At 36.8% G+C, this 56,523-nt stretch overlaps 1 protein-coding gene across 2 annotated transcripts; it reads left to right on the forward strand.

Annotated features, from left to right (window-relative positions):
- The first annotated feature begins 15,100 nt into the window (after window positions 1–15,100).
- LOC126811153 (uncharacterized) lies at window positions 15,101–55,960 on the forward strand. Of its 2 annotated transcripts, XM_050536655.2 has the most exons (7): window positions 15,101–16,102; window positions 17,182–18,181; window positions 18,350–18,575; window positions 41,498–43,345; window positions 51,471–51,660; window positions 51,983–52,322; window positions 52,881–55,960. In XM_050536655.2, exons 2-7 carry the CDS (start codon window positions 17,219–17,221, stop codon window positions 53,103–53,105), a joined length of 3,792 nt encoding a protein of 1,263 aa, XP_050392612.1. In that variant the 5' UTR covers window positions 15,101–16,102; window positions 17,182–17,218; the 3' UTR covers window positions 53,106–55,960. The 2 variants fall into 2 exon arrangements, with proteins under 2 accessions (XP_050392612.1, XP_050392613.1); XM_050536656.2 differs by lacking the exons at window positions 15,101–16,102; window positions 17,182–18,181; window positions 18,350–18,575 and adding an exon at window positions 22,988–23,006.
- Window positions 55,961–56,523: the final 563 nt, after the last annotated feature.

The following is a 56,523-nucleotide window of genomic DNA, read 5'->3' on the forward strand; positions in this document are numbered from 1 at the left end:
AGGAAGAGGAACCGAAAATGAATGTTCACGAATCACACTTCATCCCTAAATTTAAAACGGAAAGTGGCTTCATGAACTTCATGATCGAGTTCCTCAGGGTGGCCGTGTCCAATGAGGACCAAACTACCAAGATGGTAAACCTACTCGGAAAAATAAGGACACACATGGTCAACCCCGATGTCCTGTGTGTCATGAGTCATTCAATCAACACGGTAAAAAAAAAGATCAAGAGAAGATGACGACGACGAAGAAACCACAAAAGGCGATCAAACGGCAAACCTCGCACTCCGTAGAAGGATATCTCATGTTCGTCACTACAGCACTGGCGATATGCCCAGTTGCTTGCCGGTTTTAACACCAAAGACGAACACTAATGAGGTACCTCCTATGGAATGTGAAACGCCAATTGACCAATAAATAGACAAGACAGAAAGGCATCCATCCGGGCAGTGATCATGGCGGGCCAGGTAAAAGTTCTACAACTAAACGTTAATGGACTGGCCCCCAGATGTGCTACAAAATCAACTGCAGTTGCCAGCAAAGTTACATTGGAGAATCTAAAAGACCATTAGATATCCGACTGAAAGAACACATGTCAAAAGCCCCCACCAACCAATCTGCAGTTGCTGAACATCTGAATGACAACCCACGACACCATGTCGATTGGACCAAAGTTAAAACGTTGACTGTGAACCACCACAGCAAAAGAATCAGAAGAATACATGAGGCGATCAATATCAGAAGACATGAACCGAAACTGAATCGAGACCCAGGCGTCTATATCCCCAGAGCATATGACCGCATTATCAAATTGTAACACAGTCCCCCTAAGTAATTCCCCATGCAAAACCATATTTAACTACTGGCATTTTCCAATACCGAATTCATTGTATATTCCATACCCACAACCCTCACATTTTATAATCCTCTGTTATCAATATGTAAAATTTGTATGTTTCAATTATTTTCTATAATTTATTTAGCTATTCACAGTATTTTATGTCATGCAACTCAATTACAATATATCATACCTCTCATATTTATAATTATAAAAAGGTTTCATCATAGGGCATTCTGCTTAATTTATCATTATTTATTTATATTTTATTCAACCCTTTGATATATATTCACCTTGTAAATACATATATGCAACTTATTACTTAACTTTAAAACATAACCGTAAAATTCTATATTTCTTAACTGTTATAATCAATGTAAACATTATGGTTTCGATATAATTCTATAAACCCCCAGTTTGATCTTCTTGTATGTTTATTTAGTAATCTTAGTATATACTGGTTTCAGTTATGATACACTGTGTATGGTTTCAATATTTGTTAATCTTGGTTAATCCCCTGTTTCATCTTTTAATTGTACAATAAGCCAATTCTATACTATTCAAAAAAAGTAGGGGATATTTGATTTTGGGGGCATAATACTAAAATATGCAAATGACTACGAAAAAAGTCACTATAGAACCTAACAGAAGAAACATTTCCAGTTACATGTGACGCCCAAACGCACCAATAGCTACCGCATGGAATGCAGGTGATGCTTGGGATCATCATGGGGGTCCAACCCAAGATTTGCACGACTCTGACTTTGAATGTTACAGTCATTGTATTCCAGGGTGGAAACATCAGTTTAATTGTTTTAGTGACCAGAAAACAAATTTTGATATGCGTCGGCTTACCCAAAATGAAAGGTTACGTGCCCTTGGCATGCTACAGATCGGCACAACACAGGCGGTTGTGGCGCGGACGATGAATGTTTCTCAGTCTGTCATAAGCAGGCTATGGTCCAGATACCGTGATACACAATCTGTACAGGACAGACCACGCTCAGGTCGACCAAGGGCGACAACTCAAGCCCAGGATCGATTTATCCGTACCTTGGCCTTGAGAAATCGTGTCATCACAGCAAATCAGATCAGCGCTCGTCTTCAAACAGACACTGGTGTGAGAGTGAGTGGCCAGACGATTCGGAATCGACTGCATAGGGGTCACCTTCGCGCCCGACGTCCTCGCGTGATCCCTTGTTTGAGAGATCATCACATTCAGGCAAGACGTCGTTGGTGTAGGGATCGTCAACACTGGGATAATCGACGCTGGAGCAATGTGATGTTTTCAGATGAGTCAAGGTTCACTGTTGATTTTTTGGACAGACGTAGGAGGGTGTGGCGTCGTCGAAACGAGCGCTTCCAAGACGTTAACGTCATCAGACATGATCGATTTGGGGGTGGTTCTGTTATGGTGTGGGGAGGCATCACTGTTGCTGGAAGAACGGCTTTACATGTTGTTGCAGGGCGTGTTACAGGCCAGTACTACCGGGACAACATCTTGGCAGTCCATGTTGTGCCGTTCGCACGACGTCATGGCCGCCGTTTCATCTTCCAGGATGACAACGCAAGATGTCACAGGGCCAGGATCGTTACAGGTTACCTCCAACAACAGAACATCACCACATTACCTTGGCCAGCACTGAGTCCCGACCTCTCCCCCATCGAGCATGTCTGGGACATGCTTGGACAGAGGTTACGTCAACGTCAACAAAGTCCTGCCAATGTCCAAGAACTTGCTGCTGCGTTGCAACAGGAATGGGACAATCTGGACCAAAATGACCTTAGACGTCTCATTAGGAGTATGCCACGTCGGATCAATGCTTGTTTGGCAAACAGAGGAGGATTTACCCGTTACTGACTTGGTTGTGATGCTGTGGTAACTTTGCTGTTTGACCCCGGCTATCATTTTACCCTTATAATGGTCAGTCTGTGCCTTACTTAGTCTAACGATCATTTGGAATAAATCGATGAATGTGAACTTCATTTCATTTTGTCATTTGTTTCTTCGTCAGTTTCATTAGGTGACTTTAATAACACTTAAAAATCAAATATCCCCTACTTTTTTTGAATAGTATATATACGATTATGCACCTTTGTTACATCAATAGCTTGTTATAGCTAATCATGCTCACTCACCTTGCATTCCATTGGATAGTTCGCACTGATGTTTGTATATTTATATTCATATCTTTCTCATTTTTTTATCTATTTGTGTATATGCTTGATAACGACTTGTGAAACCTTGTTGAAACGTCGCAGTGAAATAAACCATAGTAATTGTTATCCATAAAAGTGTGTTTTTGATTGTATTAATTATATAGGCTGCAGCTCGGTGGAACTACATTCTTACAAGTACATCATTAACTGACAAAATTAATTGTTTTAAAGTTTCGGCCTTGACCTATTTGTCGGATCATTGTCTTATATCTTGCAAGATTTCGGCTAAACCTAATCAGGACATATTATCCCCTACAGTAGGTAACCCTTCTTGCAATACCCCCTCTAATCCTATACAGAAACCTTATAAATTCATATGGAAAGCTGATTCGAACCAATCCTTTGTCAAAGAACTAAATAAACCTTTTTTCCGGACTCAAGCTAACAAATTTTTGTCAAAGTCTTTCGATGCTAATGACACAGACAAGGCTAACTTATATCTGACTAACATTTTACTTGACGCGTCAAGGGCATGTGTCAGGTTTGTCGGGATAAAAAAAAACAACTAAAAAACACAAATGGTTTGACAAAGACTGTAACAGACTAGGTAGGGACATGTTAGAGGCCCAACATAATTTCAACAATAGCCCACAGAATAATTACTTAAGTGAAATCTATTATAGTAGAAAGAAAATTTATAAAAAGGTAACAAAATATAAAAGCCGTGAAGCTAAAAATTCAATTATTAAGAAGCTTAATGAGTTAGAGACAAATGATCCCAAAATTTATTGGAACCTGGTAAATTCTTTGTTAGATGATAAATATGATAACCCTAAAACTGACAGTGACATTCCTATTGATAACTGGCATCAGCATTTTTATAAATTATTCCAAAATAATAATATGAACGATTCTGACTCTCAGGAAATAGAAAAATTAACCCACAATCTCCAAATACCAAATAATGTAAACCTTGAATTAAACCAAGAAATTTCAGCCATAGAAGTGAGAAATGCATTTAAAAAGTTAAAACCTGGAAAATCAAATGGCCCAGACCTAATTCTAAACGAAATGCTAAAGGCTTCTTCAGAAATCCTAATAGATCAGTACATGAAATTTTTTAATTTAATCCTCACTTCCGGAGTAATACCTTCAAGCTGGAATCAATCCTACATAGTACTAATACACAAAAAAGGTCCAAAGACCCTGGGAATAATCGAGGAATTGCCCTGGCTAGTTGTCTTTCTAAATGCTTCCTGTCAATTATAAATAATAGAATTACAGATTATCTCGAGTCAAACAATATGTTAGATCACGCGCAAGGTGGCTTTCGTAGAGGTCATCGTACTACGGACAATATACACATTCTCAAAACGATCCTAAATAAATATAAAAGTAGGAATCAAAATGTTTTTATCAGTTTCATAGATTTTACTAAAGCATTCGATACCATTTGGAGAAAGGGGCTTTTACGTAAACATGACATAAATGGAAACATCTTTAACATAATAAATTCAATGTATAGCGGTACTTCATATCGTCGTCATTCTGGCGAACTGGCGAATCTGGGGTCACACTAGTTTTGAGAAAATTAAGCTTGAAATGTTACATAAGTTTGAAAGACTTAATTGAAAAATTAATTATAAGGACTAATATAATGCAATGATTTATGAAACCATCACTATGTCTACGTAAGATATTCGAGGTACTTTAATGTTCTGTGGTACTTGGTTACCAAGGCAACGACATAGTATGATGGCGGTACTTATTCGCCAGTTTGAGAGAATTTTTTAAAATGATGAAAATCATAATCCATATTCGTCACACATTCGTCTGTTCGAGAGTAAAATATTTCCCTCTTTGTCTATATTCGTCTATAAAACCTTTGATAAAAATTTGAACTTTACGCTTTATTTAAGTAAGGCATTATCCAAAATAATAACTATATCGGTGTTGTCACATACTTTTTTGATTGTCATCAAATTTAAGGAGTTTTGGTTTCATTACATCAGCAACTTAACCAGGTTCGATGATCAGAAATTTCTGCTCGGGTTAAGCATATTGTTAAGCAATTCATGGGCGGATCATGGATTTTAAGCAGTGGGGGTGGGGCGACTGGATGACTTGCTCCAGCAAATGTGAAAAATGGAAGACTCTATAGATGCCAATTCCGACCATTTCATGTCTCGTATCCCGCAAATTGAGCTCGAGAAGCCCCCCCCCCCCACACACTCCCGAATCCGTGCCTGCAATTTGATTGTCAGAGACTTGGGAGCACGATAACCTTCTATTATGGACATTCCTGCTTTGGCTGGGTTTGATTATTTCATGCTTTACAAAATATGCAATTAATTAATGTGTCATCTATTTAATTTCGGATTGAGGCTGGTGACGCCTGTCTCACTGTAGACTTGTTGAGTAAGCTCCGATATGGTGTACATTCACGAGAAGACAATAAACAATTTCCCATTTAATGAAAAGTACATTTTCAACTTTTGGAAAAACATTTGGTAAGAGGAGTAGACATGCAGTGTGTTCAATTAAATAAAAAGTTACAAAACAATTTCGGTAATTAATAAACAAAATTATATGTTTACTATATAATAAATCTTATTGTCTATAAATGAATTTAAACAATCGTCAAGTAAGATCGAGTATGATGAAACACATGTATTAATAATTTAAGTAATTAATGGGGTAAATTTTCGTAAAATAGTCTAGCTTCTAGAGATCTAATCACTGGGTTATCACAAGTGCAGAGAGACTTCAGATCAGTGTATTTTTCATTCGATATCTTTGGGGGATTACTGTAGGCCTTTTGATTGAGTGCATCTAAATCTGTATTTGATAATCTTCTACCATTCAGGTTAAGAGTAGAAAACGTATTTTGAAGGTGAGACATTTTGAAAAAAATCTTCAGGCAGTCATGTTTTTTAACTTTTAATTGCATTATTCCTGTCCAACTGATCATATCCCCTTCCTCGGATTCTCGAACTCTTAAAATACCCATCTGCTGAGAGTATAGCTTCGAGTCAACAATATCGGTGGTGTTAATACAGATGACTGTGTAGGGATCTTTCCTCGGCATATGTATTAGTGTACAAAACTGTGATGGAACAGTTATTTCAGATACTTTATTAAAGATACATTATGGGAGATTTTTTACAGAGAATTGGCCATTCTTGCTATAACAGTTCAAAAGTAGATGATGAAAGAAGAATATTTTGAAAATTTCAGTCAAATTACTTTATTCTGAACATAGTTATCATCGTTGTAATATTTGACTAGAAGTGGTAGTGAAATGTGCCTTCACCTTGGCTGATCGTTTGATTGACAGGCGTTAACTCCACCTACATATCTCGATTATCAAGTAAAGTTTTCAATGGCATGCGGAAACGCTCTACAGCGGCCTCGCTAAGTACACTCTATCATTTAGCCTCGATCTAACTGACGTATTCTCATCAGGATGCGCCATATTTGAATTAATTGATAAGTGAAATCCTATTTAAATCCGAGCTGTAGCCGAGCCATCCGTGGGTCTACAGAGTTGATTTTGGGCTTGTTGTTTAAATAAAGATCTAATTGATAATTTCTATAACATCTGAAGCCTAAATTAAGACTTGCAATAATCAGATTTTGCTCTTGCATAATGTATGTTTAAGACTTCTTTCTATGGTGCTGTGGACTGCATCCCCCTCATTCTGACCATGGTTGGTTTCAAAGAAATGTAATGATATTTCCTCAATATACTTTGATGTTTGAACAAAATTATGAAGCATGGCGGGCATTACAGAATTTTTATTTTGCCCGAAACATGCATCGGCAAACAAAGATACTTTCCGAGTGCTAATTTTGTCAATACTCAGAATCAAAAACATTAGATGCAATTTCATTGGCTCCACGGGCAGCTATTCCTTCATGCCACAGATAACAGCTAACTTGCTTTGATTTAATATCATAGACTGTAAAATTGTAGTTTGACAATCTCCGCTTGTAGAATATTTCACATCTGTTGGACTTGGGCAGGTATATAACTTGTTGTAAATCAAAAGATGCCAAAACATGACTCGGGTCATCAGCAGACTTAATGGCTTCTTTTAACTCTCTAACGGCAATTTTCTCTCGGATGTGCTGCACATATCTATGTCTCATGGTGGATTTCATTTCAGCAGTAGCAGTGCGATATCCTTCACAGATTCCACACAGATCCTTTTTAGGTTTTGTAAACTTAACGGAGATTTTTTTAAACACTCTGTATGTGGATAACGAGATATCTGATCTACCAGTTTCTTCCTTAAACATCTCCCACATCTTCCCTATTGTCAGCTCAGATGATAGATATTCAAACTGGGTTGATGATCTACAATAATGGGATTCTGTACGCGGAAATCTATTAATGTGGGATCTACATTCTTCTCTTATAATAATACCGTCCCTTTCTTTAACGTTAATATGTCGGCCACCTCTATTTTCATCTTGGAGAATACCTTCTCTAGATGTTTTCTCTAACTCTGTGCGTATTTGCCGTTCAGCAACACCAACAGTAGCCAGAAACAATACGCGACAAACTTGTAATAACTCGCCTTTGTCATCAGGTAAATAATAATGCAAAGTTCTACCTTTTCTGCTCATGTTACCCTCCTTGACTGTAGTACGGAAGGGTGCAGTTGACACCACATGTGTTGTTTGCCATTTTCTTTTATCGTGGAGTGTAGGAAGAGCAAAATAGGCAGTGAGAATAACTTGACGTCTGGCTTCTGACAAAGAATCGCACGATAAACCCCGTTTACTGCAAAAGTTTGAGTCACATCGGCTTTTTAATATATTTCGTTGTGGAACAGATCTACCATTTTCATTAATGTACGAAATACCTGCGTTGCGACTTTCTTTTATTATAGCTTTTCTTGATTTTTTAGGCTCAGTTGGCTCCGTATCATCCCTAGATATACCTTCTACTGTGAAATTCTCAGGATGTTTTCTGCTCTTTTGACAGTGACATTCTAGAATGAAGTGCGAGTGACACATCATTGTAAGGCAGAAAGGGCAGGCAGCAAATATTTTTTCTTTACAGATACCTAATTCGCATAGGCCTGCACTATCTTCTGAATCTAAAGATGATGGTTCATAATCCTGATCGATACTGCAGTTATCACTATCATCACTAGTTTGATTCTTACTACCATTTCTTAGCAAATGTGACAATGGCATATCGTCCTCATCGCTGTCTTCTTCGCTGTCGCCTTCAAATGTTAAAACCGTACCTTTCCACCATGTTCTGTCTTTACTCTACCACATTTTCACTCGAGATCCTTTCTTCAAACCATTTCCATCTTCTATTGATAAATCTTTCAAACTCACAACGTTGACCGTTGAGTCACTGTCCCATTTTACTAAGACATCCAAATTCCCTTCCATATTGTCGAAACAAACTCTAAGAATGACCAAATTAGTAAAGTCTTTGTTACAAACAATGTTCCATAGTTTCACCAGACGTCTTAAGTTCGGATGACGTCATATTCGCTATTACGTAATGCTGTATTTCTTCATATTCTTACGAAGTGGCGAATTTATCTATTCGCCACTTCGCTAGATATGAATTTCTCATTGGATTTGGCATTCGTTGCATAGGGTAAGTCATAGTTTTAAATCTAAAAGGAAGACTAACACAATACTTTGTTAGTGTGAAATTTAAGGTATAACGTATTGAATTTATACAAAAAACGTCAAAACGAAAATTTTGCATATTCGGTAGGCCTACTTCATGTTAAAACCAACAATGGACTTTCCAAACAAATAAGTTCTGATATCGGTGTCAAACAAGGCTGTGTGTTAAGCCCCACGCTGTTTAATATTTATGTTAATGATTTGCAAACTTATATTGGTAACACATCAGCTCCTTGTCTCGGTGATCTCAAAATATCTCACCTCCTATTTGCAGATGATCTTGTATTATTCTCAACTTCTTCGCTAGGTCTCCAAAAATCTCTTAAACATCTGCACGAATATTGTACTAAGTGGAAATTGGAAGTAAGCCCAATAAAATCTAAAATAATGTGTTTCATAAATACACCCAAAGATAATAAAATTTTCAAGCGTAAAAATGTAAATTTTACTTTTGATAATACTTCTCTGGATATCGTTAATTCATATATGTATTTAGGCGTAAATATAAAAACAAATGACAATTCTTTTAAAGGAGCTATGTCTGACCTTTGCAAAAAGGCAAGGCGAGCTTGGTATAGTATTAAAAGTAAAGTATGCGTCCCTAATCAATTACCTACAGAAGTTCTAATTAAACTGTACGACTCTGTTGTAAAGCAAATTGGATTGTATGCCTCTGATGTTTGGGGTTCTCATTTAGTGCACAATAACCATAAAAACCTGTAAGTCAATATTGTGCCAACCCCCTAAAACTACCAATATGGGTTGTCTTGCTGAGCTAGGAATTTTCCCACTGCAACTAGATATATATCATAGAATGCTACTCTATTATAAAAGATTAAACCATCCTGACATGAAATATTCAAACCCGTTACTGGCTGAAGCCTATAATGATGATATTAAAATAGCTAACTCTAACATTAAACTTCCATGAACTGCCTCTATAACACACTTAATAAATTATTTCAATATAAATCCGTCAAACCTCACTAAATGAATATCAAATCATCACTTCAATCCAAATTCAACTCCCTTTTCACCGAATCATGCCACTCCAGTCCATTTAAAGCTACAAAGCTTAGGACTTACGGTTTATTTAAAACGGAAATCTATAAACCTGCGGAATATCTCTGTTATGTACATAATAAGAACTTTTAAACAGCCATGACCGCAATCCGACTTAGTTCACACTCACTTCAAATTGAAATGGGCAGATACAAAAATGTCCCCCCAGATCTAAGATTATGCCAACAATGCTCTATGCACAAAACTGAAGATGAAGCACATTTTGTACTAGAATGTCCATTGTATGAAAATTTACGTACCGTTCACATATACCCAACATTTAAAGATAATTATCTACCCTGTTCTCTAGAAAATCTATTTAACCCACCCAAAACAGTTGCAAAATTAGTTAGTGCGTTTGTATTTCATGCAATGAACCTAAGAACATAATTTGTGTTGAGCAACATGTATCACTACCTTTTTGTATCAAAATCATTATCTAGACTTCCATTTAATATATTTCATTCCATGTTTTATTACTCATTCATGTAATGCTTCTAGCATTTCTAGATCATATTCCCATGTCAACACCAATACTAAGTCTTTCTGTTATTTAGGTATTTAAAATATTTATATATACCCATTCATCATACTTGTGTTGAATGTTGTGTCATTATCAGACCAGTGTGAGGTAAATGTGTATTCTAAGACTATTATAATACTGTTTGTCCGGTTAGTAAATGTGTAACCTAGATTAAATTAAATTATCATTTGTCTTGTTTGTAAATATATATATTATTTGTCATATTGCAATATGTTTATGTACATGTTCATTTTGTATGCTGTCCTCAATGGATGTTTTGATACACTGTTAGAATTTTTGGGTCGGACCGACCAAATAATATTGGGTCAAAGGCATCCGACCCAAAATATACTAGTCAGAAATTTTAGGTCAACCATTTTGACCCGCTAACATTGGGTCAAATGGCATCCGACCCAAAATTATCATGTCGCCACATCTTTTGGTGGCTACCCTACCAAATCTCTTTGGGTTAAAATCTAGGTGATTAGAATTTTTGGACATCCGACCCAAAAATTACTGGTCAGAAATCTTGGGTCAGCCATTTTGACCCAAAAATATCATGTCCCCACTCTTTTGGGTCGCTGGCCGACCCAATCGCCTTGGGTTAAAGACTAGTTAGCACCAGAGTTAGAATCTTTGACGTCACCAAATTACTGGTCAGAAATTTTGGGTCAGCCATTTTGACCCAAAAATATCATGTCCCCACTCTTTTGGGTCGCTGGCCGACCCAATCGCCTTGGGTTAAAGACTAGTTAGCACCAGAGTTAGAATCTTTGACGTCACCTGTAGGCCTAATGACGTCATCTATAGATGACGTCAGTGGTTAAAATCGACGCCATGTTTAAAATGTTTTGAATACGCCGTTATGTTATCATCATAATCATAGTTTTTCTTGCAATTCTCAAATAGTTTTATATCATTTCGGATTTTGATAAATGGATTTTGTGGCCGACAAACTGAAACTTACAGATATGGTTTTTCTATGTAATATTTGTAGGTGAGTATTTTGTCATTATCTGTCAAAGTTTCATTCAATTTAAAATCATTGTTTCAAACTTGATCCAGCCAGCATATGGCCATATGGCGTACGTAACTAACGTACGAAAATTAATTGGTGGCTAGCTTTTTTTTCGCACGCATACAGTGAATGGCCATTTTGCTCAGTAATCCCAGCCAGAATTTGGCTATTTTCTAAATTTGCGTTAATTAAAGTTTAAAATATTTGTTTTAGAACTGAAACACGTTAACTATTAGTCAATTCCAACGCTAAAAACATCAACAGAATTGATTGTGTATATCTGAAATAACCCCGACCGACGCACAAAATAGTGCAATATGGCGGCCTCTATGAACAACCCTCGCAGACGCTGTCATTGAAGACAACGTCAATTCTATGAGTTGTAGATCTAGATGTTATTTTTGTGAAAAAATCATTGGAAGAAGAGAGAACATGTTGGGACTGTACGAATTATATAGTCTTTATGGGTGCAACGGACACAATGCTGAAGATAAAGCTATTGTTTACAATGTTGACCTCATGACCCATTGACGCCAATGTCATGACCTGTGATGTGTCGATCACGTGATATGGATATCATGGCTACTGACTGTGTCTGAGATACTTCTCCGCAGGTAGCGTGTCTCAGATGTTCAGAATGGGCCATATGGCTAACCTCACCTGTACGCTTTCACAATTAATTGTTGGGTCTGTTAAGATTTATTTAATGAAAGCCGTGAAAGACCTAACAGAATATAGAAGACCCCTTTTTTTACGCCATTACGGTTATTGAATTACTGAATTAGTTAACGTCATCTTCAAGTTCAACACGGTTGCGGTAGGCTATCTGAAATGAATAGCCTACTCAGAATAGCCTCACTTGCACTGGGCCTAGCAAATAAATAGAAATAATTATCTTCTTTATCTTTTGTATCATCCATTGAGCTGTTTTCAAAAAAGAAAAATAGAAGAAGATTTTCGGTAATTTAACGATTTTTCAACTTTTTTCAAAGATTGAGTCCTTTTTGGGCCCCTTATTTTATATTTATTTCAATGCTTTTATTTTTGAATTCACACATTAGACCACCGATAGGACTAGTATGAATGAGTAAGAAAAGTTATATTACTTCTTTTATCCATTTTCAGACCAAGACTCCCAGTCCAAGAGCCTGAAGAGGTGGATGGTGAAGTAGCCTGCTCCTTAACGCGAGGATGACCCGGGTCGCCATCATCATCGCCACCACGGCCTTACTTGCATTGCATCTGACGGTGACTACCAATACCAGTGTTCCAGCATTCCAAGTGATTATTACCGAGCCTACTGCAGTTAGACCACCTAAAGCACATTATTAAGAGGAAGCTACCGTGCCCTATATAATATTTTTACATATTGAAATTAAAAATCTTTCTGTCCTTTTTCTGTTTCAGTCTTGTGATTTAACTTCAACCCAAGGCCGCTCATCACATTTTGCATTTCTGGAAACGCAAATGTCACCTACGAAGAGCGAGCAATCTCAATTTCGACCCAACAAATATGGGTCAAATCCAACCCAAGAGTAAAGGGTACAGACATGACCGACCCAAGAAATTTGGGTCCCTTTAACCCAATAATTTTAAGTCATTCCGACCCAAATGTATTGGGTCAATGCGACCTAAATTTATTGGGTCAAATTGACCCAAAAATATTTTTTGGGTCGACCTAAGCTGTACCCTATACACTTGGGTCGGATTTGACCCATATTTTTTGGGTCGATTTGACCCATATTTTTTGGGTCGATTCGACCCAATCCTTCAAACAGTGTACAATAAAATCTATCTATCTATCTATTACCCAATAGGCCGAACTCCAAAATAACACATAATAACAATTTGAGTCGAATTACCCAATAACGCCAAAATAACAGTCAATAACCCCAAAAATGTTGACTGTGGAAACACAATATAACAATTTAGTTGGTATAACGTGCGGATTTCAGTTTTAAAATTGCCCAAATCGGAGGTTCACGGGAGATAACTCGTGTATGTGATTTTTGTTGACAAGAAACTAATGTATACTAAGAGACTTTCGTTGCAATTCGTTGTAATGTATTGTAATAAAAGATTGATTAATAGTTTATTAAAACAGTAATTATATGCATGAAATATATTATGGTATATATAGTGCAATAAACAATTTAATATTATAGCTATATGTATTTTTTTCATTGCACGCTACCCCGGCCGGGCGTACTCGATTAAAAGTTCCGGAATTGAATTCTCTCAATCCCAAAAATAGTGACAATCGAGTGAAAATGGGTACTTCGGTCTACAACGCATGCGTCGACTGGATATATAAATATCTCATCCAACCATGCAGCCGAAACCCGTTCGTCGTGTTTAATTACGTCACGATTCTACTCACACCACCCCCGTCGTCGGGACTAACAGAACTGTGACAGGAATGAATTCCGCGTCACTCGATTGCAAATTCTGTCAATTCGGGACGTTCCGGACTGTGAATCGAGCATCCCCAATGTTTTGAATTCTCTCAATCCCAAAAATAGTGACAATCGAGTGAAAATGGGTACTTCGGTCTACAACGCATGCGTCGACTGGATATATAAATATCTCATCCAACCATGCAGCCGAAACCCGTTCGTCGTGTTTAATTACGTCACGATTCTACTCACACCACCCCCGTCGTCGGGACTGACAGAACTGTGACAGGAATGAATTCCGCGTCACTCGATTGGAAATTCTGTCAATTCGGGACGTTCCGGACTGTGAATCGAGCATCCCCAATGTTTTGTAAGTCTAGTAGCACTTGAGAGATTTATTTTATTAACAATAAATAGTCCTTTCTAAACTCGACCTTCAAATAAAATGGGAGGCACTTAAACAAGAAAGAGGCGGGGCTTACATCTGCCTCGCTCAGCATAATCGTAAAAATCGGTCTCGCTTTAATAGTACGGTCACAGCTGTGGTGCGGTCTCACGCTTACCGACGTCTATACTAGTAGCAGTCGGCAGATTCCGGTGTGACCCGGTGTGGCAGTTTCAGATGGTCCCTGGTGTGTGATTACCGTTTGGCGCATGCGCAGTTGTATGAGTCACCTCACACCGTTACAGACGCGGTGTGCATTGACTCCTCGTGATAGGATTTCCCCTAAAATGTTCTTACGGTCAAATCAATATATTATAGACTATTATATATTTACAATATTACCACTAAGAGAGGATGCAAATTGACGATCTTTATTATTATTATATATACCCGTCCACAATGCGAACATTCTCTCTTGTATTTGGGCTGTCTACATGCATGTTTGAATGTACGTATGGGATGGTGTAATAAATCTATATTTATATTAAAGAAATCGGAATAAGAAATTCCATACTTTTATATTTGTGTTAAATGAAGCCACGAAATATCAAAGGCCTAGTTAATCTTCCTTTGGAGGTGAATTAATTGATAATTTCAAGCCAATCATCAATTTGTATGGTTTCCACTGATCGTACGTGTGTACAGTGTAGAACGACTAATCACTAAAAAAAAAACAACGGCAACAAATCACGAACGAAGTATCAATTTCAAGCCAATCAACTTAGATCCGTTGATCGTGTAACTACTGATCACTAAAACAACAGCTAATCACGTCAACAAGTATTTTATTAATGACAAAACTCTAATCAAGTACATGATATATTTTTTCCTGTACTGACCAGTGGTCAGAAACCAACACACACTGCAGGAAGTAGATATAGTTTCGTTGTTAAGGCAAACATCAGTTTCGGACATGCGCAAGTGCCCAGGAGAAAACACACCCCAAGAGTCAACTCAAACTATCACACCGGTACCCTACAATCGGCAAACCTCAGCAGATTCCAGTACCCTACCTACATCTGGGTAAGGTTTTCGTCGTTTACTCGCGTCACTCGAGTCGACTCCATTGCCGAGTTTACCCGGGTGAAACATCCCGAACGGTCCGAGTAGTCACATGACATCAAAACAGTTACGACGTCAGTATGTGATCGAGAGACAGGCTTTTTTGCGTATAGGACGCCATTTTGTCACGTGACAAACCCTTTTACTCTCCACTCAACGGGGAGTAAACCGGTTAGTCACCTGATGCGACTCCGAGTCAGTCATGTGACCAACTCGATTCAAAACGCGAACGGTCTGGTGTCGACTCGAGTGACTCGGGTGAACAACGAAAACCTTACCTAGCTAGATGTAGAGTTACGGAACCTGCCGAGGTTTGCCGACTGCGGTACCCTACAGTTAGATTCGTAGAATCTGCCGAGGTTTGCCGAATGTACGTTAGAATAGTAGACGTCATTGGTTGTCACTCTCACAGAAATATATAAATTTATAATATATTTCTATGGCCACTCTGGTTATTTTTACTCCGTGCCGCGCATCAACCCCTGCTAACATGACAACAATGCCTGTTAAACTATAGACTTTAACTGTCCAGGCAGCGGAAGAGTAGTCTCGGTCACCCAAGAAGAGAGAGAGAGAGAGAGAGAGAGAGAGATGGGGTTTAACGTCCACTCACCATGGTGAGATAGGGTAAGTTGGCTACAAAGAAAACAAATGTTTATAAAACAAACACAATTATCAATTCAAAACATTGGTCGGTCTTCTGTCTTGGTTCGATTGGTCTTTGACGGAGGGGTAATGTTTCCAAAAAGTATATTCATCACGTGACACAATACGGCGCCCATCTTTCGGCAAACCTCGGAAGACTCTGGTATCCGAATGCGGCGCCCATAACAACAACAGGTGCGAGATGTAAATAGCAACAAGATAAAGAAGATTGTACGGCATTATGTGAAGTTTAGAGGCGAAAGAAGTAGGATATCTGTCAGATTATTTGGTAAGTAAATGCTGAAACCTTGAAAATTTAGACACGTACATGATTAGCCGGTAAGACGACAGTCATAGATTTTTATATATAATTAATTACCGTACCCAGATTCAGAAGAGTTCTAATTGATTGAGATAAAATATGCTAAGGCTTTTTAAACTAAGGCTAAGGCCAAGGGAGTATTTCACAGAGGTCATCATCATTCATTCATTGGCTTTTTATTTTTTGATAAGAACTCATTTTTTTTTCTTTTGGGTTTATAACTCGATTCACATAGAAATAACATAGACAATTTCGTTGTGATTTATCTACTACTTTTTTTGCAATTTTAAAATTTATTTTATATAGTATAACCCCCGAGTCCGTTAACGTCTTTTACTTTTACATTCTAGTAAAATCTCTGCAAAGTTTATAACTTTACCTTTTGAAATATTTTGTTTTAATTATTTGATTAGAGACTCGGATGGGGGGGTGGGTGTATAGTTCCTTTAGGAACTGCCTCTGAGCGGACGATGTCCACTGACAGTAGTTCAGCTCTGAACGTAGGTCTCATTACACTCGACCTCTACGTTCAGGGACCCTTCTATTGAATCCTTGTCGACCAGATTTGGTTTCCCAGTCAATTTTACTGGGCAACTTTTTACTGCTAAACGGTCGCGTGTCAGTCCCTGTGAACGCCTGAACAATATAAATGAACATCTTAGTGAGAAAATAAGACCTTGCTTACCTCGCTAGTGTCGAGTGGACGTTAAACCCCATTTATCTCTCTCTCTCATTTGGAGAATAAAGAATAATCACAGTGAAAAATGGTCTGTAAGGATTCCAAAATAGCCTTAGAACAGCTCTATAGAAACGGATAGGAACTGTCAGTGGACATCTTCATTGGACATCGGAGACAGTTTTTAAAGGAACTACTTTGAGGGCTGCCGCAACACGCTTATAGATGTTATTGAAGCGGTTAAAACTCCACTTTATAGTCACAGTATACATGTATGTGCTATAGCCATAGGGCTATTGCTATTTATGTTAGGAAATAGTCTTAATATCTGATTCAAGGGTCAGCTCTTGATTATATATTTCTTTTGTAGGTTTACAGTTGATCTATAAAAAAATAAACAACATAAAATGGCTTCTTCAGAATGTGATGAAGCACCTGTACAGTCTGGTAACACTGTGGGTATTTTAAGCAATGTTGCTGAAAGTAGTGTTACTTTTTGTGTTGATACATCAGGTAGCATGTTCAACTGTTTACACATGGTTAAAGAACAATTAGTAGAGGCTTTATATAAACATACAAAACATTCCAGTGAAAATGCATTATTTAACATCATAGAATTTAATACATACGTGACACAGTGGTCAGATAAGATGGTGAAATGTACTCCTGAAACAGTGTCTGTGGCAGCTAAATGGATTAGTGAGCTTAGTGCTAAAACTGGAACAAACACTCAAGATGCCTTAATTACTGCCCTTAGCGATCCTGATTGTAAAGCAGTGTATTTAATTACAGATGGATTACCTGATCAAAATCCAGAAGACATATTAGATCAAGTTGTTTATGCCAGTGGTAATCGACCAGTACATTGTATTTATTTAATGGGTGAAAAGGTTGATAGTGCATCTATAGAATTTTTAGAAGATCTTGCCATAGAAACTTATGGGAGTTTCCATGTTGCCAGTTTGACTATTAAAGGTTGTGTTGAGAAGGTGACTCCAGTATATATATCCGATCATGCTAATGTTATTAGAACAAGTAATGACAGTATTTTACCTAGATCTAAAAGGTGTTCTGTAACTACCACATTAGCCATGGATCCAACAGAAAGTGTCCACCTCAATTCTACTGTGGCAGCCCCAATTTACTATCCATATAACTTCTCGCCATTATCTGGTTTTCGTTACTATAATCCCTCGTATTGGAGTCAATATCGACCAGCTAAGGGCTGGTTAAAAACCCAAGATAAATTACTTGATGTCGCTCATGACATAGAACTGTCTCCAGCAGCAGGAGCTCTTTTGATTGGCAAAAAAGTTCTAGCCAGAAGGCAAAGTGATGGTTATTTTTATCGGGGAACTGTACAGAGCCAGGTAATTATATTAAACTCTATTTGTCTTAAAACCTTCTCAGCAAAATTTGTCTCATCTAATAATTGATCTACTGAGTAAGCTTAACTAGATGCACGTATAATAGAGCTACATGAAACTGCCAGAGCTACATAAAATTGCCATAATAGTGCATTAAATTATTTTTTTCAGGTTTATGAGAGTAAATTCTTGGTTGCATTTGATGCTTGTAAATATGGTAAATATAAAAACACAGTATATCAAGAAACATTGGTACATGATATATTAGATTATGAGGATGCTAAAAGACGAGCTGTACTAACTGGAGATAAAGTTTTATCCACATGGGAACCAGAAGGAGAGAGGTTCGGACCTGGTGTTATAATTGATGGCTTTGAAAAAAGGGACACTGAAGCAGGTAAAGGATATTATAGAATGTCTGATTAAAATACAGATCTATATTTCGTTTTGTTTTTTTTATACTTTCGATGGCCTACACTACATGAAGATCTGAAAAATTGTACTTGAAGGTTGTGTCAGGGTTCGTACAAACAGCTTTTGACCCTATGACGTCAGACATTGATTAATCAATCAGTGTTGGCATTTCTAGTGGTTTACCCACAGTTCCTTGTATGGCATGCCAAGAAGTCGCCGTAACAGACTGTTTCATTGGCTTATCCCTCACTTCAACTAAACGCCGGTAATATAACAACTCTTCCATATCCTAGTGTAGTAAAGACAAGTAAAACGAAATTTTGAACTATAAAAAACAAAACGAAAAAGGATCTGTGTTTTAATCAGATTGTGTGAAAGATGAATCTCAATTGTAATATCAGTCCAAAAATGCTTCGGTTCAGTTCTGTTCAGTATTTACAAAGGTATGTGGAATTGAAATTATACCGATCTATGCTGTTTGCTTTGTTATAAGCCGCAAAATTATGTTGTCTGCAAAAACTTATTAATAGGCTTGTTCTAAATACAACTGAATCCAAGTCGGGACATTATCTAGCTTTGGTATTTAGATTTTACTTTTTAATCAAATATTGAATAATCTGAGTACATATAAGTGTGGATTAAGCGGTGAGAAATTTGATAGTTTAGCGAAAAATACAAATAATGCATTGTTACATGTACTTTAATTTGATACCCCCCCCCTCCCCCCCACCAGCACTTATTTGCATAATTTACGCATTTGTTGCTAAGGACAGAATGAAGTAGACATTTTAGTTAAAACCTCAGTTCTTACTAGGAGAATTTAATGCATTTATTGAAGATATATGTATGTTAAATAGATACCCAATAATCTTCTATGTACACTTTATCTATACTAATATTTGTGACTGTCATTTGTCTGTCTGTCTGTTCGGGTTTGGCGGCTACACTAGGTCTGCCCTGAGTCTGAAATTTGGGGTATAGGGGTAGCTCGGACCGGGGAGTAACATAGGCCAGGTGGCGTTAGTCTACCACTTCCGGTTTCGGAGTTATGACCCCCGAGCGAAGCCGGGTATCCTGCTAGTAATAGATAGTTCGATTTTTAAAATAAAACGATATTAAGATCAGCCGTTGCTGAGATACATAATACAGTTGGTTGCTATTTACTTGAAACACTAAGTAAATATTGATTTCTCTATGTCACCAATCAATATAAGTATTAACAACCTATATAGTCATAACAAATATTATCTAATCAATAGTTCATACTGTAGCAATCAGTTTTTGACATGTGGTTAACATTATAATAATAACTAGAACTGCAAAGCAGTAATGACGGGTTTCACTGGTGCCATATTACCCTTAAACTTATGTCACTCCCGGTGCCACGTTATCCTTGAACTTATGTCACTTCCGGTATCAATGAAACCGTTAAACAGATTTCCACATAAGCATTGCACAAATAGATGCAGAATCAACCAAATCTAGCAATATCAATTGCATCTATACATTTGTTACCATGTGTTACTATCATGACTCTCTATGCGACACAGATAATCAATCGGCTAACGATAAAACAAATTCTTCTGTACTTTATTGCAGAACCAATTTTACCGTGAAAACTACAATAAAACATAAAACAACCTCTAAGTACATGTAAACAATGTAAACAAACATAGAGACAAAGCATAACTTGATTTACGATTACAGTAGAATCTGTATGAGCAGCCACTCCTATTCAGCGACATCTCCTTGTAAGCGGTCACGATAAATTCCCCCCGTAGAAATTCTATTGTTTCATCTCTTTATTCAACGGTCACTCCTCTAACGCGTCCAGCGGTCACTATTTTACTAATAAATTCAACAAAACATCGCCCATTCAACGGCCATTGTTGAATGATACCATCTTGTCGTTCTTTGTAACACCAACGCTAATCCCGTGAGTAGTAGTTAATAAACTGGACCCCCACTGATCAGGTAAAAAGAAACGTAAAAATAACAATCAACCCTGGATTATCTGTTAATTAATCTTTTGTTTTATTAAACGACTAACCTGATCATTGTTTTCACGCGTAACGACACATTATTTGATACTGATTGAATAAAATAAAAGTACCGAGTTTTGTCACCATCATCTAGTATCTCTTTTCCATTGCCATTTTATTGTTTTAACAACAGACGTTTCAGCGCCTCCTTTAATATTACATACAGAGTTACACCCCCTGTAAATAGGTGATAAAATTAGCGATGTTTTTTTGTGCATGTGCTTTTTTGATAAAATAAAATTAATTCATCAATTCTCTTCACAAAAATGGATAAATATTATCGAATGCATCACAATGGTAGACAGTAGTATCGAAGGTTGGTACAAAATGACAAGTATACAGAAGTTATGTCCGAGATTTGAGTAAGGAATTTTCGTTCGGTGCAAGATTCAGCGACGGTCAAATTTACCGCTTCCAATGCATTCAAGCGTAATATTTAATTTATGTCAGCACATAAAGCACCAAGATTTTATTAAGAGGCCACTCCCGTTAAGTTATGTCCGAGATTTGAGTAAAGAATTTTCGTTCGGAGCAAGATTCAGCGACGGTCAAATTTACCGCTTCCAATGCATCCAAGCGTAATATTTAAGAGGCCACTCCCGTTAAGCGGTCAGTTGTAAAAATTCCCTTGGGTGGCTGCTTAATGCAGATTCTACTGTACTTTCTTTAAAAAGCTTTCTATCTGATTTAAATTGTTAAAGACCACGTAAGATCAAAAATCTAAATTTCATGTACGTATAGCCCATGGTTACTATATCAACGTTACAGCAAGTTCACACCAATCTGATTAAAATTAAGTCGGCTGTTAACGTTTAAGTGTCCAACACGCAAAAACGCTTACGACCTTAATCCGGTTGATTGGCTGGTGACATCACAGGCACTACACATAGGATATACCATTCTGAACATCTGAGACACGCTACCTGCGGAGAAGTATCTCAGACCCAGTCAGTAGCCACGATATCCATATCACGTGATCTACACATCACAGGTCATGACATTGGCGTCAATGGGTCATGAGGTCAACATTGTAAACAATAGCTTTATCTTCAGCATCGTGTCTGTTGCACCCATAAAGACTATATAATTCGTACAGTCCCAACATGTTCTCTCTTCTTCCAATGATTTTTCACAAAAATAACATCTACAACTCATAGAATTGATGTTGTCTTCAATGACAGCGTCTGCGAGGGTTGTTCAAAGAGTCCGCCATATTGCACTATTTTGTGCATCGGTCGGGTCTATTTCAGATATACACAATCAATTCTGTTGATGTTTTTAGCGTTGGGATTGACTAATAGTTAATGTGTTTCAGTTCTAAAACAAATATTTTAAACTTTAACGCAAATTTAGAAAATAGCCAAATTCTGGCTGGGATTACTGAGCAAAATGGCCATTCACTGTATACGTTTGAAAAAAAAGCTAGCCGCCAATTAATTTTCGTACGTTAGTTACGTACGAGGATATACATGTACATTATCTATACAATATCTCACTGTCTGTATAATATAGCACTATCAATACACACGGCAAGTTGACAAGCGTCTATTGACGATCCAATTACCACGTGACTGGCCTAATCATAATCACCGAATTATCGTCTTTCATTGGTATAGATTAGATATATGTGATTGGAATATTTTAGAGTGAATTTAAAATGCCGTATTATGCTGTAGATCAATTTAATCTGCTTTTGTTTAAATAGGCCACGTGTCAAATGAAGATGACTCAAGAAATTAGCGCATTTACCAGTAATTTGGATAACCCCGTAATACTTGATATCTCAAACCTAAGTACAGAAATACAAATGGTGCCAGTCATTTGTCGATATATTAATTATTAGCTATATATAATAATAATAACCATTTCTATACACAAAAAACAACTTTTATCGTAACTCCATTTGAAATTCACAGCGAATATGGAATTTTCCGATGACCATGCATAGATCACCCTCATTTCTCAGCCAATCAATGCTGGGAATCTTATTGCCATGTACGGTAATTTGGATAACCCCATAATACTTAATATCTCAAACCTAAGTACAGAAATACAAATGGTGCCAGTCATTTGTCGATATATTAATTTTTTAGCTATATATAATAATAATAACCATTTCTATACACAAAAAACAACTTTTATCGTAACTCCATTTGAAATTCACAGGTATTATGGAATTTTCCGATGACCATGCATAGCATAGATCACCCTCATTTCTCAGCCAATCAATGCTGGGAATCTTATTGCCATGTACGGTTCCATGCACTACGGCATAGTAACTGAGGTTAAACTTTGGCGCAAAAATTGCACGAGATTCATGGACATGAATATCAAATACACTTGATCATACACGGAGTTCCTGATGCCGTTTGGTGAGTAATTAAACTGTCAATGCAATTGTAAAATACTATTATTATAAAAGAAGATAAACGATGTTAAGACATAACCTAATCGTATCACAAAGGTTTATCCCTCGAATAATTTATATTCAGATTTCATATCAAGGCAATTAAATGTTGTTTAAACGCCAGTCAACAAATAATACGAGGCTACTTGATTACAAAAACACCGGTGAGCAATAATTATTGGGTAAATAATAATTATAAACAACTGATGAGTAAAACTTAATTATTTTATACAATTAATATGTGTGTGTACGATTCTACCATTAGTTCATTCGTGGGTACTACTCACACGTTTCACCTAAAGTGATGTCTTTGATCTGGCCGGCGTACAAAAGATAATTTCCTAATCAGCATTCTTAATCCCACTAACAAATACTGCTAACACTGAGATGTAAATTAATTTATGACCCCAAGTCTGTATAACTTTAGTCGGATTGATTAATTAATAACAGATATTAACGACACTACTTGCCATATTATTATCAATACACAAAGATAGTTAGATGACGCTTCTCAATCTGTCTGTTATTCCATTTAGATGGTTACCAACAAAATTGTTTTGTACTGTTAATTCTAACGTATATTGAGATCTTTTTTCATATTTCATTTTCGGAAACCCTGATTCTTTTTGTGGGACGATAGCAGTTGAAAATTTCGAAATTTTGAAACTTTGTCGTTGACTTCTTGCGATCGAAAAATGAAAAAATGTTGTTTAAGAGACAATTTTGTTTTTTTTCAAAATTTTCAAATTTGACCTACATTTTTGGATACCTGATGTCCATCCGATTCCATCCATATAAGTTTCATTCAGAGTTATCGCCCTTTATTTTTCGAATTTTTTCGAAATTTCTACTCATTTGGTAACCCCTATATTTTTTTGAAAGGATCAATTGATGTTTCTGAAAGTCCTGGAACATAAAGCTATAATGTCAGACCATTGGATAAAGCAATTTCAACAACAATCCGTGTTGGGTCGAGCTGAGATTGGACTATAGTATGATACCCCATGCATACAGATACTATGGTCAGATTTGGAAATATGGCACGTCGAAAATCTCAAAAACTTAACCTACAATTTTTTTTTAACTTTCTCTATCGAGAGTCCATTCGATAGTCTTGTGCATGAAACCATCCAATAAGACTTTGAAATGTCTGGAATAGGATAAAAAAGGGACTGAAAATCGAAAAAAGTCGAAAATTCGTGAAATTTTGGAAAATGCTATATTATTTTATTATTTAATCAGATTTTTACGAAAAGGTTACACATTCAGATAGCTGACGTAATTACTATTCTAATGATGTATAATATGTATTGAGTTATTGAAATTTAATTTTTGATATTTTGACATTTTTGAATTTTTGGCACTTTTGAAAATAGGATTTCTCAGGGCCATTTTATCTGATCAGATAATGTAATATATCATTACAGAGCCCTGTGGCTATCTAATTGCCCAAATTGGTTATTAAAACTATCCCGACAATAATCTCCATACCGGACGTATTCAAAAAATGAAGAAAAAGGTTAAAAAAAATTAGCGCTCTTGCGAAAAACTTGATTTTTCCATCAGATCTTTGCAGACCAAAAGAACTAAAGTGTCGCTGGATAGCCCGATTAATGGATGACATCTGAATGATACGATTTAGATGGCTAGAAAATAAATTATGGTACGCCGAAAATCTAGTATTTTCCGTTTTGGAGCATTTTGAGAGGCCTTTTTCTCAAACACAACTACATTTTTTCTTAAACTTTTTTTACTCAGAGTCCTATGGGTGGACTATGGCGTGAGTCCAAAAATAAAAGCATTGAAATAACATAAGTTGTCCAAAAAGATCCTCAATCTTGGAAAAAAGTTGAAAAATCCTTAAATTACTCAAAATGATCTTCTAATTTTCTTTCTTTGGATAACAGCTGAATGGATTATTCTGAAACTTCTTGTACAGAAGGTAGGGTAACCAAACAACTTGTTAAAGCTATCCCGATAATGATCCAAAAACCGGAAGTAGTCGAAAAAATTTCCGATTTTTTGAGAAAAAAACCCGTAAAAAGTAAAAAAAATGGTGATCTTGCGAAAAAAGTGATTACTACGCCAGATTTGACTGAATCAAAACAACTCAAGTGTCATTGGATAGTTCGAACAATGGAGGAGGGTTGGATGGCTTAGTGGTTAGCACGTGCGTGCTGTAGTGTTAAAACTACTATTCGGATATTCGTTAACGGATACAAAATAGGGGTTATCCGAATCATTTTACTATCCGTTTACTATTTGTTACAATATATTCTGACATTCCGTATGCTCTATATTTAGCCATTTTTACGTCTGATCACTTTGAAATTTTCCCCAATGCAATTGATCACGTACACAGCTCCATGAGCATAAATGTCAACATTATGCGTATTATTTAGTGATAGTAACTAATAAAATTATTAATGCAGTGCAACGAAAACAGTTGTCTAAATAAAAAAAATATTCATTCATTCCCTGCGCTAGTTTACGGCATACGAGTTTAGCCCGTGTTTTGACTTCCCACAATGAAATTTATTCATAACGACCTAGGTCACGTATATTCCAACTCACTGATTGGTTCAATAGTAGTAGATTATCAGAATGAGGCAAACGACCTTGTCGGAATAAATGGCACATGGTTTTATTTTACTTTTTTCATTCGTGTTGATTGAGCAAAATGATAAGTGGGAGGGTGCGGATAACAGGAATAGTTATACTATACAAATTCCTTCACCTCATTGATTTTTTGGGATGTCAGACCGATGTCATAGATAGTCTTAATAATTACGGCTAAAGGTAGGCACGTTTTTTTCTTCGCGGCTCAAACAATTTGCAAATCGAAAGTACGATTTCATACTCGGCATACAGACACTCATAAACATTGAAACAAGTAAGAAATTATGAGTACCAGTATATGAACTTTTGATGTAATTGTGTTCAAGAATTTCACGTCTCCGAAATATCCGAATAGTATTCGGATAGCCAACAAAAGTATTCGGATCACAAATTTCGATCCGATTTTCAACACTAGCGTGCTGTATCATTAAGTCTGTCATTGAGTCAACTGGCGTGGTTTCGAATCCCCGGTTGTACGTGACAAGGAGTAGGGTCGCCTGTCCAACCTCGTGGATTTTCTCAGAGTCCTCCGGTGTGCTCCCACTGCTAAAGACCCCTACGCGCAAGCGAATTGTGGAAATAAAATTGAACCATACATGTTAGTCCCGAAATGACCTAGTTTGTGTCGAGTGGACGTTAAACCCCATTTCTCTCTCTCTCTCCTCTCTCTCTCTCTCTCTCTCGAACAATGAACGATCTTGTGACATCTAAATGGTGAAAATTCGGGGGTTAGGCAATATATAATGAAACGCTGAAAATCTATTATTTTCCTTTTTGGAGCCTATTCAGACGCTTTTATTTCGAAAACTTCTCTTATTTCCTTTCTTAAACTTCTGTTACTCAGAGTCCTAACGGTGGACTATGGGGTGAATTCAAATTTAAAAGCCTCAATATAGTATAAATGGTCCAAAAGGGCCACAATCTTTGAAAAAAGTCGAAAAATCTGTAAATCTACTTCTAATGGTATAAGGGAGGTAAAACAGTCAAATGGATCTTTCTGAAACTTCTGGTACAGGAAGTTAATTTCCCATACCACTTGTTAAATCTATCCCGATAATGATCCGTAAACAGGAAGTAGTCCAAAAAATATTCGATAATTAAAAAAAAAGACAGTAAAAAAAAATTGGTGCTCTTGCAACAATCGGGATTTCACCGTCGGGTGTGACCGGATCAAAATATCTAAAGTGTCGTTTGGTAGCTCGATAAATGGGCTATTGTATGACACACTTTCTGTCTGATTCCTGAAAGCCGGTTCAGTGCTGCTTGCAGGTCTAGATAAGCTTTCATATTTCATATGAAAGCTTATTGTTTCTGTTAAGATTATTATTTTTATTATTGTTTTTTTTTTTTGTGTTTTGTCCACAAATCGGATTTCTCAGAATCTAACCATAGGGTCTTTCTGAAACTTTTACCTATCCCCCAAAAAATGGGTGGTGGCTGTTGATTAAATATATTTTCAAAACGTTTTTCGAATCCGAAATCACCGAATTTTACGAACGAATGCATTTGACCTACAATGCTGTAACTTTGTGACTATTTGACCTATTTTACTAAATCTTTTTTCTTTGAGTACCTTGAGGGGATCACGTGGCTAAGTGGGTAAGACGCTAGCTCGTTAGCCTGGAGGTCGGGTGTTCGATCCCTGCATTGGCCGAGAAAGTCCATCCAGATTTTCCGGCGTGGTTCTTCCTTGTCAGTGATGCAGGACGGAGGGGCTGACAAGGAAAGCTGTCTAGTCGTTCGGATGGGATGAAAAACCGAGGTCCCGTGTACACATTGGCATGCACGTAAAAGATCCCTTGGCAGTTGGAATTCGATATAAGAGTAGGCCGTAGTGCCGTTGTCCGGGCAAAATTTCCCTCATAGCACACTGTATGGCGTATGCCCGTCTTCATTAGCCCAGGTTAGGAGCAGAAAAGTAGGACGTTAAACTCCATTTCATTTCATTTTTTTGAGTACCTTGAGACAATTACTTCAAATGTGCAGTTTCAGATTTTCGAATTTCGAAAATTCGTCACTGTGATTTCGAACCAGTATTTATGACCAATTTGACAACTTCTTCAATAATTGTACTTATTTCATGAAATTTACCATGTAGGTAGATCTTACCGATGCAACTTCAAAAATACAATTAGAAATTTGCTAAATTAGACAAGTAATTACTGATTCATACACAAAATTTGGAGTTTGTCGATCGAACCGGAAATGCCACCATCTTGAAACGTGAAAAGTCCCTAAAGCTTTTGCGATATTGCACTTACAGACATGGTAGTTATATTTTCTGAATCCCTGAAGGAATGCCTAAAAAACGTTTAGAGCAGAATTTTGATTTAGGTCAACTGATGGCCGCCATTTTGAAGTGAATATGAAAAATAGCGAAAAATCGACATTTACAGTCTTCTAAACAAACAACCCTACTATCGTGCACACCAACTTGAAACTCACCGGGTATCTGGCTTATGGTACAATTCCAAACAAGAAATTTTAGGGCCCGACCCATAGGGGGCGAGCGGTGGCCATTTTCCCGGGGGTACATAAAGTAAAATAATAAAATAGAGATGGAACTAGGTGTTTGATTTTAATTTGGAGACAATTTTTGGATGCGCCGAGGTCGGAAATGGGGGGGTAGCCGAAGTTTCGAAGAGATAGGTCCATTTTGTAAAAAAATCCCTTCATAACAAACATATTTAGCTGCTTTTGACTTCGCGCATGCGCAACGCTGGAACCAAAGGTCTACCAAATTCCGGCTAGGAACTTTTCACGTTGGTACCTAGGTGCCCTGAAAATTTCAAGGCGATACCTGCATTCCTTCAAGTCGTTTGTTCTTGGCACGGCTCCAGGTCACATGCCGTTCTCATTTTTTCTAAGTCGAGATACAGCTTCCGTAAGGGGAAAAAAGAGGAATTTCGCCACGACACCGGAACGGATTGTCCGAGAACCATGAAATTTGGACACAATACGCCTATTACCACCCCGGATTCTGTACTTGACTCCCATTTTGATCCGATTAAAAAAAAAAAAAAAAGAGTTTTAGCAAAAAAAACGATTTTCGGAATTTAATATTAGTTTTAATTACTTTTGAAATTGCAAATGCAAAAGGATTTTATCGCTAGGTATTAGTACTATACACATTATCCTTAAAAGACAATTTTTTAAAATGACCGCAACCAGGCCTCGAAATGTTTAAAAAAAGCTACCTGTCTTTGACGTACATTGCTCCATATAAATATCGTAATATGAAACCTTTTTATTTCTTCGACATCGGAATGACTAAAATTTCTTGAAAGTCGGCGAATCTGCTTTGGCTCAGCGACTCGAAGATTCGTACAATTTTAACATCCGTATCCACGTGAATTCCGCAAAGTATCATGGTACCACACTTCCGTACTAAATCGAATACTTCACCGTTGAGTTGTAGAATTCAGATTTTAAAATATCCGTAATAAATTGAATACCTGTGCATGGCACCGTATTTACATGTACCGCGTGAGAAGGACAAATAACGCCACCTGGAATTCCCTTCTCACATATCCGGACGATATTTATGCTACAAATTATATTTATATATGAAATATTTTTCTGACCTGATTTTTTGATTTTGTCAAATTGTCTTATAAATTATTCATAGCCTTTATTTATGGAAATTGTTGAAAACTTTTTAAATGATTAAATACACCAAGCAACGAGCCGTGTGTATTTCCATTCCAACCACTACTATATTTACTGTGGTGTCGTTACGGTAGAATTATTTCAGGTGACATAGGGGTGCGTTTTAATTTATTTAGATATTTAGATATAATACTCCATAATGCTATAAACTAGTGTCAAGCAGATGAAAACAAGCGTAGATGGTGTGAAATTCATTGATATAAAATTGTCTACTTCCAAACTGTGTGAGTAACTGTAGCCTACGACAGAGCGAAATGTAAACAGTGCAAATGGCGGCTTCTCGCGGTATTTCCGTGCTTAATTCTTGCATTTAGAAACGAATAATTAAATGTACGTGACGTGGACGTGTGTATTGTGGTCAATTTACTAAACATCAAGTAAAATTTAGTCCATGCTACCTGTCGGACGTAAAAATCGCCTGTCGGCGACAAGTAGACAGGCGAACATTTCGAGCCATGACCGCAACGATGTTTGCGACACTAAAATCCGAAATCGCCTATTTTGACGATCCACCGTCACTTACCAAACCACTCCGAAATATACCTAAAATCCCAAAATCAACCGTAATTTCTTTTGAATTCGTGCAGACGCCACACTGGAACCAAAGGTACCATGACTACCAAATTCCGGCGAGGAACTTTTCACGTTGGTACCTAGGTGCCCTGATAAATTCAAGGCGATACCTGCATTTGTTCAGGTTGTTTGTTCTTCACACGGTTCCTGCCTTGTGGCTTTTTCCGCCATTACGGCTTCAGTAAGGGCGAAAAAAGTGGAATTATGCCAAGACACCGGCACCGATTGTCCGAAAAATTTGGACACAATACGCCCATTACCACCCCAGACTCTGTGCCTTACTCCCATTTTGATTCGATTAAAAAAAAAAAATAGTTTCAGCAAAAAAAAAGATTTTCGGAATTTAAATTTGGTTTTAATTAATTTTGAAATTGCAAATGCAAAGGGATCTTATCGCCTCTTCCGTATGTGATTGCTATTAGTACTATACACATTATTCTTAAAAGACATTTTTTTTAAAATGACCGCAACACTAAAAACCGAAATCGCCTATTTTGACTTTATCATACATTAAATATTATATGCATGCGGTTAATTTTTATACGCCCACATTGAAATGTGGTCGTATATTGTCGTCGCCCCCGTCGGGCCGGCCGGCTATTGATTTTCAGCGATTTCCGATAATTACAGTCAGAGTTATGGCCCTTGATCACTTCAAAAAATCTTGTGGACGCTCTAGAGGCTAAATTTAGTATCCCATCGACTTTAAATTTATAGACAGTGTTTTAGGTCATGAGACGAAGAAGCCTATTGATTTTCAGCGATTTCTGATAATTACAGTCAGTTATGGCCCTTTACTAATTCTTTTTTCTTTGAGTACCTTGAAACATTTACTTCAAATTGCTGTGATTTCGAACCGGAAGTTGAGACCAACTTGACAACTTCTTTAATAGTTGCACAATTTTCATGAAATTTAGTATGTAAGTAGATCTTGCCGATGTGACTTGAAAGATGTCATTAGAAATTTTCTAAATTATCTCCTCTTGATGAAATTAAGGATCAAAGTTTTCAAAAAAATTGACTAAATATAGGTCAGATTGCCTTGAATTTTTTTTTCTGTACTAGCTTAGACAGTATTGATGTGTACACAAAATATGAAGTCTGCCGATTGAACCGGAAGTGCCACCATCTTAAAACGTGAAAAATCCATAAGGCTTTTGCAATATTTTAATACAGACATGGGAGTTACATTTTCTGAATCCTTGAAGGAATGCCTAAAAATCTATCGGATTTGAATTTTGATCTAGGTCAATTGATGGAAACCATTTTGAACTGAATATGAGAAAAAGTGAAAAATCGACGATAACGGACATGGAAATGAAAACAATAGGCCGTAGTTTGGAGAATACTTCTCCTATTTCGAAAATGAATACATTTCTGGATAGCCGGGATCAGGGTCCAATTTATGGTATTTGAAAATGTTACAATTTTGAATGTTGCCTTTGTCTTTTTTCGTGCCAACAGAGTTGTTTACGAGTGAAAAATCGCATTAACTTCGCGAGTTTTTGACCGATTTTAATTGTTTTTATACAACCACATTTTCATTTCGACGTATTATGCCGTTGCCCCTGTCCGTCCGTCCACAATTTGTTTGTGGACACTTAAATTTTGGTGTATCTCCAAAAGATCTCGGCTGCTTTCAATATTGGCATGTATCGGATCGAAACTTCATGGATTATGGCCCCTGTTTGTACGAAAAATCATGTTTTTGGCTTGTGGACCCTATGGTATATCAAGGTTGTGGACCCTATAGAGGTCACAATTTTTATCCGATTTTGTTGAAACTTGAAATATAAGTTTATAACCCAAAGATCTCGGTTCCTTTCGATATTCGCGCATATCGGATCGTAACTTCCTGAATTATGGCACCTGATTGTACGAAAAATCGCGTTTTTAGCTTGTGGACCCTATAGAGGTCAAAATTTTTATCCGATTTAAAAAAACGTAATATTATATCACCGTTACACCCCGAGGACGACTGAGTTCGAATTTCGTGAAAATCGACCCAAAATTGACAGACAAAATGGCCGCCGTTTGTTCTCAAATAACGTAAGAATATGGTATATCAAGGTTGTGGACCCTATAGAGATCACAATTTTTATCCGATTTTGGTGAAACTTGAAATATAAGTTTTTAACCCAAAGATTGCGGTTCCTTTCGATATTCGCGCATATCGGACCATAACTTCCTGAATTATGGCCCCTGATTGTACGAAAAATCGCGTTTTTAGCTTGTGGACCCTATAGAGGTCATAATTTTTATCCGATTTAAAAAAACATATTATTATATCACCGTTACACTATAAGGACGGCTGAGTTTGAATTTCGTGAAAATCAGCCCAAAATTGACAGACAAAATGGCCGCCGTTCGTTCTCAAATAGCGTAAAAATATAGTATATCAAGGTTGTGGACCCTATAGAGGTCACAATTTTTATCCGATTTTGTTGAAACTTGAAATGTAAGTTTATAACCCAAAGATCTCGGTTCCTTTCGATATTTGCACATATCGTTCGTTCTCAAATAGCATAAAAATACGGTATATCAAGGTTGTGGACCCTATAGACGTCACAATTTTTATCCGATTTTGTAGTAACTTGAAATTTGAAATCTCAGTTCCTTTCGATATTTGCGCATACTGAATTGTAATTTCCTGTAATCACTTTCTTGTTAGCTTGTTCTCTATCCATCTCTCGAAAATGTGGGCGTATCCTGCCTGGCAGCCGCTGGTTTTTTATCTTGAGATGTAACAGGAAGTGATTGTGAATATGAAAGCTTAAATATCTGCTTAGCAGATCTAGTTAGGCTTTCAGACTTTTGTCTGAAAGACTTGTTTTTACTAAAATTATTATTATTATTATTTTTTTCCGCGGGAGCCTATTTCTCCATGATCGAAAACAGATATCAATCTGGAACCAAATTTTCTATCATGAAACAAATGACATTTTCGGAAACCCCAAATCTTTTCCGAGATAATGGCTATCTCACATTTTTCAATTGCGAACATTCATCTATGGCTTTTGTCGTTCGAATTTTGAAAATACATTGTTTACGAGACAATTTTTGTTATTCTGCAAAATTTTCAAATTTGACCTACATTTTTGGATACCTGAAGACCATCTGATTCCAGAAATATAAATTTCATTTCGAGTTATCGCCCTTTATTTTTCGAATTTTTTGCCCATTTCCCAACCCTTATATTTTTGGGAAAGGATAAATCGATATTTCTAAAACTACTGGAACATAAAGCCATATAGTCAGACCGGTTGGTAAAGCAATTTCAACAACGATCCGGAAACCGGAAGTAGTCAAAATAATGATAGATATTTCGAAAAAATGCAAAAAATGGGTGTTTTGGGGAAAGACTCGATTTCTCCGTCCAATATCAATGGATTAAACGAATTAAGCTTTTGTTGAGTGGCCCGAGGAATGGACTGTTGTGGCTACTTGATAAAACAATTTTGAAACTTCTGCGCATACCGGAAGTAACCGAATTTTGTACTTTTTTTCCGGAATTGAAAATGGCCGTGGTTTCGTCAATTCTTTACCTATTTTCAAACAAATGACATTTTCGGAAACCCCAAATCTTTTCCGAGATAATAGCTATCTCACATTTTTCAATTTCGAACATTCATCTATGGCTTTTGTCGTTCGAATTTTGAAAATACGTTGTTTACGAGACAATTTTTGTTATTCTGCAAAATTTTCAAATTTGACCTACATTTTTGGATACCTGAAGACCATCCGATTCCAGAAATATAACTTCCATTCTGAGTTATCGCCCTTTATTTTTCGATTTTTTTCGAATTTTCTGCTCATTTCCCAACCCTTATATTTTTGGGAAAGGATAAATCGATATTTCTAAAACTACTGGAACATAAAGCTATATAGTCAGACCGGTTGGTAAAGCAATTTCAACAACGATCCAGAAACCGGAAGTAGTCGAAATAATGATAGATATTTCGAAAAAAAACCACAAAAAATGGGTGTTTTGGGGAAAAACTCGATTTCTCCGTCCAGTATCAATGGATTAAACGAATTAAGCTTTCGTTGAGTGGCCCGAGGAATGGACTGTCGTATGATGCCCAATTTATACGGATACAATGACCAAGCAGCAAAATATGACAAGCTGAAAATCAAGTATTTTCTGATTTGGAGCGTTTTTGGACGCCTTTATCTCAGAAACTTAACCTACAAGGTTTTTTTAACTTCTCTATCGAGAGTCCTTTCGGTAGTCGTGTGCATGAAAACATACAATAAGTCTTTGAAATGTCTGGAATATGATAAAAAAGGGACTGAAAACGAAAAATCGTGAAATTTTGGAAAATGCTATATTATTTTATTATTTAATCAGATTTTTACGAAAAGGTTACACATTCAGATAGCTGACCTAATTACGATTCTAACGATGTATAATATGTATTGAGTTATTGAAATTTAATTTTCGATATTTTGACATTTTTGAATTTTTGGCACTTTTGAACATAGGATTTCTCAGGGTCATTTTATCTGATCAGATAATGTAATATATCATTACAGACTATCCCGACAATAATCTTAAACTTTTTTTACTCAGAGTCCTATGGGTGGGCTATGCCGTGAGTCCAAAAATAAAAGCATTGAAATAACATAAGTTGTCCAAAAAGAGCCTCAATCTTGGAAAAAAGTTGAAAAATCCTTAGATTACTGAAAATGATCTTCTAATTTTCTTTCTTTGGAAAACAGCTGAATGGATTATTCTGAAACTTCTTGTACAGAAGGTAAGGTAACCAAACAACTTGTTAAAGCTATCCCGACAATGATCCAAAAACCGGAAGTAGTCGAAAAAATTTCCGATATTTTTATAAAAAAAAACGTAAAAAGTAAAAAAATGGTGATCTTGGGAAAAAAGTGATTACTACGCCAGATTTCACCGAATCAAAAAAACTAAAGTGTCATTGGATAGTTCGAACAATGGAAGATATTATGACATCTAAATGGTAAAAATTCGCTGATTAGGCAATATATAATGGAACGCCGAAAATCTATTATTTTCCTTTTTGGAGCCTATTCAGACGCTTTTATTTCGAAAACTTCTCTTATTTACTTTCTTAAACTTCTGTTACTTAGAGTCCTAATGGTGGTCTATGGTGTGAATCCAAATTTAAAAGCCTCAATATAGTATAAATGGTCCAAAAGGGCCACAATCTTTGAAAAAAAGTCGAAAATTGTTATATCTGTAAATCTGCTTCTAATGGTATAAGGGAGGTAAAACTGTCCAATGGATCTTTCTGAAACTTCTGATAATGATCCGTTAAGTTCCCATACCACTTGTTAAATCTATCCCGATAATGATCCGTCAACAGGAAGTAGTCAAATAAATATTCGATATTTAAAAAAAAAAAGACAGTAAAAAAAATCGGTGCTCTTGCAAAAATCGGGATTTCACCGTCGGGTGTGACCGGATCAAAACATCTAAAGTATCGTTTGGTAGCACGATAAATGGGCTATTGTATGACACACTTCCTGTATGATTCCTGAAAGCCGGTTCAGTGCTGCTTACAGGTCTAGTTATTATTATTATTATTTTTTTCCCCGGGAGCCTATTTCTCCATGATCGAAAACAGATATCAATCTGGAACCAAATTTTCTATCGGGAAACCATGTGGTGGCTACTTGATAAAACAATTTTGCAACAACTGCGCATACCAGAAGTAACCGAATTTTGTACTTTTTTTTCCGGAATTGAAAATCGGCCGTGGTTCCGTCAATTCTTTACCTATTTTCAAACAAATGACATTTTCGGAAACCCCGAATCTTTTCCGAGATAATGGCTATCTCACATTTTTCAATTTCGAATATTCATCTATGGCTTTTGTCGTTCGAATTTTGAAAATACGTTGTTTACGAGACAATTTTTGTTATTATGCAAAATTTTCAAATTTTACCTACATTTTTGGATACCTGAAGTCAATCCGATTCCAATAATAAAGTTTGATTCAGAGTTATCGCCCTTTATTTTTCGAATTTTCTACCCATTTTATAACCCTTATATTTTTTGAAAGCCTCAATTGATGTTTCTGAAACTACTGGAACATAAAGCTATATAGTCAGACCACTTGGTAAAGCAATTTCAACAACGATCCGGAAACCGGAAGTAGTCGAAATAATGATAGATATTTCGAAAAAACCACAAAAAATGGGTGTTTTGGGGAAAAACTCGATTTCTCTGTCCAATATCAATGGATTAAACGATAATGATCCGTAAACAGGAAGTAGTCCAAAAAATATTCGATAATTAAAAAAAAAGACAGTAAAAAATTGGTGCTCTTGCAACAATCGGGATTTCACCGTCGGGTGTGACCGGATCAAAACATCTAAAGTATCGTTTGGTAGCTTGATAAATGGGCTATTGTATGACACACTTCCTGTCTGATTCCTGAAAGCCGGTTCAGTGGTGCTTGCAGGTCTAGTTATTATTATTATTATTATCAATCAAAAATCTATCACATCCAAAAGATCCCGGTTGCTTTCGATATTGGCATGTATCGGATCGAAACTTCATGGATTATGGCCCCTGATTGTACGAAAAATCACGTTTTTAGCTTGTAGACCCTATAGAGGTCACAATTTTAATCCTATTTTGATGAACCTCGAAATGTAAGATTATAACCCAAACTTGAAATGTAAGTGTATAACCCAAAGATCTCGGTTCCTTTCGATGTTTGCGCATATCGAATTGTAATTTTCTGAATTATGGCCCTTGATTGCAGGAAAAATCACTTTCTTTTTAGCTTGTACTGTATCCATCTCTCGAAAATGTGGGCGTATCCTGCCTGGGAGCCGCTGGTTTATGTAACACATGGTAACATGATTCTGCATCTATTTGTGCAATGCTTATGTGGAATTCTGTTTAACGGTTTCATTGATACCGGAAGTGACATATGTTTAAGGATAACGTGGCACCGAAAGTGACATAACTTCAAGGGTAATGTGGCACCGATGAAACCCGTCATTACTGCTTCGCAGTTCTAGTTATTATTACATGCGGATTGCAATACTTTGTTTTCACCATCACTTTCATTTTCATCCCCAAATCCCATATCATTATCAATATAGTTAGTCAATAGATCTACACGTTCGGGACTTCTGAATTGCCTACGTATTTTACAATCCAGTAGGCCAGCATTATTATCAACATCAGAATTATCGTCAGAATCTACTGCAGACACAGGGCTGTCATGTTCACATTGGCCTTGTTCATCATGCACGGGAGACATAGCCATAGACGGAACGTCGCGCAACAAATCACAACACTTCATACTAACAATCATTGTCCTGACTACAATCATTATTAACTAACTGGAAACGAATTATGTGTATCACCCACCTCGAAATTGTCCACACTGTCTTGGTCAGCAAAGATGACAATCACGACTTCGCCAAGAGTGCATCGTCTACGCTGTCACTATGCACTCCGCCATTTTACGGTTTGCCGCTTTGAAACACGTGGAAATATGTTCTAGTGTATAGAAAATACAATAGATGGCACTTGCAGTTACGGTGCTAATTTTAGCATCAGCCATACTGAGTACCCAGTAATACCGGGTACGTGCATTTTAACATTTTATAATACCTGGTACAACCGGGTAGATGCAATAAAAGGGTTAAAGCTAATGGTGTAGCTAGTTACATAAAACCGAGACAACCTGCAATAATGGTTTGAGAATTATCATTTGTAATCTATATAATATGGTGATAAAGACTCATATTCATGCATGGTATTATAGTGTAGAATTAACATATTTATAGCTGTTTGATTAAAGTCAATCATGCATGAACTAAAGAAAAGTGTGTAGCTTTTGTGTATTACGGTTCTGTTCACATGGAGCTAATCTCGAGGTAGAAGACTCAGTCAGTAAAACAAGAATGAATATTATGATATATAATAGTATTTGTGTCGATTACTTTATTGTTTGAATACCCAGTGCTGTAGCTGGTAATCGGTTACTTTTATTGCTGCCACTTCCTCCCATGATCCTCTATTCTTGGTGCCAATCATTCGGACATTCCTCCTGCCTAACGGTCAACATATTTTGCTAAAGCCACTTGTATAGTACTAATCAGTTTACGGACTCAAAATTTTAACACAGAGTTGTATACCCGTAATACCGTATTAGAAGAAAGAAATTTGCAGTACCGGTACCTTTGTTTAACGTCTGGTATCATCTGAAAGAAAGAAATTTTGCAGAGACTTGGCTTGCCGTAGACAACACGAGACTAGAAAGAAACTTGCAATAACTTTGTTCCTGGATTTCAACAGCGTATTTGCCGCACCTCTGTTTCCTGGATACTGACAACGCTTCAAGGAATTGGGCACGACATCTCCCCATAGGAGACGTGTTTGGCCATTTCATGATCGTTTTGTTAAGCCCAGCACTCATTCAGTATTATTTCCCATAATGTTTTGCTATTTTCCATTAATTTTGGAATTCCACTTGTATCAACCCAATTTTGTTATTTAATAAATGACCGTCATTTTATCAAATGACATTTTCACAAACAGCAGTGTTTTTGTTGCTTTTCTTATCTGGAAAAAGACACAAAACTTGATTGTGACATTATAATACTTACTGCATTGATATGGAAATCTAGCCAGTCCATTAAACAGGGTTACCTTTAAAATAGGTATCAGAGAGTTTAGTCCAAACTGTCACTCTCTGTAAATAGAGGTAGCTTGATAGTTAAAATTGGCAATATAATAATCACTAGGGTGTTTTACTTTTCACTTTTTTTGGAATTTCTAAGGTTTCTACCCGTCACCGAAGTCCACTCGGGGTCAAACTTACACCGTAATATTTTCAGAATTTTCTTGCTAAAAATGGCTGCCGGCGGCCATTTTTTCTAAAATTGCCACTATTTTCTGGATTTTCGGACGTTTTGAGCTTGACAGATCACTTAGAAAGGTCAGGTATGGCTTGTAATGTATCTATTTTATCCTTTTCAGTTATGTAGAGTCCATTCCAACTATCTTAAATGAGATTGTCAGAATCCAAGATGGTGGAAATCCAGGATGGCGCCCCAAATCATCTATTTTCGTGACATGGAAAAGCATTTTTCAAAGACTGTCATTCTGAACATCATTTTGTCCCCGATAATAAACTTTGCATTCATAAAATTCATTATCGGGGCCAAAATGATGTTCAGACTGACACTGATCTACCTTTGGTTGAAAATGGCGGATGGTAATGACTGAAGGCGAAGTTCCGATGGAGTATATTCACCACACTATTAATCTGGCAGAACTATGACTGAACCTGGAAATTGTTTACAAAGTTGTTTTTTTTTATGATTGATTTTAGTAGCCTAAGGTGTCATCTTTCAGAATGTGACGGGTGAACCTCGGTAACCCTTGAGCGTTTTGAGAAATTCAAGATGGCATCCAAGACGGCCGGCATTTCACTAAATACACTGTGATCGTTCATTATGTTGTGGGGTCATTAGATGATAGTAAAATCCAAAATTCCAGATAATATGGCCCTTTAACTCGTTAGCGGCAGTTTGGAGCGATTATTTCAGCAAACCAAACTATATCTAGAGACAAATTATATATTTCTGGATATAGGAACATATGAGTGATACAATAACACTACATACATGCCTATCAGGAACACGCTAGCACAAGCTATTTTTTGAATATTTTTAAAAAAAAAAAAATTCTACCCGCAAAACATGAAAATAACTAGGTAATATTCAGTTTAATCCTCTAGTCGTGTTTCTGGCTGCAACCTGTGACAGCGCAAGCGCAAAATACTGTATAATCTAAGCCATCCCTAGTGTAGCTACAAGTACGCGTACTACATATCACTCTTCCATCCACATCTGACGAGCCACGTAACAGACTCCGGAGCACGTTGACCAGTTGTAATGTTCTCAATTTAGTGTCATTAACCCAGCAATATAGTTCCTGCGGATTACGATCTTCCAGTCAACGCCACACAATGGCTTGGTGATGACATCTTTTTGCGTTCCCTACACATGCATCATTCTTTGGAGCAAGACTACATGGTTTAGGTGGGGATGATGACGACACATTTCCCGTTTTAGATGTCTATACCCACCAACGTGTTTCAGGCAGCGATTTGAAAGAGCTCTGTCTATAACAAGCTTCTTACAATTGAATCACCAATCGAGGAAAGAACAACCGTTGACATTGGTTCAACTTCTGAGAAACATATGTCCAGTACCATTGAAATCCTGCCAGCTCATGCTTTTACTGGATGTGACACGGTTACGTGCTGTTACGTCGTGGGAAAAGGAACAGCTTTGAAAGTGGTGAGAGCTTGATTGTATTCTCTCTTTATAGTCACTCTAATTAAATCTGTGCTTGCACAGGCCACTGTACATGTCGGCTGGTTATGGACAAAGTTCTAGCAAATCGATGTCTGAAACACGCTGGAGGGTATGGACAATTGGACGTCCAAAACTGAAATGTATGGTCAGCTTCCCGCCACCCAAACCATGTAGTCTTGCTCAACGAATGATGTATTTGCAGGGAACTTGATCCGGAACTGTTTTGCTGGGTGAAGGTTACAAAATTGAGAACATTACAACCGGCCAACTTGCTCCAGAGTCTGTCATGTGGCCCTGGAGCTCCTGATAGGTATTATGTGGTGTTATCATATCACTCATATGCTCCTATGTCCAGAAATATAATTTGTCTCTAGATGTAATTTGGTTTGCTGAAATAATCACTCCCAACCGCCGCTAACGAGTTAAAGGGCCATATTATCTAGCATTTTGGATTTTACTATCATCTAATCACCCCACAACATAATGAACGATTTTAGTGTATTTAGTGAAATGCCGGCCGTCTAGGATGCCATCTTGAATTTCTCAAAACGCTCAAGGGTTACCGAGGTTCACCCGGCACATTCTGAAAGGGGACACCTTAGGCTACTAAAATCAATCATAAAAAAACTTTGTAAACAATTTCCAGGTTCAGTCATAGTTCTGCGAGATTAATAGTATGGTGAATATACTCCATCGGAACTTCACCTTCAGTCATTACCTTCCGCCATTTTCAACCAAAGGTAAATCTGACATCATTTTGGCCCTGGTAATGAATTTTATGAGTGCAAAATTTATTATCAGGGCCAAAATGATGTTCAGAATGACATAGTCTTTGAAAAATGCTTTTCCATGTCACGAAAATAGATGATTTGGGGAGGCATCTTGGATTTCCACCATCTTGGATTCTGACAATCTCATTTAAGATAGTGGGAATGGACTCTACATACCTGAAAAGCATAAAATAGATACATTACAAGCCATACCTGACCTTTCTAAGTGATCTGTCAAGCTCAAAATGTCCGAAAATCCAGAAAATAGTCGCAATTTTAGAAAAAAATGGCCGCCGGCAGCCATTTTTGGCAAGAAAATTCTGAAAATATTACGGTGTAAGTTTGACCCCGAGTGGACTTCGGTGACGGGTAGAAACCTTAGAAATTCCAAAAAAAGTGAAAAGTGAAACACCCTAATAATCACTCAGAGACTTGTTTATTTCTCAGTAAATAAAGTATGGTATAGTTATATTTTCTCATTCTCTCTATATTTTAGGTCCCGAAGATAAAATTATAACAGTTGCTTTTAGAAACAGTAAAACAGAGAATGTAGCCTTAGATACAGCGGTATGGATTCCGGAAACTATGTATGATAGATTAGCCCTTGAGTTGACCATGCCTCGTCATACCAGAGAAAAACTGGCCACTAGACCTAATTATCCATTAGAAAATTTACCAGGATACCCTACATCCGGCCCAATAGCTTCACCCCAACACTACCCTAAACCTGCTGCCTTAGTTCTTGAATCTGGGATGCCCTTAGATAGAACACTGTATAGATATCCACCATTTGCTCCTGTCTGTCCTGTATATTTAAAACGTAGGGACCCACCGTTAACAAAATCAGTCGTAAAAAGTGAAGATATTAATGCTCTGATACCTGGAACTAATTTAACCAAACAAGAATTGGAAGATAGAGTCACTTCCCAGTTGATGGAGCACAAGCTTTTCTTAGATGAAAAAGAAAATGAAAAGGGTAGTAACAGAAGGTTGTTGAATCGACGCGAACCTCAAGTTGTCAACAGTTTAAAGAAATCAGTAACATTTAATGATGAAAATTTGGTAGAAATGTCTGCCACTCCTAGAGATGAGTCAGTACCCCGATATGGTGAGATGGAGTTCACCGATTCTGATGGTAATATTATCTACAGAAATAGAGATGGTACAATTAGATATAGAGATGGTAATGTGCGATATAACAGCAGTGGTAAAGCTGAATATAGAGACAAAGAAGGTAACATCATATATAGGGGCAGAGATGGAACAATAGAATATAGAGATACAGACGGAAATGTAGAATACAGAGACACTGCTGGTAACATTGAATATAGAGATAATGATAGCAATGTCAGATTCAGGGACAGAGATGGTAATGTTGAATATAGAGATAGACATGGTAATATTGAATACACTGACAGAGATGGTTTTATTGAATATAGAGACAGGGAAGGTAATGTTGAATATAGAGATAGGCATGGTAATGTAGGAATCCGAGATGAAGAGGGTAATGTAAGATATAAAGACAGAGATGGAAATGTTACTTATAGAGACAGGAATGGAAATACAAGTTATATAGACAGATATGGTAATATTGAATATAGAGACCGACTTGGTAATGTTGAATATAGAGACAATGAAGGTAATATTGGATATAGAGACAAGGATGGAATCGTGAAATACCAAGATAGTAATGGTAATATCAATTATCAAGATAGCAATGGCACCTTGGTATACAAAGATAGAGATGGAAATACAAGATACATTGATCGATATGGTAATATTGAATATAGAGATAATACTGGTAAAGTAGAATTTAGGGATAGGGATGGAAATGAAGGATATAGAGATAATGATGGTATTGTTAAGTATAAAGATAAAAATGGTAACATAAGATATAGAGAGAGGGATGGTACATTAGTGTCTGTGGACAAGGATGGTAAAACGACCTATATTAGAGATTCTGAGTATGATGGTAACTATGAAGATCCCAGTAGGGAATATACAGATGACGAAAAAAGATTACATGAGATATTCTTAAAAAGTACTGATCCAGATCTAACAGAAAATGAAAGACAATATTGGAAATCTGTTTATGATGCAGAAAGGCGAGCAAAAGATATTGGTGTTAATACAGACTCAAGTTCATTATTCTATAGGAGACCAAATAATAGTTCAATTAGTAAAAGACCACCATGGAAATATTGGAAGTGTGAACCAAGTCCTCCTCTTCTTGATACAAGTACCGAAAGAGTTGAAGACAGAATGAGAACTGTTGATGGTTTTAGAGAAACTGCTATACAAGCTCCATTAGAAGCTCGAGATCTGGCAAGACCTTATAATAGTAGTAAGTTTTGTTTCTTTTGTTATTGTTTTTATACGCCCACATTTTCATGTGGACGTATATTGTCGTTGCCCCTGTCCGTCCGGACGTCTGGACCCTATAGAGGTCACAATTTTGTTTAAACTTGAAATGTAAGTTTATAACCCAAAGATCTTGGTTCCTTTCGATATTCGCGCATATCGGACTGTAACTTACTGAATTATGGCCCCTGATTGTACGAAAAATCGCGTTTTTAGCTTGTGGACCCTATAGAGGTCATAATTTTTATCCGATTTAAAAAAACTTATTATTATATCACCGTTATGGTATATCAAGGTTGTGGACCCTATAGAGGTCACAATTTTTATTCGATTTTGTTGAAACTTGAAATGTAAGTTTATAACCCAAAGATCTTGGTTCCTTTCGATATTTGCGCATATCGAATTGTAATTTCCTGAATTATGGCCCTTGATTGTAGGAAAAATCACTTTCGTTTTAGCTTGTTTTCTATCCATCTCTCGAAAATGTGGGCGTATCCTGCCTGGCAGCCGCTGGTTATCCAATTTTGTTGAAACTTGAAATGTAAGTTTATAACCCAAAGATCTCGGTTCCTTTCGATATTCGTGCATATCGGACGGTAACTTCCTGAATTATGGCCCCTGATTGCACGAAAAATCACGTTTTAAGCTTGTGGGCCCTATAGAGGTCATAATTGTTATCCGATTTAAAAAAACGTATTCTTATATCACCGTTACACCCTAAGGATGGTTGAATTCGAATTTCGTGAAAATCGGCCCAAAACTGACAGACAAAATGGCCGCCCTTCGTTCTCAAATAGCATAAAAATATGGTATATCAAGGTTGTGGACCCTATAGAGGTCACAATTTTTATACGATTTTGTTGATTCTTGAAATGTAAGTTTATAACCCTAAGATCTTGATTCTTTTCGATATTCCCGCATATCGGACTGTAACTTCCTGAATTATGGTCCCTGATTGTACGAAGGTCATAAATTTTATTTGATTTAAAAAAACGTTTTAATATATAACCGTTCAAATTTCATGAAAATCGGCCCAAAACTGACAGACAAAATGGCCGCCCTTCATTCTCAAATAGCGTAAAAATATGGTATATCAAGGTTGTGGACCCTATAGAGGTCACAATTTTAATCCAATTTTGATGAAACTTGAAATGTAAGTTTATAACCCAAAGATCTCGGTTCCTGTGGGTATATACCATAGAATACTTAGAATTTGATTAATAGTGACAATATTTGAAGAATCGGGGAAATTTTGACAAGAGTTTTTTTTTTCAAAGGCGCCTGGTATGGAACCGGAATCATTTAAAAGACTAAGAAGATGCGTTAATAAGCCATTAAAAGACAGATATAAAGATAAATTTGTGTGATTTCCTGACATATTATACCCCAATGATTTTTTACAGGACCGAATGCACTTGTAGACAGCGTGTTATCATACTAAAATCTCCAGGATGAAGAAATAATTATAGTACAAGACTTTTGAATAGATCACAAGACCGTTAAATGAACATTTTTAAATCAACCTCTAAAATAAGCTTACTCTTTTATTTGGATGTTTGGCAGTTTATTTTAATACACTATAGCGGAGGCATCTATAATAACCTGTTTTCCTTATTTTAACTTCGTCGTCTTGGAAACAAACTGCAAAGCCCAACAAGATGATTAATTTGAGTAGCAATCTAAAATCTAATTGTCAGTTGTAAAGGGAGATAACTGCGTAAATATTTCCATTTTCGGTAAATTATCGAATATTCGTTTCAATTATTATACTGATGTGCTGCTAATTGACAACATTAGGTTTGTATTTTATAATATTGGGTAGTATTTGAGAAATATTTGGTAGTATTCGGTTATTTGCTTGATTTGGGTGATATAGGGAGGCAAATGGAACAGCCAGACATCTGTAATCACATTTGAAGTACATTTCCCACGATGTATCTCACTATTTTTGAAAAAAATCAAGTAATATGCTCATTTGGCACCATTATGTTGTAGTATTGGGTAGTATGTGGTGATATTGTAGTATTGGGTAAATCGTCCCAGCGCATTTCTGGTGACTTGCATGTGTATTCATATTAAAGGGGGAGCCACGGTGGATACGTGGGTAACACGCTGGCTTGCTAGACTGGAGGTCACGTGTTAGATCCCTGCATTGCCCGAGAAAGTTCATCAGGATTTTCTGGCGTGGTTTCCCCTTGTCAGTGATCCAGGATGGAGAGCCGGACAAGGACAGCTGTTCTAGTTATTCGGATGAGACGAAAAAATGAGGACCCGTGTATACATAGGTGTGTACATAAAGATCCCTTGGCAGTTGGAATTCGATATAAGAGTAGGCCATAGTGCCGCTGCCCGGGCAAAATTTCCCCCATAGCACACTGTATAGCGTATGCCCGTCTTCATTAGCCCAGTCGGAGAAGAATAGTGGGATGTTAAACTCCATTTCATTTCATCCATATTAAAGGACAATATTGGGGTTAGTCATTGTCACATTTGTGATAGAACTGGTTAAACAGTCCGTACATTTCTTTTTTTTTTATTCATTTTATACTTAATAAAAACATGGTAATGCACAAACTATTTCTATTTTTTTTTCGTTTGCTCTTATCTATTGACAATCAATTATTTTTTTGAATTATCAGATATCCTCCCACAGTCTCATATAACAACTTTTGATCTTCGAAGGAATTATTAGTGAGCAGAAATTCGCCTGTGTATCTGTTATCACTTACCACTTCAGTCAGTTATATAGAAGGATAACTTGTGTTTTCCTTTTGCTTTCGTCACTTCCGTTTCTTGAAATCTTCATTACACATCTATCGTAGCAATGATCTCTGTGTTAAAATTATGTTTGGAACGTGTTTAACCAGTTCTATCATGTGATAATGACTGACACCAATATTGTCCTTTAATGCCAATTTCATTGGACACAATTTGTTCGTTTAATATATACTGAGCGCCATGGAAAACACATCACTTAGTTTTTCGTATAACAAAATGATCCTGTAAACATATCTTATTTATTTTGCTTCTTATTGTGAACAATATTTAAATGGGAACACATCAATAACAACACATTTGTACACTTATATATGGATGTTTAATCTGTAATCAACGGTACAAAGTCAGAGGGGTCAAAACCAAAAGTACGACACAGATGTCAGTAGCGCGTGTGTCCTCCACAGGCTCTTACGCACGCTGTGCAGCGACGTCGCATGGAATTTACCAATGTTTGAAAGAAGGCCTGGGGCAAATTGTTCCATTCTTGGACAAGAGCAGCTTCTAAAGCAGCAATGGTGTGCATCTGTGGTCTCTGATACAGACCGCGTCCAATCTCACCCCAGACATGTTCTATCGGTGCCATGTCCGGAGACATGGCTGGCCAGTCCAAGACATTGATGTTGTTAGCAGCCAGGTAGCCCATACTAAAACGGGTGGTATGCGGACGTGCATTATCCTGTTGGAAGTGCTGAAGTTGTGGGTGCGCTCGAAACATCGGAACAACAATTGGTTGCAAGACGTCATCATGGTAGGCTACAGCATTAACACGACCCCTGCAAATGTGTAGGGCGGTCCGGTGATGAAATGTGATGCCTCCCCACACCATTACACTTCCTCCACCCCATCGATTCATTTTGAAGACGCATCAGTCTGCAAGACGTTCCCCAAGACGTCTCCACACACGTTGACGGCCATCAGCGTGATAAAGATGAAAGTGACTCTCATCACTGAAGAGCACACTTTGCCAGTCTACTCTTCTCCATGTCTGGTGTCCTTGAGCCCATATCAAACGCCGCTGACGGTGATGATCCCTGAGGATAGCTTCAACATAAGGTCGTCGTGCTTACGGTGTTGGCACTTACTGGTCCTTGTCTTCCGACGACTGCTGCACCTGTTCGAGTCACTGGGCGGAATCTGTCACGCAGATGAGTGACCCGGATGTAGCGGTCTTGAGCCTGGGTTGTAACGCGTTGTGGACAAGGACGTTGACGGTCACGTGTTGATCCAGTAACTCGAACACGTTCCACCAACCTTAGAATAGTGGACTGCTGACAATTGAAGTGTCTGGCAATAGACATGCCAGCCCTGGACATTCCCATGGCTTCATTCCGTTTATTTTCAGTAAGTCGCGGCATCTCTAGCTCGATTCCTTCTCACGTCCAACAATAACAAATTACGACAGATTGACGTTTCACAGTTCATGTACTGCACATTAAGTTGAAAACATGCTTTTAAAGGGCTCACACACAATGCTGCACGTGAATATTGTGCATCTCGTGCAATTTTTATACGCCCACATTTTCATGTGGACGTATATTGTCATCGCCCCTGTCCGGACGTCCGTCCGTCCACAATTGTTTGTGAACAGTCTACAGGTCACAATTTTTATCCGATTTCGATGAAACTTGAAATATAGGTTTATCACCCTAAGATCTTGGTTCCTTTTGATATTGGCATGTATCAGACCATAACTTCATGGATTATGGCCCCTGATTGTACGAAAAATCACGTTTTTAGCCGATTTGGTTTAAACTTGAAATGTATGCTTATAACCCAAAGATCTCGGTTCCTTTTGATATTCGTGCACATTGGACTGTAACTTCCTCAATTATGGCCCCTGATTGTACGAAAAATCACGTTTTTAGCTTGTGGACCCTATAGAGGTCATAATTTTTATCAGATTTAAAAAAACGTAATATTGTATTACCGTTACACACTAAGGACGGCTGAGTTCGAATTTCGTGAAAATCGGCAGACAAAATGGCCACCCTTCGTTCTCAAATAGCGTAAAAATATGGTATATCAAGGTTGTGGCCCCTATATAGAGGTCACAATTTTAATCTTTTTTATACGCCCACATTTTCAAGTGGACGTATTATGCCGTCGCCCCTGTCCATCCGTCCACAATTGTTTGTGGACTCTCTCTACAGGTCACAATTCTTATCCGATTTTGACGAAACTTGATATATAGGTTTATCCCCAAAAGATCTCGGCTGCTTTCGATATTGGCATGTATCGGATCGAAACTTCGTGGATTATGGCCCCTGATTGTACGAAAAATCACGTTTTTAGTTTGTGGACCCTATAGAGGTCACAATTTTTATCTGATTTTTTTTAAACTTGAAATGTAAGTTTATAACCCAAAGATCTCGGTTCCTTTCGATATTCACGCGTTTTTAGCTTGTGGGCCCTATAGAGGTCAATTCTTATCCGATTTAAAAAAACGTATTATTATATCACCGTTACACCCTAAGGCAGGTTGAGGTCGAATTTCGGCCCAAAATTGACAGACAAAATGGCCGCCGTTGTTCTCAAATAGCGTAAAAATATGGTACACTGTATATCAAGGTTGTGGACCCTATAGAGGTCACAATTTTTATCCGATTTTGTTGAAAATTGAAATGTAAGTTTATAACCCAAAGATCTTGGTTCCTTTCGATATTCACGCATATCGGACCGTAACTTCCTGAATTATGGCCCCTGATTGTATGAAAAATCGCGTTTTTAGCTTGTGGACCCTATAGAGGTCATAATTTTTATCTGATTTAAAAAACCGTATTATTATATCACCGTTACACCCTAAGGAAGGTTGAGTTTGAATTTCCCGAAAATCGGCCCAAAATTGACAGACAAAATGGCCGCCGTTCGTTCTCAAATAGCGTAAAAATATGGTATATCAAGGTTGTGGACCCTATAGAGGTCACAATTTTTATCCGATTTTGTTGAAAATTGAAATGTAAGTTTATAACCCAAAGATCTCGGTTCCTTTCGATATTCGCGCATATCGGACCTTAACTTCCTGAATTATGGCCCCTGATTGTATGAAAAATTGCGTTTTTAGCTTGTGGACCCTATAAGAGGTCATAATTTTTATCTGATTTAAAAAAAACAACGTATTATTATATCACCGTTACACCCTAAGGAAGGTTGAGTTCGAATTTTGTGGAAATCGGCCCAAAATTGACAGACAAAATGGCTGCCGTTCGTTCTCAAATAGCGTAAAAATATGGTATATCAAGGTTGTGGACCCTATAGAGGTCACAATTTTTATCTGATTTTGTTGAAACTTGAAATGTAAGTTTATAACACAAAGATCTCAGTTCCTTTCGATATTCGCGCATATTGAATTGTAATTTCCTGAATTATGGCCCTTGATAGTAGGAAAAATCACTTTCTTGTTAGCTTGCTCTCTATCCATCTCTCGAAAATGTGGGCGTATCCTGCCTGGCAGCCGCTGGTTTGATGAAACTTGAAATGTAAGTTTATAAACCAGAGATCTTGGTTCCTTTCGATATTCGCGCATATCGGAATTTAACTTCCTGAATTATGGCCCCTGATTGTACGAAAAATTGCATTTTTAGCTTGTTGACCCTATAGAGGTCATAATTTTTATCCGATTTAAAAAAACGTATGATTATATCACCGTTAAACCCTAAGGTGACTGAGTTCGAATTTCGTGAAAATCAGCCCAAAACTGACAGACAAAATGGCCGCCCTTCGTTCTCAAATAGCGTAAAAAATATGGTATATCAAGGTTGTGGACCGTATAGAGGTCACAATTTCTATCCGATTTTGTTGAAACTTGAAATGTAAGTTTATAACCCAAAGATCTCGGTTCCTTTCGATATTCACGCATATCGACCATATCTTCCTGAATTATGGCCCCTGATTGTTCGAAAAATCACGTTTTTAGCTTGTGGACCCTATAGAGGTCATAATTTTTATCCGATTTAAAAAAACGTATTATTATATCACCGTTACACCCTAAGGAAGGTTGAGTTCGAATTTTGTGGAAATCGGCCCAAAATTGACAGACAAAATGGCTGCCGTTCGTTCTCAAATAGCGTAAAAATATGGTATATCAAGGTTGTGGACCCTATAGAGGTCACAATTTTTATCTGATTTTGTTGAAACTTGAAATGTAAGTTTATAACACAAAGATCTCAGTTCCTTTCGATATTCGCGCATATTGAATTGTAATTTCCTGAATTATGGCCCTTGATAGTAGGAAAAATCACTTTCTTGTTAGCTTGCTCTCTATCCATCTCTCGAAAATGTGGGCGTATCCTGCCTGGCAGCCGCTGGTTTGATGAAACTTGAAATGTAAGTTTATAAACCAGAGATCTTGGTTCCTTTCGATATTCGCGCATATCGGAATTTAACTTCCTGAATTATGGCCCCTGATTGTACGAAAAATTGCATTTTTAGCTTGTTGACCCTATAGAGGTCATAATTTTTATCCGATTTAAAAAAACGTATGATTATATCACCGTTAAACCCTAAGGTGACTGAGTTCGAATTTCGTGAAAATCAGCCCAAAACTGACAGACAAAATGGCCGCCCTTCGTTCTCAAATAGCGTAAAAAATATGGTATATCAAGGTTGTGGACCGTATAGAGGTCACAATTTCTATCCGATTTTGTTGAAACTTGAAATGTAAGTTTATAACCCAAAGATCTCGGTTCCTTTCGATATTCACGCATATCGACCATATCTTCCTGAATTATGGCCCCTGATTGTTCGAAAAATCACGTTTTTAGCTTGTGGACCCTATAGAGGTCATAATTTTTATCCGATTTAAAAAAACGTATTATTATATCACCGTTACACCCTAAGGAAGGTTGAGTTCAAATTTCGTGAAAATCAGCCCAAAACTGACCGACAAAATGGCCGCCCCTCGTTCTCAAATTGCGTAAAAATATGGTATATCAAGGTTGTGGACCCTATAGAGGTCACAATTTTTATCCAATTTTGTTGAAACTTGAAATGTAAGTTTATAACCCAAAGATCTTGGTTCCTTTCGATATTTGCGCATTATGAATTGTAATTTCCTGAATTATGGCCCTTGATTGTAGGAAAAATCACTTTCGTTTTAGCTTGTTTTCTATCCATCTCTCGAAAATGAGGGCGTATCCTGCTTGGCAGCCGCTGGTTTTTTCTGCACACGGGCCGATATTTTTTGCATTTGGGAGCATTGTGTGAAACAATAGTTCATAGTATTGCATAATATTATACATACAAAACCACCTAGTATATTTGGGAAAAATAGTGATGCGTTTTCCATGGCGCTCAGTATATTTCATGAAAATGTATAATTTTCTATTTTTTAGTTGAATGGACAAGTCCAGTATTTAGTGTTGTAGATATGTTTGCTAAACATGACTACTCTAACTCAGTAAATCAATTGTTAAAGCCATGTCTACTTTCTAAAAGTAATCCTGAAACACAACATGCTAATGATGGTGATGTACCTAGAACTGTAACTAAAGATGATATAGCTGAAGCTAGAAGAGAATTTAGGTAATTTCTACAAATTTCATTCTGCTACTAATTGTTTGTAAAGATATACAACATAGCATTTCAAACCCTTTTGGACGTAGATCTGTGACATTCACTAAAAATTAAAATAATTTAACATGCCTGGAACTTGATCAAAAAAATTGTCAGAAACTACAGTATATTACTTTTTTTTTCCGGTCATATAAAAGATTTTGTCACTTGAAAAGTTTATTCAGACCATTTTAAACAAGATTAGTGATTTTGAAAAGTACCCTCACCCCCATAACCTGGCATGCAAGATCAGTGGATTACATTTTTCAGTATTTGTAAAATTCTATTTTAGATTAAGGAGGATTATGCAAAGACATAAAAATTGGCAGGAGAAAAAATCTGAAGAGCATAATATGAAGAATCTGATGGTAGACCAGCATAGACAACGAATTATTGAACATTTAACGCAAGAAAAAGAAAAACAGTTACATGAACAACAAATGATCGAAAGAGCTAGAGAAGCTAAGAAAAATATCAGTGCTGAAATTCGTTTTAGAATAGAGACAAACCAAAAACATGAATTAAGTAAAGAAGAACAAAGAATAACAGCTCTTAGCAGACAACGGGAACATAGAGAAGCTCATCAAGCACAAAGGGCAAAAGAAGTGAAAGATATAGCAGAAAGACGTCAAGTGAGTAAAAAAAAACCCAGTCATATAGGTGGTCTAACTAAAACCGTTTGCTGCAGACTATTACTAGCACAGACTACACTTTTGCTAGCACAGAACAATTCTAGAGAAGGCTATACTATTACTAGCATAGACTATACTATTACTAGCTCAGCAACGAAGTAATTATTGAAATAGTTGTGCAAACTGGATTTCAATCCCATCTTTCACAGAAGATACTCATTGTATGAAGACATGCTTAATATGCTTTTTTTCAGCCGAGAAAATGTTGAATTTATAGGTCTGCTATCATCTGTTCCGGGGTTACATGTACGTCCCCTAGTTTTCCTTTGGATAACCTGCTGTCTATCACCATCTTTTTTTCAAGCCATGGTTGATGTGTGGGTTCATTTCAAGTGTTTGTGTGTGGCTATCGTTAGTTATGTAAACCTTAATGGACAGAGTTAAAGATAAAAGGTCCAAAATGTCTCCTCATCATCTGCTGATAAATAGGTTTGTGTTCATAATTTGTGATGATATAATGTATTTTGAATGATCGAATTGTAATTAAATTACTTTCAGGCTGTCAGAGAACAACGTAGTAAAGAACGCAATGATGTCATCACCGTGAAGCTAGATGCTGAGGAAGCTTACAAACAGTCAGTTAATCAACAACATCAGGGTGCTAAAATACGACGCATGCATCATTTTCAACAATTAGAACAAAATGCACAGAAAAGAACAGAACTTAGTCTCGCTGTTAATGAACAACGCAGAGCTTTACAGATATCTCAAATTTTTTCTTAGAATTCAGTCACATTATTCTAGTGGTACCGTAAATCTGTAATATACATGGAGTGATAATTCTGTATGTCTATTTAAAACCTGTCAATTTCAGATCACAAACTTAAGTGTATTTGAAGGTTATAGTATGTTTGTTTCTGCTCTTAGAAGTCTTGAGTGTGAATTGAAATGAGGTATGAACCAGTTATCTGTGTTCACTACCCAGCACATAAACAGCATAGCTGTCTACTAAACCACTAGTCTGGTTCTACATTCAAGACTTAGTAAACTCACAACCCATTCAAGACTTAGAAAACTCACAATCCATTCTCATTCCTTATGTCTGATGTTTGCTTAATATATAGTTAATAAGCCTTATCACTTGCAAATACCATGCCGAGAACATGAAAAATATAATTTGCGTCTGGTATTTACATGTTTAAATTGGTAATAAAGAATTTAACTGGTGACATTTTTGTTGGTCACCAATTAGTTGAACAGTGAGGATCACCAACTGTAGTATATTTTTCTATTACGAGTTCATGGCATGTGTTTACACTCTGTATACAATATCTATATAGTCTATCAAATGTTATTTACAAGTGGTTAATTGATCAGGTAATCACAGCCGCTAACGAACACTAGGAGAGAGGTAATATAGGCCTAGCCTGTTCCTCAATACTTTTCTGTGAATAAAATATTGTTTATATACAAAAAAGAACACACTATTTTATTACAATTTGATACATAATGGTGTTAATAACTGTTACTTGTATTTCACTCCATTTCACATACAATCGTCTTTATTGCAAGAGTTTCATATACAGGGTTAATATTCTCAAGTAATACATACATATATACCCATTGTAATTGTTTTATCGCAAGTCTAAAACAGAGTGCAACTTGCACTGTAGTGTGCCTTTTAAGGCTAAAGATATTTTAAGTACAACCAAACGGCTTTTGCACTTCAAAGAAAATAATTGCAATGGTTCCCTTACTAAAACAAAATTATTCTTTTGTGGAATACATCGGTTATGTTTGGTATGGTTTTCGCTTAGTTCAATGAAACGTAAGCAACAAAAACAATTAATCATCTTTATGAATATAGCCCCTGCAAAATTTGGCCCAATTTAGGGCAATTTAGTAACTGTTCTGTTGTAGCTAAAATGGCTTCAGTAAAAATATACATCTCTTGCTCGGTTCATGTTATCGTAGTTCTGTCAGATTTATAAATCCTAAAATTACTGAAAGAAGCTAATGACCAAATAAAACTGACAAACTATACATTTATTGGTGATTCCTCACATTAAAGATTCTAAGAGTGCTGGATTGGTCAAATAGAGTACATGTAATGTTAAAAATATTATGAATTGGATGATTTAATAATGAATATTTTATCCACTTCACACAACGGCAGGGGTTTAAGAAACTCTTGCATTTTTTTTTTAAACTTTGTATTCTCGAAGAATTAACAGACAAAAGCACCAAGATAGAAATTGTTAAAGATTCCCTCCAAGATCTGTGATACATTGTTTGTTTTTGAATTATTATTATTTTTTTTTATTGCCATTTTTGTAAGGGGAGAAATATCTATCCTATATTGATCAGGTAGGTCCCTATTTATTATAACAAAAATTATATAGACTCCCTTTAAGTTTAACTGTTCAGACTTGTTACAATGTTAGGGTGACCCACCATAAATAAATATCTCCATATATCTCGACAATTACGCCACAATATTTATATATATGCCAAGCCTCAAATCAGTTTCACACAATTATAGTCACTAAATAAACGATCATATTGTACTTAATAAGCTATGACCATTAATCATGTATAAATAATAGACTGAAAACTGGTTCCAAGAGTCGTCCGTAACATCCAGACACTTTTGAGTAAAAGATAGGTTACGTGCCCTTGTTTTGAAATTAGTCTCGCTTAACCAGTCTATCGTCCATTCTACGTCTGATTGACAGGTCGGGATAATCAAGACTACTTTTTTACGAAACATAACAGAAAGCTAGAACGAGAAATTGAATTTAGAAATAAGCACGTTAGGTAGCTCAACAATCGTTTTAAGAAGCTTGTAAAAGTAAAATGAAACTACTGCTAGTATCATGTTCCTGTCTAACCCGAGTGATTCAGAGATATTATTTGTACTAAACCAAAAGATGCCGCTCTTAACGGTACAGTTAATGATAAAGCGATTTAAAAAATGAAACGAACGTAATTTCTAAATCTGCTGTAATAACCAAGAAGCTTAATTTTACTGCTATTCAAAATCGTCAACAATAATTTTTTTACGGCTGTAATAGTTGATAGATTTGTAGAGAATTGCACGTGCCATGGCTATTTATAGTATCATACTGTTAGAAAGTTGGTCTCGGCACGGCGAATGTGCACGCTTCAGTGGTAGTCTCGAACTATCAGCGGTGGACTGTATTTCTGTGAGTACATGGATCACCCTAACAATGTATGAAATAAAGCCACAAAAGATATTAAATGAAATGAAGAACTAAGTTAACATTTAACCCTACCTACATGATTGGTCAACCTTGTAAATTATTAATTATTCGTATTTTACCGTGCCAATCCTTTTGGTATTATGATCATTTAGTGCCCTTAATATATTATACATAATTAGTATTTGCTTGTGATACAATTTTTATGTACATACCATTTATTGTAAACTTTGATAGTATTGATCTCTAGTGATATAATTATATAAATTATAACAAGAATTACTTGTCTAGTAAATGAATAAAAGATGTATGTTTAGTACATGTAACCTTTGTATATTTCTTCCATTTTGACAAAAAAATGTATTGTTAAATTTGTTACTTAGCTCAACTTCAGTTAATAAATCTTTCTATTTAAAACTGTTTTATATGTTTTATAAGCCCACATTTTGTATATTGTCATCAACCCTGTTCAAGCACTCACTCTAGAAATTTCTGGTTTTCAACCTTTTTTAAACCGCTCCCCCTATTCAGTCTTGCTTTCCAACTCCCCCACCCCTCTTTCAACATCAAATTAAACAAGCGGTTGCCATGCAAATAGTAGTGGAGCTAGCTGACCATTCTTTCTAAACCCACAGACAAAATTGTTCAAGCACTCGCTCTAGAAACCCCTGGTTTTCAACCTTTTTTAAACCGCTCCCCCTATTCATTCTTGCTTTCCATTTACCCCCACCCCACATTCAACATCCAATTAAACAAGCGGTTGCCATGCAAGTAGTAGGGGAGCTAGCTGACCATTGTTTCTAAACTCGCAGACAAAATTGGCATTCAGCCTAACGGAGGCACCATGATGGCCAATGATCAGAATGGGAATTCTTATATTGCACATCCTCTGGGTTTAGGGGAAAAAGTAGATTAATTCAAATTTTTGCAGACAAAGTTAATCTGTTCACGTTGAAAAGTGCCCTTCAGAACAAAAAAAT

The sequence above is a fragment of the Patella vulgata genome, chromosome 2 (assembly GCF_932274485.2).
Source record: "Patella vulgata chromosome 2, xgPatVulg1.2, whole genome shotgun sequence".
NCBI classification, from domain to species: Eukaryota; Metazoa; Mollusca; class Gastropoda; family Patellidae; genus Patella; species Patella vulgata.

Excerpts from the sequence above, each read along its gene's own strand:
- LOC126811153 (XM_050536655.2), top strand. The coding sequence starts at position 17,219 with ATGGCTTCTTCAGAATGTGATGAAGCACCTGTACAGTCTGGTAACACT. Across the intron at positions 18,576-41,497 it reads AAAAAGGGACACTGAAGCAG|GTCCCGAAGATAAAATTATA; the intron begins GTAAAGGATATT and ends TCTATATTTTAG. Across the intron at positions 43,346-51,470 it reads GGCAAGACCTTATAATAGTA|TTGAATGGACAAGTCCAGTA; the intron begins GTAAGTTTTGTT and ends TCTATTTTTTAG.